General features: G+C 40.6%; 9 protein-coding genes across 15 annotated transcripts in view; 5 read left to right on the top strand and 4 right to left on the bottom strand.

Annotated features, from left to right (window-relative positions):
• Positions 1–12286, bottom strand: part of podn (podocan) — a 16163-nt gene extending 3877 nt beyond the window's left edge. The window contains exons 1-10 of one of the 3 annotated variants that reach the window (XM_040129019.1): positions 12143–12286; positions 11180–11261; positions 5368–5661; positions 5137–5230; positions 3154–3218; positions 1330–1439; positions 1082–1238; positions 796–911; positions 374–587; positions 1–176 (exon numbers count right to left, since the gene is read on the bottom strand). The exon at positions 1–176 is cut by the window's left edge and continues 268 nt beyond it. In XM_040129019.1, the coding sequence (XP_039984953.1) occupies positions 1–176; positions 374–587; positions 796–911; positions 1082–1238; positions 1330–1439; positions 3154–3218; positions 5137–5230; positions 5368–5643 (1208 nt within the window). In that variant the 5' untranslated portion in view covers positions 5644–5661; positions 11180–11261; positions 12143–12286. Of the gene's footprint in view, positions 177–373; positions 588–795; positions 912–1081; positions 1239–1329; positions 1440–3153; positions 3219–5136; positions 5231–5367; positions 5662–9445; positions 9470–11179; positions 11262–12142 lie in introns of those variants that run through there. The other 2 variants (XM_040129017.1, XM_040129016.1) reach the window with 2 other exon arrangements.
• Positions 12287–17806: 5520 nt separating this feature from the next.
• scp2b (sterol carrier protein 2b) lies at positions 17807–29520 on the bottom strand. The gene is made up of 5 exons (XM_040128075.1): positions 29343–29520; positions 28224–28314; positions 24376–24505; positions 24017–24096; positions 17807–18507 (listed from the first exon to the last, which is right to left on the bottom strand). The coding sequence occupies exons 1-5, from the start codon at positions 29363–29365 to the stop codon at positions 18412–18414; spliced, it is 420 nt and encodes a 139-aa protein (XP_039984009.1). The 5' UTR covers positions 29366–29520; the 3' UTR covers positions 17807–18411.
• Positions 29521–32494: 2974 nt separating this feature from the next.
• Positions 32495–37496, top strand: cpt2 (carnitine palmitoyltransferase 2). Its single transcript, XM_040128067.1, has 5 exons — positions 32495–33002; positions 34671–34751; positions 34860–34966; positions 35059–36363; positions 37004–37496. Exons 1-5 carry the CDS (start codon positions 32821–32823, stop codon positions 37330–37332), a joined length of 2004 nt encoding a protein of 667 aa, XP_039984001.1. The 5' UTR covers positions 32495–32820; the 3' UTR covers positions 37333–37496.
• Positions 37497–38024: 528 nt separating this feature from the next.
• On the bottom strand, positions 38025–40264 carry magoh (mago homolog, exon junction complex subunit). Its single transcript, XM_040128074.1, has 5 exons — positions 40046–40264; positions 39641–39699; positions 38835–38945; positions 38345–38427; positions 38025–38253 (listed from the first exon to the last, which is right to left on the bottom strand). The coding sequence occupies exons 1-5, from the start codon at positions 40134–40136 to the stop codon at positions 38154–38156; spliced, it is 444 nt and encodes a 147-aa protein (XP_039984008.1). The 5' UTR covers positions 40137–40264; the 3' UTR covers positions 38025–38153.
• A 436-nt stretch (positions 40265–40700) lies between these two features.
• On the top strand, positions 40701–43102 carry aatf (apoptosis antagonizing transcription factor). Its single transcript, XM_040128068.1, has one exon. The coding sequence runs from the start codon at positions 41133–41135 to the stop codon at positions 42771–42773; it is 1641 nt and encodes a 546-aa protein (XP_039984002.1). The 5' UTR covers positions 40701–41132; the 3' UTR covers positions 42774–43102.
• A 1415-nt stretch (positions 43103–44517) lies between these two features.
• uck2a (uridine-cytidine kinase 2a) lies at positions 44518–50757 on the bottom strand. 2 transcript variants are annotated; one of them, XM_040128070.1, is made up of 7 exons: positions 50600–50757; positions 48862–49021; positions 48495–48591; positions 47650–47792; positions 46564–46661; positions 46406–46454; positions 44518–45740 (listed from the first exon to the last, which is right to left on the bottom strand). In XM_040128070.1, the coding sequence occupies exons 1-7, from the start codon at positions 50702–50704 to the stop codon at positions 45604–45606; spliced, it is 789 nt and encodes a 262-aa protein (XP_039984004.1). In that variant the 5' UTR covers positions 50705–50757; the 3' UTR covers positions 44518–45603. The 2 variants fall into 2 exon arrangements, with proteins under 2 accessions (XP_039984004.1, XP_039984006.1); XM_040128072.1 differs by lacking the exon at positions 50600–50757 and adding an exon at positions 49952–50391.
• Positions 50758–51567: 810 nt separating this feature from the next.
• Positions 51568–55823, top strand: tmco1 (transmembrane and coiled-coil domains 1). Its single transcript, XM_040128073.1, has 7 exons — positions 51568–51826; positions 52691–52768; positions 52869–52928; positions 53085–53131; positions 53411–53478; positions 53734–53878; positions 55388–55823. The coding sequence occupies exons 1-7, from the start codon at positions 51757–51759 to the stop codon at positions 55484–55486; spliced, it is 567 nt and encodes a 188-aa protein (XP_039984007.1). The 5' UTR covers positions 51568–51756; the 3' UTR covers positions 55487–55823.
• Positions 55824–56471: 648 nt separating this feature from the next.
• aldh9a1a.1 (aldehyde dehydrogenase 9 family, member A1a, tandem duplicate 1) lies at positions 56472–61392 on the top strand. The gene is made up of 12 exons (XM_040128069.1): positions 56472–56632; positions 56721–56879; positions 57211–57356; positions 57664–57793; positions 57888–58022; positions 58188–58384; positions 59056–59196; positions 59308–59496; positions 59726–59813; positions 59990–60131; positions 60448–60560; positions 60746–61392. Exons 2-12 carry the CDS (start codon positions 56738–56740, stop codon positions 60838–60840), a joined length of 1518 nt encoding a protein of 505 aa, XP_039984003.1. The 5' UTR covers positions 56472–56632; positions 56721–56737; the 3' UTR covers positions 60841–61392.
• A 669-nt stretch (positions 61393–62061) lies between these two features.
• On the top strand, positions 62062–66033 carry med8 (mediator complex subunit 8). Of its 4 annotated transcripts, none has more exons than XM_040127845.1 (7): positions 62062–62176; positions 62521–62642; positions 63214–63358; positions 63445–63585; positions 63736–63823; positions 63939–64199; positions 65578–66033. In XM_040127845.1, exons 1-7 carry the CDS (start codon positions 62171–62173, stop codon positions 65646–65648), a joined length of 834 nt encoding a protein of 277 aa, XP_039983779.1. In that variant the 5' UTR covers positions 62062–62170; the 3' UTR covers positions 65649–66033. The 4 variants fall into 4 exon arrangements, with proteins under 4 accessions (XP_039983779.1, XP_039983781.1, XP_039983778.1 ...); XM_040127847.1 differs by lacking the exon at positions 62062–62176 and adding an exon at positions 62187–62213; XM_040127844.1 differs by lacking the exon at positions 62062–62176 and adding an exon at positions 62257–62446.
• The last annotated feature ends 2109 nt before the right edge of the window (positions 66034–68142 follow it).

The raw sequence follows: 68142 nt of genomic DNA, 5'->3' as shown, positions 1-68142 counted from the left end.
TTGTTGTAGCTAAGGTTGAGCTCTGTCAGGGTGTACAGCAAGGCCAGGTCATTGCGGCCAATTTCGGAAATGGAGTTGTGGAGCAGCATTAGGGTCTTTGCCCGTCGAGGCAAGCCCCTGGGAACCCGCTCCAGCAAATTGTTGTACATGTGTAGAGTATGCAGCTTCTTCAAACCCTAGTGAAAATGCAAATTAAAGATTCAAGAGGTGATCAATTATTGCACAGGTCAAAATGTCAAATGCCAAGCAGTTCACCATATCATCTAATTTCGGTGTGTTCTTACAATTGAAAATGCTATATAAAGTCTACATGTTTTTACGTGTGCATTTCTGTAAAATATCTAAAATAATATGAAGTGGAAAAGAAATGTACCTGGAAGGCACCTGGGTGGATGGAACGTGAGCGGAGCTTGTTATTGTGGAGGAGCAGGTACTCAAGGTTTCGGACAGGGGTAAGAGCGTCCCCAGGGATGCTGCGGATGGAGTTCTTTTCCAGGTGTAGCAAGATTAGATTGCGAGGCAGACCCTTGGGGACGATGCTCAGGTTGTTATTTGACAAGTCCAGGCACTCTAGGCTGTTCAGTTGGCTACCAGAAGAGAAGGAGAGGAAATCATCAGATCAGTTGTCTGATCCTGTACTGTGCTGCTTTCTCTCTGTTGCAGCAATACAAGATTTCACACATAAATCCATGTATAATCAAGGCTTGACAGTACAATAAAGGCTTTACACATGGCAATGACATTGCCATGTTAGAATATGTTAACCACTGGGGTTTGAGGTAGGATTTTGTCCACCTGAATGTCTCATTGTCCATGCCCTCATTGCTGAGGAGGTTGTTCTGGAGATACAGCTCTCTGAGGTTTCGCAAGTTGTTAAAGGCCCCTGCTGGGATTTTCTCCAACTTGTTACTCTGTAACAACAGAAGCAATCCTTATGTTATCATCATTACCATATTCATTAATAAAAAGACACGGATGTTCTGTATGTCATCAACGTGACGTCTAAATGTAAACTTAAGCAGGAAGGCACTCTAATAGTATATCATATCATCTACTCTCCAAGTATTATTTGGTGTTGTACCTTTAGGTGAAGACGGTAAAGGGTGGAGGGCAGGTTCTTGGGTACAACCCGCAGGAAGTTGCTGGACATGGTGAGGATCTCCAGATTGTCAGAAGCATTGAACATGTCATCAGGAAGCCCTGTGTCAGTCAGCTTGTTGTTATGGAGATACACAGACCTGGGAGCCATGATCAAGGGATACTGCCATGTGTAAATGGACATAATTCCAGGAACAAAGGATACATTTACAATAACACACACATTCCTACCTCAGTTTTGGTTTATGGCCAAACGTATATGGGTAGATCTTTACAAGCTGATTAGCAGCAAAATCAGCGCTAACCAAAGAGGGTGGTAGGACCTTTGGTGCTGAGGTAAGCTGGAAGCACAAGAAAAGAAGTATGATCCCGTTATAGTGCCGCAAAAACTCTTTTGGTGGACATACACTATGTAAGCAACTTTGACACTAGAGTCTGCGATTTGCATCTTCTCTCCTGCCCACACTAAAATTTTAACAAACTTTTAACTATAACCGCAATATTTCCCTATGTCTAAAAGAGGATTTTAGCCATGTTAACAGTGGGGCTCCACAGACGGTAATTTCTATCGGTTGGTCAATCATTCAGTCAGACCACCACTTTGGTCCAGAGTTTAGTATCTCGACAAGAATTACAGTATCATGGTCTGCAGAGGATTAACCTAATGACTTTGGTGATTCTGAGGTTTTATGTGAATTTGTATGGAAAGCTCTCAAACTTTCAATTATCTAGGTAAATATCGTATTTTCTGGATGGATTGGCAATAAATTTCTTACAGACATTCATAGTTCTCAGACAATTTAACCTATGACTTTGGTAATTTCCTAAATTTTCCTCTTGTGTTGCCAGCTGGATGACATTATTGGTTCAGAGTGGAATTAGGCTCAGACACTTATTGTCCCCTCAGGATGATTTGCAGTGACTTAAGTTATCCCTTAAATTTTCATCTAGTGCCACCAACAAGTCAAAAATGATAATGTCCAAACACCTGAAAACCTACTCTTAATGCCCTCAACCTCTGCTCTACTTTGTGTTAAGTGCCTATTAGCGAATGTTAGTATGCTAACAAGTTAAACTGTGATGGTGGTTATGGTAAACATTATACCTGGAAATTTAAAATTAGCATGTTAACATCATCATTGTGAGCATGTTTGCATTCTATTGTTAGCATTTAGCTCAAAGCCTCACAGCGCTGCTGATGGGGCTTTAAACTCTTACTCTTGTTTTTTAACCATGCACTATTACAAACTTCACAACCTTCAACAAAACCACAGTGATGGCAAATTAGAAAATGCTCAGTGAATAGTTTTTGTGATAGTCATATGGGTTGTTTTGAAAGGCAATGATAAACTAGCCATTATATTATGTGGTTTAGAATTGAGGATTTGTTGGATTTTTCCTACATTTCAAATAATTGCTTTGGTACAGATTGTCTGTCCTCTCCCAAGAAGCGGGTACTATTTAATTTACTACAGAGCAGAAATGTTCTATGGCAAGCTGTGTACCCCTTAATATAAGAGCAGTTTACCACAGCTAGAGCTACATTGTACAAAATAGCAAATATAGAAATCCGAGAAGCACTGGTGAGATTATATGTTCATTTAGAGCTCTCTTCTTTATACTATGGTTTATGGATTAAAGCAGCACGGGTGTCTTTGAGGATTAGTGAGCACTTAAAAATCCCCTATTCTTCCTGTATCCTGTTTGCCTATTCATCCCTGTGAAGGCACAAACAAATCTGTCCATCTTTTCTCTCTTGCTTTGTGTCCAAAAGGGTCAGTAACATTTTAGCTCCGACCAGCTGGCACAGCCATACTTGAAGTCATTACAAGTATAAGCTCACACAGAGTGTATGAGAGAAGACTGCCACCTCTCTTTGCCAGCTGGCACTATGTCAGTGTACGAGTAATAGAATAGAACAGAATAGATTACAATAGAATATAATATAATAATAGTGAGATGAACATGTACAAGATGAACTTGCCGTTGTATTATGTAAGGATAGTTGAGGTTAGCAGAGAGAACAAACATTTGAAAATCTGGCATATAACTCACCTTGTTATTTGCCAAGTATAAATAAGCCAGCTGTTCGAGCATCTCAAAACCTTCATCTTGAAGGCCTGTAAAGAGAAAAACATACTGCAACCCTAATCAATATTTTGACCATTACCAGACAAAAAACAAGTATGTATAGTTTTTAATCAAACACATTGTACACATGAAAATAATCTCACAATCTAAGTAGGCAGTTAAAGAAAAATTACACTAATTCTAGACACTGTAAACAGTTTTTTTGTCGTGGGACTACATAGCATACAAAAGAAGTCAAATAAAGCATTAACTAGAGGGATCTAGGGAGAGCTGGAGGAAATTTACTCAGGTAAGTTGACATATTGTAGGTTACTGGACACTACAAGCTTGAAAAGCCCTCCAACTCTTCTATAGAGTTGGAAATTGCACCCCACTTTGTTTGATTCAAATTGTTTTATTCAGTGTTAAAGATTTGTTTGTCCGTGCACTGAAAGTAAATTCCTCTCAGGGTGCAGTGGTTACAAGAAGTGGACCTAGCTACCGACTGTTGAGTCTGGGGGAATATTTTGGTAAATTAACTCTATACCCTAGCTGACCCTAGTTCAGAGTGCAAGACTCTGGGAATGACAGAGCATTTTTTCAAACATGTCCTTTTCTTCTACCTCTAAAGATTTTAGTGAATAATAAAACATTGACTAGAACATTTGACCATATGTTTGAACCAGATAGGAAAAGGAAGAGGTTTTAGCTTATCGAAAATTCATAATAAAATGACAAGATGTAAAAAAAACCATTTCTTATTCATACATACACTGTAGTCAGGTAAATAATCTCATCGTGTGGATTTATGTCCCATACAGTCCATCTCATTACAACAAAGTGTTTCATTCACAATGATTTGGGAAGCTGTAGTTAGAGCTTTAGCAACAGAAACACAAGCTAGCAGTCACCACAGCTGGCCAGAAATCCACAGAGCTATCTGTTCATCTTGGCAGCTCCATTAGCCAGAATGATAATGACCAACTGTGATTCAGCCACACCACTGGCGGGAACAATTCAGGCTTAATCAGAGGGAACAAACAGTTGTTACCAGCAGGTATGACGCGTGTTTTGTTTGTTATCTGTCTTATGTGGCTAGTGTAGATAGCATATCTAGAATAGGTTAACTAATGTAGGGATATAAATTGTGTCATCTGAACCTCACAGGATTAGCTCTTGTTCAGCTGTTGTGGACTTGCATTGTTATTTTTAAGCATTGGAATTTCAGAGTATTACTTTCTTCCTTTTCAGGTGAAACAATATAACATTTGCAGACACTTTGACTATTACAAGATAACAGTAAATGCTAAAATATAGAGTAAAAGTAATGCAAGTAAAGTAGTACTGCAAAGTCAATCAACTGGCTCGGTAAATGTCAGTTACATAGCGATATCTAACTATTGTTGCCAAACATTAGCTAACTTTAGCTGCCATAAACTGCTGGTCTTACCACATTAGGTAAGTCTGCAACAGCAAAACCTGGTTGTATTGGGGTGTCTTTTACTGCTAATGAATTTGACTTTTAATATCCAAGAGAACAAAGCGCTATGTCTGCTTTCAAAAGTTACATCATCTCTATAAAAACAGATTTCTCTAACTTATTACACATCTCTCTAGAGCAACATAAAACTTTTAAAACTATTCCATCCTATGAAAACTGATTCTGATGCCCATGTCAGTTGCCCTCCATTTCCCAAGTCGAAGTGATTGCCCAGCTGAATTTGGCAACAGAATACCTCTTCCTCTGTATTTGAAGAGAATTTGCCTCTATAAATCCGAGTTAAACTCAACATTGACACACACAGCAGCTCGGTGGCAGAATATCTACTTATCAAACTGAAAGTGCTCTAAATTTACCAGGTTGTTTTGTGTTGTCCCACACAAAACAACCCTGCAAACGTGTTTAATCTGCTCCCCTGCTGTACACAGGATTCCTGCTAAGTGTTTAGATTGTGTTACAGTGTTTACCATCTGTGGTAAGCCAGTTGTTCTGAAGGTTGAGTGTCTCAAGCTGATACAGATGGGAAATGTGCTCCACTGTTATCTCCTCAATTTTGTTGTTCTGTTATCAGGAGACAAAACAATGACAGTAAATACAATGGCAGGGGAGAGTTTTGCATGGGAAACTCTGTAATTTCTGATCTGAATTACAAAATGTAGATGTGTATTAGTGTCTATGTCTACGTGTGTGTGATAGACCTGTAGAGAAAGCTGGCGGGTTTCATCAGACAGCTCGGGGGGAAACTCCGTGAGGTCGACTCCAGCGCAGTCCACTGCCCCCTCCGCCGTACAGCTACACTCCTGCGGACACAGGACTGGCTCAGATTTCGTCATCACTGTTGCGATATCGATCTCCTTTATTGGCTCTATCTCCTCCTCTTCCACTGGTTCAAGAGGCGCCTGGCCATGCACCAAAACCCAGGCCAAGAGCAGCACACTCAGGGCACGCAGGATGGAATGCTTGAGAGGAGCCATGTCCACTGCTGAGTTCTCCTGTTGCACAAGCACATGGACATGGACAGTAAAGTTACTAAAAAATAAATAAATAAGGTCACGGAATATTTTGCTCCTGAGAACAAGGCCTTGTAAACGTTGCAATCTGCTACTTTTTGGACATTCAAGCCGTAGTATGTTTTTTTTATACTTTGGGACTGTTAATTGACTGTATGTAAGTATTGCAGTGAAAAAAGCTGTTAACAAAACACTGACACGTCATCATCTTTTAAGTTTATACAGTATAGTGAACAAAGTACATTGACTTAAAAGGTGCTGTGGCTGAAACTGATGCTGATGAGAGAAGTGATATTGAATCAAAATAAACTTTTGGGCCCTCAAACCAAAACAATGAGCTGAGAGACACTAATCACTCCATAGAACTAAGTTGGTGGTAAAAAAAAAAAAAATTCAGTATGTAGCTTTCTACAGGTAAGATCATTATACTAATTTCTACAAGTGCAAATCTTTTATTATTTCTGATCTTATGTATTGATGTATTGACATACACATGTGCAACTCCGGTACCTTCAAAGAGGACATGCAGTAAGTTTGTTTTTCATTTAGGCAGTCAAGCCACCTGTTTAGTCACCTCAAGCTGTAATCTCGCACACACACACACACACAAAGTACAGTAAGACCATGTCCCACTGTGATTTTTATGTAAGCTAATACACTTGACAGATTTAATTAAAGTGCAAAGACTATAAACGATAAAACACCCAACTTTATCAGAAAGCTGAAAATGTATTTCTTTAATTACCATTAAGCAGCATTCCTCTGAATCACCTGTGTGTGGCAGATCTTATGAGGCAACTTCACTATACATCCAGTTTAGCTGCTGTTTAGCTGAACCAGTGCTCTTTGGCTGGACTATAACAGTGGGGCCAGCCCTATAAACACAAATGTCCATGACTGACTGAGCGAGCAGGTGATAAAGTTACACTATTGATCAGTCGAATTCCACGTGAGTAAGTGCTGAAGTTACACCACTGGCCATTGCTCTGTCAAAATCAATAGGTGCAAACAGATTCTATGGCATCATAGGGGAGTGTTGCCGAATTAGTTAGGGTGTGAAAACCCGCTAACCCTTTTAGCTTTAACTTCTCTTCACAAAGTCACCTAGCGTCAAATGAAGTGACTTTTTGCACAAACCCATTGCAACTTTCCGTAGAAGCAAGTCGCCAGTATTGCCCTGCGAGCACAAAGTCGGGCTTTCCCGCCGCAGACACACTTCTCTATGCGTCTCTTCAATTGACTGCACGGCAGTTGACACAGATGTAAATACGCTTCTAACTTTCTCTATGAGTGATTATTTTTCAAGTAAATATAGCTGAAATCACTGTACAGCCATTGTCTTTAATTTATGTGTATGATGATTTTGTCAGACGATATCACAGTTAGAAAAATCAGGATTTTAGCAGAGCAGAGCAGCAGCTTGGAAGTGACTGCTGGTTAACACAGTCTTAATGGGCCACATTCCAGTCACAATTTCATACCTTTTCTGTTGTCTGAGAAAAGACACAAGAAAACATGTAAATAAGAACAGCTTTATTGGGAAGTCAGCTGTATTAAACTGCTGTAGATGTGAGGACAGAGTAGGAGAGACAGATAAACAGAAAGGGCGGTCGAGCCACAAACTAGGTTTTGACCTAGGGTTTTACAAAGCAATCAGGTCCAAGCTAGCCAACAGCTACATTTTAAACTTCTGCAAGTTCCAGCTTAGCTGAACCTGATCGTAGGCAGGACCAACAGCAACAGGAAAATACACACGAGGAAAACAAAGGAACACAACCATGAACAAAAACAGATAACCCAACATAGGTAACCAGTGGTAGGGGCCAGTGGACAAGAAGCGTAAGGATGAAGCTGGGGTCCTCAGGGGAACAGCAGAAGGGCAGAAAAGGAACAGAGCAGGGGACCTCAGGCAGACAGCCCGTGGCCCATGCAGAGCGGCATAGCTGCTTGGGAGGCTGGGCAAGACGCGGGGTAGAGAGGCAGAGACAGGGACAAATTACAGAGCAGCTCGGGAGGCCTGCCCAGAGAACAGGCAGAGAGTCGGAGGCAAGGACGAAGGCAGGATCTCACTGAAGACCAACAGCGAAGGCGTGATCCCTCTGAAGGCTGAGCAGGGGGGTGACGGCAGAGGCTGGTGCCCTTAGGAAACAAAGCTGGAGGACGACCGGACATACGAGGCCTCTCTGGAGGCTGGTGAGGTAGGCAAGACCACTCTGGAGGCCGGTCAAGAGACTGGAGTTCTGGAGAGACAGCCAGCACCAGAAGATTAAGCTGTAGGTCGAGGCGGTGTACAGGGCAGGAAGCGGGCACCTGCAGGTTGGAGCTGAGAGCAGAGGAGGCAGACCCCTGGGGCTGAGCAGGGGGCAGTCAGCTTAAGATCTGGCTGGAAATCGGCAAAGACATCGAACTGATTATCTTGTTGGTCAGGCAGTGTGTCAGAAGGAACTTGTGCCGGGAGTTTTATGGCTGTGTCGGTTGGGCTGCCGACCGGAGATCAGGAGCAACTGTCGGCCAGACCACCAACGGGGCATCAGGGGCAAATGTTGGCCAGGCTGCCGACCTGATTGCTGAAGCAAGCTTGATGTCAGCCAACTCAGGAATAGGCTTGGCATCATTCGACTGGGGGGGGAGACCAATTCAGGAACAGATGAGGTATAAGCTTGGACAACCGATTCAGGAACAGGCAGGATGTCAGCCGGGCCCCATGACTCAGAAACATGACGTCAGCAGGGACGGCCAACTCAGGGTCCAACTCAGATTCCGCCTTAGTGTTGATCTTGGCAGTGGACAACAGAGACTCTGGATTGCTGGGCATATGAGGCTATGTAGAGCTTGGCAGCTTGGAAGATTGACATCTGTGACCCACGCTTCCTTCCATTGATTCCGACCCCGAGATAACTTGGGGCAATGGCCAGATGAGTCCCAAAGAAAGGGGAATTCTCTAGATCTCTGGAGTCAGGATCTGACAAGACGCTGATGACTGATGACTCGGGAGGAGGAACAAGTAAGTGAATAGCTGGCAAGTTAATAGCAGGACCATGAAAGATGCTAGCCCACTTGGGTGCAGACTTAGGACCAGTTGACAGGGATGCAGACTGTAAACTAGTCAAATGGGATGCAGACTGGAGGTTAAAAGGTTTGGATGAGGGCTGGTGGCAAGCATGCTGGTGACTAGCATGCTGGGGTCTAGTAGACTGAAGTGCTGGCTGCAGGCTTGCATGCCCGAAGCTAGTTGACTGGGGTGCAGACTGGGGGCTAGCTGACTAAGGACCAGGCAGCAGGTTAGCAGGCCCGATACTAGCCAGTTCGGAAACAGGCTGGGGGCTAGTTAGCTGGGAGACTGGCTGGGAATCAGGGGTGTTTAAAAAGTCCTTATTCTTCTCAGGCAGTGTACTCTTTTGGAGACTTCCCTGCAAATCATCCTCAGGGCTGCCACTTTGTATTCCTTACGAAAGTCTTTTTTCCACTCGGTATAAATGCACACAAGGGTATAACACAAATCATACAGTTCATACTCAAACAGAACATCTGCTGGGTCCATGCTGGTCAGAATGTACTGTTATGCCAGAAGCCAGAAACACAGGATGAATGAAATGACAGGCACTTACGGGCAGTCAGGTGAAAAAGTTTGCAGGCAGGAATCCCGAACACAGGCAACAGGAAAATACACACAAGGAAAACCAAGGAACACAACCAGGAAAAAACAGATAATTCAACATAGGTAGAAAGTCCACAGAGAAACACGAGGGAGCGAACAAAGACGAACCGACATGGAGTGAAGCCTCTCTGAAAGCTTCAGTCTCTCTCACTAATACATTATTGAGAGACTCACTAATACATTAGTGAGAGGAAGACTATGGGACACAGGTGAAACTGATTGGGGCGGGGCAAGCAACCACAAAAGGTGAGAAAACACAAAGACAGGAAGAACAACAACTAACAAACACACAAGGAAATTAATTTCAAAATAAAAGAGGATATACAGAGTCCGGACAAACAGTCAATGAGAGGGGCAGAACATGACAAAGAGATTCAGAGATCTATTAGGGGTCAAACCAAGTTCAATAAAGCAACTACACCCCTAATAGAAAGCTCTCCAAATGCTATGATTAAAACACACTCTCTGATTTTGTTTCAGCACTCCAGAATCTCAAAACTTCTTCCCAGTTGACTGTTGACATTTTGAAATTCCACATAGTTCATAGTTGAGGTTTAAAACACCTACAGCAAACTGGAAAAGAAGAAAATTTTAGTGACCAGTAGAAAAGCATTTTCCAAAACAGAGTTGAACATACTGCTTTTGTATTTTACATTCCCTGTGATTACCACCTTTTGACTTTAAACACAGAACCTACATCAGCCTCAGACTAGAAAGTGTGTCAGAGTAGACAGCCTGTCATGATGAGAGAAAAGCGTTACGCAAAACGACGCATTTGGTTTGTTGTGCAGATTTTATATGTCAAAATCAAATTATAAGTCACAAGGAGTACTACTCAATTCGTGAAAACAGCTGTATAATGTTTACTGAGGCTCTGGAGGAAACAGTACATTTCTGAGGAAAGGCTCCTAGAATATGTACATGGCATTCAAAATAAAGGTGCATCCACATCCTGTCAACTTGTCCAATACTTTGTTTTTTCTACCAAATATCTGAAAAACCAATGACATTCTGATCATCCTCAGCTGTACATTTTGTGTTTAGTGCTAATTAACAAATGTTAGCATGGTAAAATGCTCAACTATGATGGTGAACATGGTAAAAATTACACCTGTGAAACATGAGCATGTTGTTATTGTCCCTTTGAGCATGTTAGCATGTTGACTTTAGTATTTAGCTTTGAGCTAGCTAGTGTGGCTATAGATTCTTAGTCTCGACATTCTACAGTCCTTCCTATGAACACAACCTATATGAATGACCCTAAGAATATTATTTGCAGGCTAAGTTTACCTATCTGTAGTATCAATTTATAGATCAATTTCCTTGGTTTATCAGTTTTGCTCACACACTTTTCCACATCAGTATTTTCTTCTATCATATTACCTTGCCAGGGACTCCAAAGGAGGAGCTCTGTCAAGTTGAGTAAATTGACTCAGGTGACCTCACAAGTAATCTCTGAGTTTACTGAGTTTGAAAGATGTGGGCAATTACCAGGAAGAGAGGATGTAATGATAGACACTTTTGAATGACATTATGGGAAGTGTAGGATCCAGGGTTTTAGATCCATACTAGAGACTAAAATTTTGCTTCAAATGTGACCCTTTTTTAATTTTTCTCTCAAGTACCCCTGTAAACCAGCAAAACAGACATGTATCTGCTTACCACAATTTCATTTAGCTACAGTATGGATATGTACTGCATTTTTTCAGTTCAAATCTTTTCAATCCGCTAACCTTCGTCTGTCCCTGCAGTGCCATTTCTAACTGGTCCATAGGAAAAAAAATGGTATCATTATGTCTAAAAACGTATTTAGCTGATAGAAGGTTTGCATCATTTACGCACCAGGCCAACAACAAAAGACAGCCAGCTCTCTGCTCCTTCTCTCTGCAGTGTCTGAAGCTGCAGTCTTCACCAACTGCAAGGGCTAATTTGAAAAAAGAACATAAAAATCACCCCTGACAGCCCGCTGTCTTTGCTTTGCAATCATTTCACAAACATGCATTCACAAAAATCACAACAATTTTAAGAGTCAAATCTTCAGGAATAGATTGAATAAAACAAACTGAATCTAGCCTTTTGCCATTGTTTGATAAGCACATGAACAACAGTGTTTGTGTGAGGCTATTGTTTGGTAAAGCCCCGAAAAAAAGCCCTCTTATCATCTCATAAATTTTGATAGAAATATTCCAAGTGGGCACTCATGGCAGCTCTCACAGGAAAGTCTAAAAGCCATCCATCAGAAGAGCCTTTCCTACTTGTCGTACCACAGCTACCAGAGGGTCTGTGGCAAACACACGCACAAGTGGACGAGCACACATAAAATCCACACAGCAGCATGCATGGACACACAGCGAATGAAAGCCTCTGCACTTGCCCGCACTTATTGTGACAATGTTGTCCCTGGCTAGAATAAAAACATCATAGCAAACAGGGGTCAGAGAGGACTTTAAAGCCTGCACTAAGTCAACAACACTCTCAAGTTGCCTTATAATTTCAAGGCTTAAAGTCAAAATACTCTTTATTTGCAGAAATACTGAGTATTTTAAAAGTCATCATCTTTTTTTTTATTTTGCAATGCAGCTGAGCAGAGTTTGTGAGGTGGCTTTACTGCACTTTTAAATAGTCTGGATCGTGTGAAATACACATGCCAGAACTGTCATGCATGGATGAATGACGCTGACGCTTAAAGCTCAGCCGAAGCTCCATATAACCTATAAGGAATTTGATATAACATTACAGCCACCCATAAAACATGCAGCAGTAAAGTCTGCAAAAGCAAGATTCTCGTCTACTATTGTACTTTACCCCTTCCGAACAATGTTTGCTGAAATGCACTGAAGTCTGACGTCCAATCCAAACACAGGCTGTCCCATAGCAGGCGAGGAGTCACACAGCCACACCAGATACCCTCCAGATGTGAGAGAAAAGTGGGAGTGGGAGAGAGAAAGAGAAAGAAAGGAAAGGGAACACTCGAGAGTGAAAAGGAAGGGAGTGAGTAAGAGACACAGCTCTGACCTGACGGGAAGCCAAAAACACAAATTCTTTCCCTTTTTCTCATATTTTTTCCCCGAGTCTCCAAGTAATGACTTTTTTCCCCTCAATGTAGTAGGTCTTTCCAGTTTCAATGTTATAAGTTTGCCTTGTGATAGCTTGGTTCGATGGAGTTGGGTAAAGTTTCCACTCAATTCAGCAAAACCTTTCCAACCCACATGATCATCATCTGAGATGATGATCATACTGTAGATTTGGGATAAGAAATACTTGGATTCATTTATGGCTAGATCACTTCGAACAGACTGGGTGGCAATATCTTGGATGTTCACAAACTAAAACAGCTAAAAACACAGTCATCTTCTCTAAGGTATACTGAATCTTAAACATCTGTCGTGCAGATTGTTGATGCTATATAGATTCCAAAAAAATCAATTTTTTCCTCCGTTGGTTAACTGACACCTTCTGAGATTCCTTTAATTTGGGGAAGACACAGATGAGTCGTCCTAAATCTTCCTGTAATTAATAAAAAAGTGGAAGAGTAGCCTGTCAAAAATAGGCGTTAGCATGTAATCTGATGTACTACAGGATTAGGCCTCTTTGTTCTGCAAGGCCACGTCCCATTAGGCACAATGTGTGAACATCTGCTATCATTACAATACATTAGCACAGTTTACTGATCTTCAGATTTCATGCGGAAGAGTTTTGGGACGATTCATCAACATGGGGTAGTCAAAATATACTTCGGCAAAAAAGTGTTATTGTGTGTTTTATTTCTTTTACACTCCACCTGTTTGCTACCTTCTACTTTGGATAAATTAAAGGTAAATTAAAAATAATTTCAACAATCTATGTGAGCCTTATTTCCCATCTTTACCTACTCAGCTAATTTAGTTTTTTGTGTGTAAGGCATTTGAATAAAACATCTTAAAAAAACAGAGGCAATCCACACTGCCCTACAAATCAAAACAGATTAACTGCATGGTCAATATTGAATTAAGAACAGTATATGAACTGTTGATGTCTATTTTAACCATAAAGGAAATGATGTCATAGAAATGTCAAAACATTTAGAATATAGTTTGAAGTTTCGGGAAATATGCTTCTTTACTGTTTTGCCGAGAGTTAGATGAGAAGATCGATACCACTTAATGTATACGTTCTTATGTTACAGTAAATATGAAGCTCCAGTCAGCAGCTGGTTAGTTTAGCTTACCATTAAGAATGGAAACAGGTGGAAACAACGTGGCAGCCAAAAGCCTAGCTGTGTACAAATCTACCAGAATTTGCCCACCAGCGCCACTAAAGCTCAAGTATTAACATGTTATATCTCATTTGTTTAATTTCTACCAAAACCAAAGAGCAAAAACATAAAGTTATGGCTTCCCGGCTGGTTATATGCAGCTATTTTTTGGCCAGGAGCAGGGACTTCCTGGAGTCTCTGCTGATTCCCTTACAATTCACAGTGACAAACAGGCTCGCTGTTACCCCGTTTCCCGCCTTTATGCTAAGCAGTGCGAACCGCCTGCTGGATATAGCTTAATATTAACTGTACAGAAACGAGAGTGAAATTAACCTTTTCGCTTCACTCTCGGATAAGATGCGAATACGAGCATTTTCCCAAAATGTTACACAACGTATTTCCTTAATTTCTGCGAAAACAGCATGTGATATTTGCACTAATACAAAATGCGCTTACTGCCCTCTCCTCCACAGTCAACTACATCGACAGCAGATGTTGAAGCAGGGGCTCTAAATATCATCTTGGTAAGTCAGATACCATACTGAATGAGGCAGTGGTTAAATCAAGACATGATAGAGTGAAAAAATGCTTTTGACTTTAGTGGAATTCATGCAGTTTGGTGTGTTTAAGTTATCTCTAAATCATATTTTTAAATTTATTTAATTAAAAATTTAATTGAAATGAACTTATTACATTGATTTCAGTAATAATAGTAGATGGACAGACACCTAGCAAAACAGAGATCCATTTAATTTCATGGATTGTAAACAACAAAAATAAGGTTTATTTTCTTAAACAAACTAGGTTAAATTGACAACTAAAACCTGAAAGAAAATATTTTGTTTGTAGATACTTGCATTCTGTGAAGATTATCTAAAGGCAGAATGCAGTCTGCTTTTTATTTAGGTCTTATGTATATGGGGGTAAAATAATTGGCCTGGAAAGGCTTAAAATGAAAGAATTAAACCTTTGTATCTGTTACACAGTTTGCTAGTCAGCGTGAGAACTTTAGACCCCTTTCTTCCCAACTTCACTGCTTCTGTATAACGCTTTCTGCATTTATGGGCCAGCACAGGTCTTAGTTGTGAAAAAGCAACTTATATGTACCTCCATGTATTTTCTGCAACAGCCAATTGCGAGTTATGTCAGGGGGGAAAATGGTAGCACTTCATGTGTCCATCATTTTCCCCTTCATTCCAAGAAATTTTTCAAATAATTTCCCTGGAAAACATCTTAACAGTTGATTCTTTGGCCATTTCAAGGAAAGGGAGATGTAATTTGATATATATTAAAGGAAAATGGATTGGTACAGTTGAAAAAAGTTTCTAAAAATCTTTTTTATATTGATGTAATAGAAACCGCTGGATGTTCCTCCAGGTATGTGAGACACGTATGTGAGAGTTGCCTTTAATCACACATCTACACGGTCCGCTCTGCAATCAGTGATTTCTATACTTTTTTTTTTAAAGTATGCAATTTTAAACGGAGAAAGTGTTTCCATCAAGTGCATCTGGAATTACTCAATAGTGAGCAATTGCAGTGAATCTTCTAGACGCGGCGGCTAGTGTTTTTTCCTACAATATAAATCTCCCTCCTCCCTCCGTCTTTGCACTGGAAATGCAGCCACCAACTACAGACAAGAATGAAGATGGTGATGAACGCTTGGACTGAGGTTGAAGATACGAGGTCCCTTGCGGTTACAGTGAGTCTGATGGGGTTTAGGTGGTCTCACTTACTGGTCGTGTCTGCTGAGCTGCTGTTTTCAGGCTGACAGAGAGAGAGATCCCAGTTTGTAGCCTTGATTCTCCTCCTGAAACTGCAAAAAAAAAAAAAAAAAAAAACACACACACTGATCCATGCTCTTGTTACTATTCATGTTATTTGGCAGGCTGTTTTCCCTTAGGAGAGTTTCTGGTCACTGCTACGTGTTTTTAATAACTTTCCACTGTTTCAGTGGAACATGTTCAGACAACTCTCGCAATGCAATGGCCGCTCCAACAGACTCGTTTTACAACCCTTTTGAACAGGTTCAGGTTTTCTTATGTTTCTCCAGGATATGGCAAAGAACAGCAGCGATTGTATTGGTCATTATACAGATCAGCAGGGAACCTTGGGACCTCTGATCTCTAATCTATAGGAGAAAATGAAAATGAATTTATAGCTACAGTTTCCCCTGCTGTGTTTGAGAACGGACACACAAACAGCCCCTGCATGATTCTTTTTTTGTTTACACTTTCTCTAAGTTACAGCTGAGATATTGCCTGCTCTTTTTACACACAGATCCTGTCTGCATTGTTATAAACTAATCCTCTTTTTATCTTTTACTTGAAGAAACCATTTTCCACTGAGCACAGCTCTTTAAAGGGCAGCTCTCTAGTCTTATGTAAAAGCAAAACACAAAACAAGGATTCAAGTCCCACTCAGTGTGTTTTGTAATGTAAAATGTGTCCAGTGAAGCTTCTCAGCTGCTGCTCTCTTAGTCATCACTAGAAAACCAACACTGCTAATTCCAGTGTGACATTTTTGTGTGTGACAATTGTAATCTGGGAAATCCAGTTTTTTCTAGCGGTGTTGAATAAGGGGAGAGATGTTTTTGGGTGATTATTGCTGCTCCAAACCACTCAGTTCATCATCTGCTTATTCCAAACAAACCCCTGGGTTTTTGCAAACATACCACACAGCACATCTTGCATCAGATAATTACTTTATGTTTATAACATTTTATTCAGGTCAGGGTCATTGTGACAATAGCGCAAGCAGAAACATCATGGAAGATATAAGGCCTTAATATAAATAAGGCCTTACATTATCACAGTATCACAGTATGGTAAACACTACTTTATATCTTAAAGGGGCACTCCACTTATTTAGAATTGCACTTGCACAAAGTTGGAAGACTTGCAAATACAAGATCTCTAAAAGAATGGTCAGACTTGATGCAGCTGTGACAGAGATATCCCCACTTTCAGTCCCCAGAATGGGTCAGGCTCGAAAAAAGCTGGATCCATTTCGTATAGTGCATCTTAATGGCATCTTTTGTTAGACCTTCCTTTTCTGGTAACTAACCACATTTTAAACAGCTCTAAACAGCTCTAATTTGTAACATAGGCTGTTATAAATTTTTCTTCTTCAAGCCCCAGCCCAGATAGCCCTGGTTACATCACTATGACTATCAGGGTTATTTTGTCAGACTTAAGACATTATACAACTGTTTTGCAGGCAGAGCAGTACACTCAATGACAAGTTAAATGAACTTCATGTGTAAAATTGGTGGAGTGCCCTTTTCAATACTCACTTTTGGGGGGAAAAAAAATCAGATTATCATTGAGAGAAAGACTTCTAAGATTTATTTATTTTTTTATCATGAACTTTTAAATTAATTCAATATGCTATTCACATGAAAATTACAGAATTTATGGCATTATACTACTTGTTAACCATTTAAATACAGGTTTGATACAAATTTTCCAACATTTCTAATCTAATTCAAATGTTCCATTGCAAAATAAAAATTCGAGAAGAAAGACTTACGAACTCTCACACTGAAAAAGCAGTCAAAGTGACCATTGAAATAACCCCAGTGTGACTACAGAGTAAGAAAACCACAAGGGCCAAGCTGCAGTGGAATCTGGGTCAGAGCTAGTTAACAGATTTGTCTTATAGCCATGCTCCTCCATTTAAATAGGAAAAAACTACAGCGTGGCAGTCTGGAACCAGGTCACTGCAGTGTTGAAAAAATGCAAGGTCCTCAAAAAGGGGAACATACGCAGGCCCAGCCAACCAAACAGTGACATCCAAGTGTTGTCGCATCTGAACAGAGGGCCATTATTGTGGAAGGTCACACTAGTATAACCTCAAACAGGCCCCCTATATTGTGTGAAATGAGTCATTGTGTGCGTTAACATCTTGTGGAGCCAGGAGGAGTGTGATAATATGCATTTAATGTCTAACCTTCACACTGAATAAACACTGAAGCTTATGTTAGGACATACGGTCAATTCTAACCTCCATAAACTCAACATTACCATTCGATCTTTAGACGCCTTCACATTAAGAACACGGGGTTAGCATGTTTTTAAATCCATTTTATGTGCCATTTTGCAAATCAACTGTTCTGGGTTTTTTGTCTATGTCTGCAGAATTATTAGAAACATAAAGTCAACGCAATTAGTCAAGGGTGTATGCTAAACACAGTTCCTTCCTAAGCAAAACAGACACGAATGAAGACAGCCCAATGGACATTGCAGCACAGACAAATTTATTTAGTAGATATCTTTTAGAGATTCATACAATAATGATAGCACGGCCCAAAATTACAACCCCCTCCATTAAAACGTTAGGTGGCCACAGTGAAAAACATTTCTGCGTTGTTGGCTAAAACTGCAAATCTGAGACAAGGAGGCACTTAGACTGTTGTGTCCATGACTGTGGAAAATGACATCAACCTGCTCTACTCAAAACATTTCCAGACATAATAGACTTAAAGATTTGATTAGCAAAGTATATTGGAAATGTACTGAAAAGTGGACATAAACGGAATTAGTATCACAAATTAGGAACACCTGTCTCTACTCTAGATTACTGACATGAGAGGGCCTGCAGACAGGGACTTCTAAAGAGAATTAATTATCCATCTTTCTTATTCTCCAGTTAGATTGGGGGGGCTGCTGACTAATCCCCTGGTTGCTCAGTGAGGTCACTAGTAGGAGCGGTTCAGTCCAGTGATGAGAAGGTTTACAACCCTGTAACGTTTATCTGAAACCAGACTTGCTGTTAAATTCTTCATGGTTTACTCTATTCAGTGTTCTGAGGTGTTGTTATGATAGCTTCAATGTTTCATCTACAGCTTGGCTTTGCCTGGCTGCAGCTGCAGGCTTTGAAGCTTCATGGCCAGTCCCATGTTTCCTGTAATCTTCAGCTTGCCCTGGAAAAACGCCTGCAAATCAGAAAGGGTGAAGAACGTCATCCAGACAGTTCTGAATCTGAAGTGCAGTTCCTTCTGTGTTGGAGAAAACGACATGCTGCTGGTTGAAAGAGTTACCATGAGAGATTAACTCAAGACAGAGAAAGTGGGGCAACGGCAACAACAGCTTATGAAATGTCAGGAGACTACATGGCATACAGGCACAGTGTGCATAGAGTCAGAAAAATGAATGTTTGTGGACTGGAATGAAAAAATGGAACTGAAAAGAAAAATCAGATCAGGAGGTAATGATTCGACCACTCAGAGAGAGCAGAAATTCTTAGAATATTAATTCTGTTCTCAAGCTTTTTCATGTGAGTTAATGACAAAAATGAAACAACTGAAATGATCAGTTTTCCCTTTGTATAAAAAACATCATGCAAAAAGACAATCTGTCAAATTTTCCAAAGGATGGTGGATTTTGGTGCAGTTAATTGCTGTAAATGGCCAAAGACTGATGGTGGAGACGTGTGTCATTACATCAGTCTTACAATACAAATGACCTGGATGGACCCCGTGGTTCACGGCTTTTCCCCATTATGATTCAGAGTTTGAAAACATTTCTGCACAAAGCATTAAAAAAAGAGAGGGTGATGAGAATTTAAAGATGATTTAAAAGATTTAAAGATGATTTTAGTCTGAATTCATGCCTAACTGAAAAGTTAGGAGACTATGTATTGGTCCTATGTACTGGCATCACTAATGTCAAAACTACATTAAAAACTTTTCAAGTCTATCACTCACTTTAAAATCCTTTAATTGATTATTACCATGTACCAGGTCCATAAAGATTTGGACAGTGACACAATTTTTGTAATTTTACCTCTTTACACCACCACAATGGATCTGAAACAAAGCCATCAAGATGTGTAGAAGTGTAGACTTTCAGCTTTAAGTCAAGGGTTTCAACAAAAATATCACATTAACTGTTCAGGAATTGCAGCCATTTTTATACATAGTTCTACGTTTCCAGAAGATTAAAAGTAATTGGACAAACCAGCATAATTATAAATATAAGGATTACTTTTAATACTTGGATGAAAATCCTTTGCAATCAATGACTGCCTGGAATCTAGATCCCATGGACATCACCAAATGCTGAGTTTCCTCCCTTGAGATCCTTTGCCAGGCCTTTACTGCAGCCTTCCTCAGTTGCTGCTTGTTTGTGGGTCTTTATACCCTTAGTTTTGTCTTCAGTAAGTGACAAGCATGCTAAGTTAGGTTAAGGTCACGTCACTGACTTGGCCATTGGAGAATATTCCATTTCTTTGCCTTGAGAAGCTCTTGGGTTGCTTTCGCAGTATGTTTTGGGTCTTTATCCATCTGTACTGCGAAGCGCCTTCCTGTCAGTTTTGCAGCATTTGGTGAATCTCTAAAGCCCTATCCACTTCAGAATTCGTCCTGCTACTTCTGTCAGCAGTCACATCATCAATGAACACCGGTGACCCAGTTCCATTGGCAGCCATACATGCCCATGCCATAACACTGCCTCCACCATGTTTGAAAGATGATGTGGTGGCTTTGGGTAATGAGCCACTCCTTTCCTTCTCCATACTCTTCTCTTCCCATCATTCTGGTACGAGTTCATCTCGGTTTCATCTGTCCAAAGAATCTTGTTCCAGAACTGGGCAGGCTTTTTTAGATGTTTTCTAGCAAAGTCTAATCTGGCCTTTCTGTTCTTGAGTGTTACCAGTGGTTTCACCTTGTGGTAAACCCTCTGTATTTACATTCATGAAGGCATCTCTTGATTGTAGACTGACAATGATACGCCTCTCTCCTCGAGAGGGTTCTTGACCTAACTAGATGTTGTGAGGAGTTTTTCCTCACCAAGGAAAGAATTCTGCAATCATCCACTTTAGTTGTCTTCCAGGCCTTTTGGTGTTGCTGACCTCACCTTCTTTTTAATAATGTACCAAATTGTTGTTTTGGGCCCTCCTAAAGTTTCTGCCATCTGTTTGACAGGTTTGTTTTGTTTTCTCAGCCTAATGATGGCCTCCTTCATTTGCATCAACACCTCTTTGGACTGCATCTTGAGAGGTCCCATGAGCAGCTACCAAAGCAAATTCAACACTTGGATTCAACTCCAGACCTTTTATCTGCTTCATTTGTGATGAAATAACAAGGAAACAAACTACACCTGGCCATGAAAACTGATTGTCAGTCGATTGTCCAATTACTTTTGATCTTCTGAAATTGCAGAACTATGTATAAAAATGGCTGCAAATCCTAAACAGTTAATGTGATATTTGTTGAACCCTTTGAATTAAAGCTGAAGATCTACACTTCAATAACATCTTTATGGCTTTGTTTCAGATCCATTGTGGTGGTGTACAGAGGCAAAATTGCAAAAATTGTGTCTCTGTCCAAATACTTATGGACCTAACTGTATATTATTGAGTCTCACCATGAAGTGAATGTCTTTCTCTCTGTCTTTAAAAACTGTCACAAATATATACTTTCATTTGTTAAAAAAAAATTGCTCTAATTTCCCCAAACTGTAGTTTTAAGGAACAGTAACATTGACAGATAAATACACATTTGGTGCACAAGTGACTATTTCGAGAAGCAGAATGATGTATGTGGGATTGAGTCAAAATAAACTATTGTGGCTCCGTGAATGCTAATGAAGGAACATGTTAACCAGTGAAACAGTGTGACTCAATGTGTTTTTAATTGTTGTTTTTCAACAATAGAGCTCTATGGCACACAGGAATAAGATATATCAGGCTTTGGATACTTACACTTGTTAGCAGGACCACTTCATTGTTAGTTTTGGTCTTTTCATGAGGTTTGCTGACAAAACAGGCTGAAACATCTGCCTCTTTCTTTCTTTTGCACAGAGATCACATTTTATGTTTAGTAGTCAGACATGAAACCTCACTCATTTAATGGTCAGGTCTCTCTCTTTTCTAAGCTACATGCAGGAAACATGTATTATGTTTTCATCCTACACAGCGGCGACTTCAAGGCCTCTGATCTGAGACACTAACCAAATATCCTGTCAGTGCCACATTCAACCAGCAAACAAATCTGTTCCAATTTTTAGTAGAACAGGACACAAAGACTGAGGTAGAGTGAAGCGAACTGCAGGAAAAGCCAGGAGTACCACATGCTACTACACAACTCAGTCAGTCCTTACACTAATATTATACTGATGCCATTAAAAAAAAAAACACAATCAATACGCTGTGAAGTACAACAGCAGGTATGTTAGTAAAGACTCAGGCCTTGTATCCAGTAAAATTAATATTTTTAAATTCACTAGGTATAAATAAATATTTAGTGACGAAAACAGTGACTTTTTATAGCAATACGCTAAACAAATATAATGGAGTAAATTACACTAAAGAATTTAAAATATTTAAGGGGGACTGTACAGTCAAAAAAAAACTACCAAATAATCTTTCAGTCCCTATGGAAATATTATACAGGAATCAAAATAATACACTTACTTAAGTGCACCCAATGTTTTTCAACACAACTTTATTGTCCTCTTTAATAATATGGAATAATGTCTTTACTTTGTTGAAAATTCTGCTTTTATCATTTAGTTTCTTCCTCTCTCTCTGAATAAATAAGCTGATTTATCAATATTCACATATGGTACCTCCCTGACCATATTTGGTTTAACAATAGCAGTTTACAGAGTAGAGAATGGGGCTTGAGCAATTGTGCAACAGGTTCAATGTCTTTTTAAGGGAAAATTGTGTAGAAGAGTGTATCAATGATTTTACAAACCAGGACTTTTTATGTTTTCTTTTGTTTTGTGCTCATGTAGTCCTTTAGTGATCAGTCAATACAAAATGTTATAAATGAGGCCCCACATGTACAGGAATAACCTTGCATGTCCACTGGCTCCAGCTGCACTACACTCTGTCTTGTATCTCTGTATTTCCTGAATAGTCCCTTTGATGGCACTACACCCAACCCACCACTACCTTCTCCTTTTTTTTTTCTTTTTTTTTTAAACATCTTTTCTACTTCTCTCTCTCTCTCTCTCATTACTAACAGGAAAAAATAGTTCTGCTGTATATTTGTTTAGGGATAGGTTAATTTTTCTTTTGATCTGTCCTAAAATAACACTCGATCCATGTGAAGAATTTTTGGTCAATCTAATTATTCTTTCTGTCCATACAGGCTGTGAAGAGAACCCTTCAAACAGTGATTTCTTCAATACACCTTTCCTACAAATGAGAAATATATTATTCACTCCTCCACTCAGTTACAGTTCAGTTCAGAGCAGCTGAAGAGCAGCCACCTCACACTAAATTCCTGTGACTGTCTACATGTCAAGTCTCATGTTTTACCTGTAGGACTCACATTTTAATGCTTTTGTTCATCATCTGTAATGTGAAAACATCACATTTCCACAATGCCAGAGAAATATAAAGTGTGCCTCCTGCTCATAGTTATAGTCATTCAGTTATAAGAGCCTAGCAACCACAGAGCGTCTCTCCTGATTCGTTGTTGATAGTGCTGTCAGCCAAAGTGCAGTGGAGGAGGTTTTATGTGCATCTGGTTCAGTAGTTTAGCCGACTTCACCAAAATTCAGCACTGGAGAGGAGAGCATTGGAGCTGGCAATGGAAAGGAGTCGCTCTGCTCTGTCCTCCCTTTCCATCACTCCTCACTGCTTCCATCACAGTTTTGTAGTTAAGTAACTCTGAGACAAGTCTCGGTCTGTGACAATTTACGTCCTGCATTGCTCTTTGTACTATGACCAAAAAAAAAGATGAGATGAGATCCAACTCGGCTCCTTCTCGAATGATGATGTTAATCATCTACGTTTATGGGGCAGGCCTAACACATACATTCTGAAGTTCAACTGAAGCTAATATAAGGCTTGAGCAGTCTGACTCAGACTGCTCAAGCCTAATATTAGTGGATTTTTTGTATTATCAAGTGGATGTTTTCCAAAGTTACAGTTTTTAGTTCACAATTCTCTCTTTATGTTACTGTCCTTCATAGCAGCTCAGCGAGAAAACACTGACCCTGGAAACACTATGTGGAAATTTCACACTAGAAAGACCATAAAAATACCTTCTTGGGTTGTCTCACTCAGACTGCTGAAACCTCATTAGTTTTGGCTGAATTTGTGGACCTATTCCTCAGTTATAAACAGAACACATAAATATTAATTTTGAGTCAGATAAATAAAGGCATTTATGTGTGTTCATTAGTGAATTTCACGTTCCAGAGGCCCGACCTGCTCCAGAAAAATTAGACCTGGTGCATAACGATGTGGGAGAAAAGACCGGTGGCCATCGGCACACTAGCAAGAATGGCAGATAGACGCAGCCTACTCCATTTCATTTAAATACTCCACAGCAACCAGACAAAGAGCTACAAGTGTCTGGATTAATTTAACTTCAGATTTGAAAAGACAAATTCAAATGACATGTGTGTGCTTACTCTGAGTTGGAATCATTATCAGTACTACATGCAAACAAGTCCAATCAAACCACACCAAGGTTGAATACTCACAGTCTGTGGGTTCATCTTCCCCGTCATCAAGGCTAACAAATCTGTATCCGACATGGAAATGGTGCAATCTGCTTTCTTAGCTGCAGACCAGAAATATAAGAGCCAAATTTAACTCAAATGTAGGACCAAAATCTTTTTTTACTGACTTGTGGGTATTTAAGGGTGTTACGATATTAAGAAATGTTAGAGTCTCATAAATTTAAACAAGATGATGCAGACAAACAGTCTTTGCAGGCCTTGAACTTCAAAATGCATTTACACCCCTGGTTAAATATTAACAAGATTGCATGCCACTGCAGGTTTCTACTGAGACAAAGGAAAATCTTGATACGATTTTCTTGGCTCTTGGGTTTTCATACCTGTGTCATTGTGAACACAGCCTTTGCCGTTCTTCACATCCACGAACCAAGTTGCATCCTGTCCATTCGGGCCATCCTTCACTTTAAAGGCAAACACTCCCCCGATCTTTTTCACAAACTGCTCCCCCTCCTGTTTAAAATACACATGGATTTCACATAGAGACACTTCCCAATTTACTGTATCATATATGAATTAAGTTTTCACTACCTATATTTATAGTATAAGGTCATGGCAAAGTCAGTACATGTCTTACCTAGGTTGTTGTTTTTTCTTTGTTGTTTTAAGGATAAGTTAAGCTACTCAAAAAAATGCAATCCTTTCATATTTGAGTAAAACTATACATGAGCTTTCAACAAAATGTTAATATCTGTATATGAATGCATAAAGGAGAGTGTCAGTGGTTCAACCGTGTTGAAGGCTTATTTTCAGCCTCAGTAAGGATAGAAAATATACAGATAGTGAAAAAGCTTATTTTCTTGAATATTTCATTCTTTTTTTTTCCCCCTCATTTGTGAAGAATACGTTTTGAAATGTATTTATTTTGACCCAGTTTCCATGTTTTGGGGAATGAAAACGGGACGTACAATGTAGCCATAGAGTCAATAAGCTGTGGGTTACATTTGAATACTGCTGAAATGATAACTGTAAGGCACGAGCTGAAGATATAACGAGTGACTTTTTATATGATTACTCAACAGATTTATGAATCTTTTTCCCTGATTACCATCCGGAAGAGTAAGTTCTGATTTCTGATGCAAAATTCGCCAATTAGGTAGTAAGGGTTAATGTGTTTCAGATACTTCAATTTGTCATTGTCACACATTTCTCAATTCTAATTTCCACCATAACTAGAAATGCAAAGTTAAATGTTTTAACTGTTCACGAGTGTACAAAATGAGCAAAAAAAAATGTACTTTAAAAGCACAGAATGCTAAGATATCAAATGTGCCCTGTGGAGTTTTTGGCCACTCGTAGTGCTATGGAGCAATGTTTATATGAGTGGGTCCCTGCTTTGTTTGTATTGTGTAGGAGCACAAAGATGTAGGTGACGCAATAAACATTCCTGGTAATTGATTTCACGCTGTTTCACTGTTTTACAGGTGGCATTAATGTGCCAAGAAATATAACAATGCGCCTGCAAAATGTAGGGAAGAAGAAGACTACTAGAAAGTAAATACGTATGTAAAGACTGTATTTTTTGGACTTCCAGCAATGGGCAAGCAGCCGCTTCTGAACTCTTGCTCAATTGCCCCGAAATTTATATGAAAACTTCTAATTTTATTAGTCAAACAATACAGTAAACAGCAATGTGAATGTTTGAAAAAGTGTTTGGACCTCCTTAAAGTACAAATTGGAACCTGAAAGTACTTTTAATCTAACATGCCTCTCTCAAGTCATCAAACCTATAGAAAAGCTTACCTCAAAAAAAAGGCAGGAAAGAGTGTGTACTTAAGAGGACACTCTTTCGCACTAATAATCACTTCCTAGATGTTCTCTTTTGAAACTGTAAAAACTTTAAGGTTTTTATTCTGAATTAAAGTTGAAAGAAGTTTTGTTTTACTTTAAAGGGAATCTCATTGTGAAAGTCAAGATAGAGAAAAACTGATTAAATTTCAATTTGCGCTAACTTTACATTATATCATCCAGACACTCACCTCCTTTCACACAAAGATTTATACTTTAAGAGTCAGTTCACTTTCCATACATTTTATAATATGAGGAAAAGAGTGCTTGTTTTATAGTGAGATTTTATTGTATTCAATAGGGTTAGGTAGGGGCTTTGCAACAGTGCTTAGTTCCAAAAAAACTAACGTCCTTAAAGTTTTTACCTCAAATCCATACTCTCTTGTTGTATATGTCCTCCTTTAGTCATACGTTTTCTTATGCTCCACTTAAAGTAGGGATCTAAGAGATTATGTTAAGTGAAAATCAACCTTCCTATTTTGTAAAGAATATATTAAAAAGCACAATGTTTTCTACTTCAAGAAAATCGTTTTGATGACATGAATGAAAAAATCTGGTCAAACCAGTAGGGAGACTGGTCATGGTACAGATATGTCAGCGGGTGTTGCTATACTTTTCAACAATTTCCCTGGAAAAATTTTAGCCAGCAACAGGGATACTTGTGGTCACTGAATAATTTGTGTCTTTGAAATAAATCATAACTTTCTGATCCTAGGAAATATACAGTATAGGGGTATAACAATCTTAACCAAAACAAAACCATGACTGCTGATATTACAAAAGGCTGTAAAGGATCTATGACAAAGGTATCCAACTAAAAAATTCATATTTGGAATGATATTTGTGTGATTTTAACATGGTGAACGATTAATGGTTTCATAGAACTCCTTCGAAATAACAGGACACCATTTCAGTCCTGTATTGCTTGATTTTTGTTTGAATTGAAAGACACATGACACACTGAAAATCCTGGTACCCGAATTTTCACATGGTTTAAACCTGATGGTTCAGTCAAATCCAGAATAGATTTTTTGCTAGTGTCAGAAAATAGGCCTAGACTGGAGTCAATTTCTACAATTTCTGTCGCAACAGATCACTGCATGGTTAAACTTATTCTTAAAAGCCACAAACACATATCTAATAAAAAAAATTTAAAAAATGATGCCAAAAATAGTGAACCCTTTTGTCAGGAAATTATAGCAGCCGTCAATGATATAATTAAAGACTCTAATTTTAAAACTTTTAGAGATAAACGGGAGTGTTCAAAATATAATGTACGTCAGATTTCCATATCAAAAAGCAAATTATTAAGCAGGGCTAAGTAAAAAACCTTTTTAAATCTTTTTTTTCTATAAAGTAAAATCCATCTACATTAATAAAGCCAAAGGAGCATTGACTATATAAGATCAAGGGTGAAGTGGATAGAGGAGGGTGAAAGGTATTCAGCATATTTTTGTAGACTGGGAAAAAAGAGACAAGAGCGGAATACTATAAAGGCACGGCTAATCGACAAAATAGGATTTATGGTTCCTGATAAGATTTCTAAGAAAATCTTCCAATTCTACAGTAAACTGTACTCTTCCTCTTATTCATGCATAGGTTCTGATGCTGTCTTTGTGCACATTAAAGAATAGATCCCTAAGGTGGATGAGAGCTTCAGCAGTGTATGTGACATCAGTATGGATGAAGTGGAGAAAGCCATGAAATCTTTAGACAAGTCTCTGGGTTCGGATGGTCCAACAACTAATTTCTATAGAAATTTTTGGGATTATTTTAAAGGCCCTACTTTCCATATGTTAAAATAAAACATTTGAAATCCACACTCTTCCAACTAGTATGAAGCAAATTTTAAATCTGTTTGTCTGATCGGTTGCCTGAGATATTACACTAAACCATGTTTCTAAGTATCCATTCAGCACCCATATTGCCATTTTCTCATTGATGACAAATCCCATTCATTACATAGACAGCACTGCTAGCATGCTTGAGATAAATATGGTATAATTGAGGTCACACAAAGGTAACTGCTTAAAAACACTGACTTTTGGAGGAAACCATTTGTCTGATTGAGTCAACATAAGCTTGAAATTATTTTTGTGGTATGAAATGACAGTTTGGGAACTGATCCAAATGTGCCACCATGAGATTAAAGGCCAGTGTAGCAGTATGGCACAGACCTAGAAACACTGTGTATGACTGAATAGATTGCTTTATACTTAGGGAAATGATATGTTTACTACAAACTAATTGAACAAAATCTACTGAGCACTCTTTTTAAAGAAACACTGAAATAAATGTCTCGGAGAGTACATACCAGTAAAACGTGAGAATAATATAAAGTCATTGGTCTGCAAATTAAAAATATTGTAAGGCATGTAATCACCTCCTGAAGCTTCTTGTTGATTTCCTGGAACACAGCATGTGCCTTGAACCCTTCTAGTCCATCACTAGCACTGGTGTTAATGGCTTGTATCCTTCACATGGTGAAAGGCATTGACATGGAAATAAGAAAGTAAGGTTACAAACAAAAGAAAGTGATAAAAAACACATCAGAGAAAAGGTCGCCAAAGATAAAACAATCCCTGATCAAACATTCAATTTGAGATTTGTATGTCGGTACATATTTGCTCTTTTGTATGGATGTCACCACAGGAGCTCAGTGTGTGCAGTGTGTGTTCAACCTTGTCAGTTTCATAGTGTACCATGCGATTGCCACCATTAAATCATCAACTCTAAAAGGGGCCCAAAACACAAGGTCCCCTCAGTTATCAATTCCACTAAAGGATTAAGGCGCATCAAAACTGTGGCTTCCACATTCGCCCTCCTCACTGCCTGGTCCACTGTCGGTGTGTCTAAACATCACAGCAGCCGCTACCGGCTAAATCCAGGATGTCACCATCGTCGTGCACTTGCCACCGATGGACAACAAAGCGGCAAAACACGACTGTGATGGTGGTAGTAGTGTTTCTATCAATGTGCAAAGGTGGCGCATACACATATATGAATGACAACATATTAAAACACAGTTGTAATAATATGACGTTAAAATATGTCTTAATGGGGGCGCTTATAATTGTTGGCATACTGCTGCACATAGATAAACAGTTAATAAACAGTTATCGGCTTACAAGTGCACTAAATGTTTACATAACGTGAGTACTTGAAAATACTGAAGAAGGGGACTTTCAGTGTTACCGTATCACGGTTTTACTGAAACAGTTGAAACTAACTAGAAAACTTAGCTATGTGCTAATTATGTTGGAACCAACAGCGGGGTGGCACGCTAGCCAAAGCCTTGTAGTACTGCATCAAAGAGCTAACGCTATAGCGCTAAGTGACTTCGGCGTACGTTAACGTAGCGGTTTGTTTGACATTTATTTCGAAGCTAACTTGGTGTAATCTTAGTGTTAACCGGGACAACGAGGGTGACCTCAATGAATTATTCAAAAAAAATATAAGTCACAATGTCACAATTATACCGTATACATTTGAATATTCTTACCTCGGTATCTGTCTTTCAGGCATTTTGCTATAACGTTAAATGGACAAACAGTGTCTGAGGGTTTAACAGACAAACAAATCCACTGGTGTAGGTTAGCTTGTACTTTGCCTGCTGTTTGCTAACTACACTTCCTTGTTTCTTCCCACTTTCCGGGATCTTCAGGCCTGACATGTCGATGTCAGATAACCCCTGTTACCATAATTTCAAAAATAGTCCATCTACATTATATTACGTACCAAGTAACCTCTAAACTCTCAATTTGAACAGTTTACTTAAAGGACCATAGGTCTATCGTGGTTTTGCATGTTTTAGCCCGGTCACTTAATACATAACATACACGACTAACTACTCTGCAAACCATGTGATTGTGTTTTAGAGTTTTGAATGTATTCATTTGTCTTTCCAGACAGCCACTGGTTTCCATTCATGTTAAATCAGCGAGCAAACTCTTCAAACCTGTTTCACTTGTGTAATCCATCGCAATGAACACCAACACCACAGTGCTTGAACTGCAGACCTTTCAAATCAACATTGCACTGAAACTGGATTACCAACTAATAATAATGTAAAGCTGACAACGTTTACTGTTACGGATTACACAATTCAAGTAAGTTTTAAGGGACTCACTGATTTTCACACTGAAAGAATGAAAGGAAACCTATAGAAGTGTGGAGAATACATTTTTAAAAACATGAAACAATATAGCATACAATAAGCACTGGAAAAATATATGTTTGTGTTTTGTATTGAAGGAGCTAAAACTGGCAAACCCACTGGTACCTAAAGATATATGAGAACATCCAAGACCATGTGCATTTTGGATGCTGATTTAATTTCTGTGATCATTTCAGAGCCAAAAAGGTGAACCAAGCATTTCTGTGAAAACAAAGCCCATGCACTCTACTGTATAAGCTCTGTTTACCCATGGCTATATATAGTAGCATACCGGCCGACTTTCAAAAGGTTGAAGTGAAAATTAGGAAGTTTAATGTGTTATCTGTCTTTAGAAGCGTTGTAACATCATCATTACAGTCAAATAACATAACATAAAACTTGCACCTGTAAATTATTACCACAACATCACTACAAAGTTCTATAGAATCATTATAAATGATAAAGAAAAAGGTCACATTTCACCGAGTAGTGGAGGAGAGTCCTCATCTAGTGGCTTCCCTCAGCCATGAATGTGATCATTGAGATTGTCATTGTTGTTCAAGATGATTTTATCTTCTATTCCTGTTTCTGCACATTTCTATGCCAAACACACACAGAGACTTATTGTCAAAGATGACAAGGTATCCTCCAGGCTTCTAACCAGAAATGAGATGGCGTTATAGAACAAGATAAGTATACATATCAACATGTCCATAACAGTTTTGCTGACTGCTAATCACTAGCCGCTCCACTTAATGGGAATAACTGCTGTCTTACAATCAGACAGCCACACAGGAGACACTTAATACATGCAGAATGCTGTTGTCTATATACTGTAGGCTATGCAAAGAGGGCAGGTCGGCAAATTACACTGCATTTAATGTAGACAGCATGAGTGGAGGCAAACATCAGAAAGTCTCATCAGTCTAATGGAAGCAGTGAACAATCGTGCTCAATGCTTTTGTAAAGCAGGGAGGCTGGGGGGGGGTGGGCGCTTTAGATAGTGAAAGAGGCTGGCGGTTGCATGGGGGAGGGCTCGAGCCTATGGCTAAAGGCTGAATGCTTGCCAAGTCATGGGAGGCCAGGCGATGCTGTCCTGCTACGCGATTCAGTGTGGTCTTTTTTTCTGTAGTGGATGTGTGGGGCTTTAGCTCAGACCACACAGCTTATTTGACCAAAGGCCAGGAAGGCTGCTATTAAGGACAACGCTGCACTCTAGTGGCCAGAAGACCACATAACATGTTGGAAAATGGGTGGCTCACAGAGAGTTCTCTTTTTTTGAGCTTGTAAATGTGCTTTCTTGAGTGTCACACTATATAGCTGAGACTTTACATGTGCTTTGTTAGCACTAAATGGCCTATTGGATAACGCCTGAAGTCAAAGAATTATAAAATTATTACATAAAAATAAACTCAACTAAGAGACTATTATATTCACTATATAGAGAGCTGCCTGCCTCTGTAAAACATTTCACTTCTGAGGTGTTATAATCTTTTCTATCAAAATGATAATGAGTTTTTGTGGTTGGTATTTTGAATCCCAGCGAATTATGACTTTAATCATATTCAGTTAAGCATCTTTTAACATTGAGTTGACACAGGGGAATGTCTCACATATGATAAAAGACAAAGGTTAGGCCCATATAACGATAGTAATGCTTATGCAGAAGTTAGACACTTTAGTTTGGATCATGAATACTTAAAATTGTGTATTTTGAATAGCATGAATGAAACAGGATTTTTGATGCTATACCAATGTAAATATTTAAGGATTCCAAAAAATTAGATATCAGTATATCAGCTGATATTATTATTTTTTTTATTATAAACACATAACATAAACCACATTTTCGATAAGGATGCCTTAAATTATGAGATATATGCCAAGATATATGCTGAGTGGGACACTTTACCACTGAAAAATACATCTGTAAGTGCTCTCTGCTGGACAACCAATATAATACACACTCATTTGTAAATGACCTAAAGCATGCATTATCTTTAGCATTTCCACACTGCAATGTCCTGTTACTTATCGGCTGACATATACACCAATATTAATACATCTGTCATAACCTAATACTGGCTGATATATTATCATCATTATTAGTGGTTTTATTTCAGGTTATTTTATTGTACTGTATTAATTTATTCATTACTTAGTTTTATTTATTTTATTTTTTTTATTAAATTTTATTGTTTGAGTTACTCTGCCAACACATGTTTAACTCACAATAAAGATGATGTAGGAATCATCCGTCTACTATTGATATTACAGTCAGACATAGGCTCGCTGTCCTTCTGGTGCAGATACGAAAAGAAAGGTGTCACTGAATATTGCTTGTGCTCCGCAGAGAGGCCGTGTGACTCGCAGTACTACGGGCTGCCGGACCGGACTCGCCTCTCCAGAGAGCCCCCGACACTTGTCCCTGTCTCAAGAGAAGCCAAAGTCACATGACAGCTATTGCCGGTTAAACTTCCTGTTGTCAATTCAATTCTAAACTAACTATTTCTTCTTTTGCTGTTTCATTTGACTGTGTTTTTTAGCAGGCCTGGAGTGGGGTTTTTTTTTTTTTTTTAACTGAAAGGCTGATCATTTTGTTGGTTTAACGCATGCCCGCCGTTGTCAATCTGCTAAGGAAACAAAACGGGTCAGCCAAGGAAATGTGTCAGCTAATGCTAATTGCTAATGGTCGCTAGCTGCCCGCTACCTGAGGCGAGAGCTCTGACAGAGACGCCTCTTCGGTTTTAACGTACATCCATCAGCAGCAGTCATCCCGTGTGTTCGACGTCGATAACAACCCCGCCGCGTATTCGGTAGCACCATGGCCAGTCTGCTTTCAATGCAATGGGTTGCCTCTCTTAGAAAACCTAGAAGTCTGAGTCGCTTGAGGACGGCCGCACGGGGAGTCGACAAGCGAAGCTACAGCGGTGAAAAGGCGTCTTCAGTCGAATATTTACAGCGAAGTGTGGTGCCATCGATGCATTACCAGAAAAGCTTGCCGAGGTAAGGGGCTAAATGTGAATTTTTCTCAAGCACTTTTTTTCCCCCTCCACATTACCCTAACATGCGGTTTTAATTCAACATAACTCTGGTCCAATATGAAATCTAAACCACCTCGGAAGTGTCCGGCGATTGTAGCAAGACGTTCCGAATTAAAGTAGGTGACCCATCAAGCGTCCAGATGAATGTAGGTGAAAGTGCACCGTTGGGTTAAGCTCGGTGACCACTAGGGGGCGGTGACAGGACACCTGCTGACATCGACAGCAGACGACAAAACTGAAGTGCACCCCTGTGCAATATAACTAAATTGTTAAATAATTCAAAACTGTATCATTTTACAGTAATTTGAATTAGTTTTAAGTTGAAGTTTTGGGGGTTTGATCTTATGTATAATTAAAAATAAGCAGGTTCCACAGACTACATTGAAATCACAGGCCCCAAAGTACAACCTCAATGTTGCATTGAAGTGAGTACACCTGTGATTTCCAATTAAAGCTAATCACATGAACAGGGTTTTTAAAATGACGTGAACACAACAGCTTTCTCCGTTCTTGCCTTGGTTGTTTCTAATGCACCGTGGCTCGTGGCAAGAAACTTGCCTGACGAAATTACGAAACCAGAGTGTGAGACTCCACAAAAGTGGGGAAAGGGTACAAGAGCTGGGCAGGCTACTGGACATGAACTGAGCCACAGCTGCAGTAGCGGTTAGGAGGTACAGGAAGAAAATGATGCCACACGCAATTCACTATTTATGCCACCCTGCATTGAAAACCAAATGGGTAAGTGCTTCTGACCTCGCCCAAGGATTATCTGTGGAAATTGATGTTTCAGTGACTGATCAGACGGTGGGAAGCACATTGCATGAAGTCAAGCTCACAGACAGCACCCGACAAGAATCCACCCATTGCTCCCAAAACGGCACAAAACTGCAAGCTTAAACTTTGCCAAAGAACATGAAAGGAGGCCTGATGAATATTAGCAGCATATTCTTTGTTAAAACAAGACCAAAGTAAATTCAAATCGGATAGGATGGGGTCCAGCATGCTTTGCATGGACCTGGCCAGGACTACTGCAGTCCAACATGGAGGTGGGAGTTTGCTGATATGGGGCTGCATGCGTGCTAAAGGTGTAGGAGAGATGACCTTTATAGATGGCACAATGAATGCAGGTTTGTATACCCAAGTACTGAATGAAACAATGACTCCCAGTCTCAAGAAGCTTGACAGAAGTAGGAATTTTCCAACATGGCAATGATCCGAAACATACTCTAATCACAAAACTGTTAGTAAAAAAGGAAAACCCTGACCTGGCCAAGTATGTCCCCTGACTTGAATCCATACCCAGGAGGATCGAATTTGTCATCTAAAATAAAGGCAGATATACAAAATATTAAAAAAAATAATAAAAATTGAATCTCAGGGAAGGGTGTACTCACTTTTGGTGCAGTTGATTATTTACATGGACCTTTCATTATAGTTAAATTAGTTTAAATATCAACTTAATTGACTTTATTCTTCTTCAGCTTTGGCTGAAAACACAAAAGTGTATGAAATGGACGGAATTTTTAATGACATTTGGGTGATTTCGTACTCAGCTTTTATCGTATGCTGTAACATTTACTGAACTGTTGAAAAGCTGAATCGTCCCTTGATTATTCTGTGAATTGTTTAGGCTACCTGTACCAAAACTGGAGGACACTATCAGGAGGTATTTAGCTGCCCAGAGGCCTCTGTTGGATGATGACCAGTTCAGGTAGGTTTTTAGCAAGGAAATCAAGCTTTTCATTTCATTAATGGACAGTACTAACAGGTTAGATCTGTTAAAAAAAAAAAAAAAAAAATCTTCTCTGTATGCCCTCAGGACAACAGAGAAACTTGCACAGGATTTCCAAAGTGGTGTGGGGAAACAGCTGCATGAGGAACTGGTAGCCCAGGATAAAACCAATAAGCACACAAGCTACATCTCAGGTGACTGCCATTCTGACGATTATCAAGCTGAAATTGAACATCTCAAATGTATACAATTACTAATATATCTGGGTGAATATCTTTTATTTCAGCACCATGGTTTGATATGTACCTATCTGCACGTGACTCTGTGGTGCTGAACTTCAACCCCTTCATATCCTTGAATCCTGACCCTAAGACGCAGTACAACGACCAGCTTATACGGGCAACTAATATGGTGTGTTCAGCAGTGCGCTTCATGAAAACGCTTCGAGCTGGATTACTGGAGCCAGAGGTTTTCCATCTAAACCCGGCAAAGAGTGACACAGACAGCTTCAAGAAGTTCATCCGTTGGGTGCCTTCCTCTCTGTCTTGGTATGGAGCCTACATGGTGAATGCATACCCCCTGGACATGTCTCAGTACTTTCGCCTCTTCAACTCAACTCGGATTCCCCGGTGTGGGCGAGATGAGCTCTTCACCGATGAGAAAGGACCACATGTCCTAGTTATGAGAAAAGGTAACATGTATGTATTCGACATTGTAGACAGGGACGGTAATTTAGTGAAGCCTGCAGAGATCCAGTCCCACTTGAAGTACATTTTGTCTGACCCGGCACCAGCACCCGCCTTTCCTCTTGGTGTGCTTACCAGTGAGAACAGGGATGTGTGGGCCGGGCTGAGGGACAAACTGCTAGCTGCTGGAAACACAGAAAATTTACACATTGTTGACAGCGCTGTTTTCTGTCTCTGCCTGGATGATGATAGCATGCGGGACCATATTCACACCTCCCACAACATGCTGCACGGCGACGGCTGCAACCGGTGGTATGACAAGTCCTTCAGCATCATTCTCACCAAAGATGGACAGGCAGCCATTAATTTTGAGCATTCCTGGGGTGACGGTGTCGCTGTCCTCCGCTTTCTGAATGAGATCTTCAAAGACACAACAGAGCAGCCACTGGTGCACCCAGGCTCTGTGGCTGCCGCTGTGGATTCCGCGTCTGCTGTGCGCAGGCTGCAGTTCCAATTGGACAGTGAGCTGGAGAATGGCATCCAAAAAGCGAAGGAGAGCTTTGATTCAACAGTTTCAAAACTCACCATTGATGCCATGGAGTTCAAGAAGGGTGGGAAGGAACAGTTGAAGAAGAGCAAGTTGAGTCCAGATGCTATCGCCCAACTTGCTTTTCAGATGGGCTTCCTGAGGCAGTACGGAAAGACAGTAGCCACATATGAGTCGTGTAGCACCGCAGCGTTCATGCATGGCCGCACAGAGACAATTCGACCAGCTACCATACACACCAAACAATGTTCGCACGCCTTTGTTTGCCAGCCAGGACAGCACAGTGTGGAGCAACTACGGGCCATGCTCAAGGAATGCTCAAAATATCATGGACAGCTCACCAAGGAAGCAGCTATGGGTATGGAGAACACATTTCTACATACATTTTGATCACAACACTTCAAGATGACATGAAATAGACTGATCAGCCAGTTTAAAACCAGTTTCATGCTGAAGTGTGTGTGTGTGTGTGTGTGTGTGTGTGTGTGTGTGTGTGTGTGTGTGTGTGTGTGTGTGTGTGTCAAAATCAATATACTATATGGTTTCTATACAGTAAACAGCAAAGGATGAAATACATGCACCATGCAAAGATAAAGAAAATGCTACTCTAGAATGACACTACCAAGCAAAGTATTAAGGGAAAATTAAGTTATTTCTGCGTTCCGAGGTATTCTTGGAGCTGTTTCACCACCATTCAGTGTTAGTTGAATTTTCTTCAGCTCTAGTCAGCCTATTTCCTTTGTGTATTTCATTGTTGGAGTAGTATTTATCCACAGCACACTCAAAAATCAGTTTTTTTTTTTATTATTATGCACACCAACTGCTTTTAGTTTACTTTATTTTCTCACTTTTCCAGTGTAAACACAGCATACCCATAACCTGCTTAGAATTACTGTATACTGTGAATGTGGGACACAGCAATGGTGTCAACTCGCACGTACTCTTTGAGCTGCTACACTAAGCACTTTTTTTTTTTTTTTTTTTATTGCCCTCACCAGGACAAGGTTTTGACCGACATCTCTTTGCCCTGCGATACCTGGCCAACTCAAAGGGCCAAGCCCTGCACAGCCTGTACACTGACCCCAGTTACGCCGCCATCAACCACAACATCCTCTCCACCAGCACCCTGACCAGTCCAGCCGTGAACCTCGGGGGCTTTGCCCCGGTGGTGCCTGATGGGTTTGGTGTGGGCTACGGTGTCCATGACGACTGGATCGGCTGCAATGTGTCCAGCTACCCGTCTCGCAACGTCCAGGAATTCCTGCAGTGTGTCCACAAGTCTTTAGAGGACATTTTCACAGTAGTGGAGGGAAAGCCACTCAGTTAAGAAACAAGTGTTTATTATCTTCACTGTTCTGAACAGTACAGTGAAGGTGAGTGCAGTCATCATTCTCAGCTTCTGCCTAGTTTATTAAATTTTCTGCGCAAGATGTTGAAAGTGAGATGAGCAATATATTTTATAAACCACAGGAGAATAAAAGAAGAATCACAGTGCTTAGGTGTGATGTTATTCAGAAAATGAAGGGTTATGGACACAAAGGTTGGGATGTTAAAGGTTTGTTTTTTTTTAAGCGGTTTGGACATTACTGTAAGCATAAACAAGTCATCTTGTCATGATATCAAAACTGATGTGAAATGAAGCAGCAAGTCTTATCTAAAAAATATAAAGTTTCTCATATCAGATCTGAACTACTTTTCAAATGTAGAACTTTACAAATATGAATTTCAACCTGAGCATAATGTCACTAATACATTTTATGTATATTGTCATCAGTTTGTCATTTCAAGCCTTATTGATGTGGTTGAATGTATTTTGAAAAAAACTTGTTATATTTGCTCAATGATTTCATTAATGTTTTTGTAGCAAGAATATCTTCCTATTTAAAATCACTTTTATACTAAAAATAGTATTCATATAGACTTGAGTATACATGAGTACAGAAAATAGTTATTTAAAAGTTATTTAGTGTCACTACCAGCAAAGGACACTTGTACTGAACTTTAAACAAGTAGCTTAGGCAAATCAGTATGTTTTTCTCACCCTTTATTTAAAATAAAAAACAGTTCCACCAAAAGCAAATGTACAAATGTGGTAGTTCAACAACAGAAACATTAGCTAAAGCAATTAAAACAAGCAAAATCCACATTTTAGATGGGCTTGATCTTGAAGTGTAGACCGATGAGACTGAAGACAAGACATTTCAGATCTTGCACCAGGTAGTAGAACACACGAAGACCTTCAGGGTCCCTGAAACACAGTGCAATTTTTAAAGCTATGCCCTTTTGTCAGTGACAAATATACAGTGTCTAATTTCCCAGCTCTTGGATTTAGCACTCACTTTGACTGGTTGACATCAATCAAGGAGCCAATTTTGGAAGTTGTGAATGAAATGTGTTCATCACCAATGACGATCTCCAGTTCCTGTGAATATTGTGACAAATACCGGCAAGTTACTCTGAAGGCTTCAAAAACGTTTTTGGTTCAGTTCATCAGTGCAGTTGATTTACCACAGTGCCAGTGCTGATATTGAAATCTGTGATCAGCAATGGATGATATCAAATATTGAAAAGTGCAGTTCTCTGTACGTGGTTCAAAATGTGTGACCTTATTTAAATAATATCGGGCCATAACAGGTGGTCAGTGTGGGGACATTTATTGAACGAGAAATACATCGTGTGACCACACCAAAAACTTTTTCTAATAAAGTAACTGCTTTCTATGTGCAGTGGGCCGTGTACAAAGGAAACATTAGGAACGATATCAGATTAAGGAGCTGGAGAGAAACGTGCAAAATAATCTGGTCACTGACAGTGAATAGAGCCACAAACCTGTCTGCCAACTCTGTCAGGAGGCGGCCACAGTGCATCATCTTCCTTGGTGATCTCACTGTCATCGATGATCCTCTTCAGCTCCTCCATCACACTTTTGTGTACATATGCCTGGTTTGGTACACAGAAGACAGATGAACCAGGTTACGCTTTGGAACATTTAGACCCGTGCCATATAGGGGCAGCTGTGGGCTAAGGAGGTAGAGCGGTTTGTCCACTAACCAGAAGGTTGGTGGTACGATCCCGGGCTCCTCCAGTCCACATGTCAAAGTGTCCCAAATGGCCTCCGATGTATCATCGGTGTGTGTGTGTGTATAGAAAAGCAAGTATGAATGTGTGTGCAAATGGCTGAATGTGGCAATAGTGTAAAGTGCTTTGTGTGGTCAATAAGACTAGATAAGCGCTATGTAAGTAGTCCATTTTATTAGTCCATATAGTATTCATAATACAGATATAATGTGAGAGCGGGGAAAATGTCAGATATTGTTTATTTTTCTACAAAACATGGCTTCATGTTCCTCACTGTGTTGAAACAACGAATCTCTCTTCATGCATGACCATTATCAACCCACCCCTAGTTTACATACCGTACTGCATCAACAGGTAAGCCCCAAATCTGGTCACCTTACTGATATCAACGAATTCAGTCAAGGATTGGGTTTATGTTAACAGTACCATTATATAGCGACAGTGAACTTAGAATTTTACCCTAATGACCAAATAGACCCCCACAGCATGGATTGCCAATGATTGCCAAGTTTTGGAGTAGTGTTCACTCACTTAGCGTGTTTATAATCATACATTACCTCTTTCCTGATCATGACGTCATTCTTGTAGTTACTGTTGTTTGCATACCTCAGTTTGCCTGCAAGAAGATATACAGGTTGAAGCCGAAATTTGAAACGATGCATCACCTTTTCACAAAACGCATGAGCTTCTTACCATCCCTAAAGGCTACATGGCGCTCATGTGCGCTTGAAATATTACTTGAAACATTACTGCATTGATAATAAATCGATTTTGACGCATTAATCTAAGCCGTCTCAACGTGAACTATTATCGTTTCTCATACAACGGAACCACAAGGAGAATTTGGCGCTAGCAAGTCGTTTTGAGTCCGCTGCGGCCTACCCACTACCCGCTGGCTAGCGACATTAGCTTAGAAGCAGGACAGCTAACACATCTCTATTTCCGCCAAAAGCTGAACTTACCGTCAGGTCTGAATTCAAATTCCAAGAACTCATGTCCAAACTTGCCCTTGTGCCCAACATAATATCTCAAATAGAAGTCGCTTGTTGACATCTTTACTCCCCAGAAAGTACTCCTTCTGGTCAAGTCTGCGAAACAACACTCAGCAAGCAAGAGAAGCCCTGCGCCTCGCCACAAAGGTACGCATGCGTAACGGGTCAAGCGACTGACTGACTGAAAGGGCCCCGATATTTGTCTTTCAGGAACTTCTTACTGTGCTGGGAAGGCACTATTCCCAAAAAATAATCTTATACCCGACATTTCCCCTTTATGTTACTTCTGTAAAAGGACATTGAATCTATTTATCCTTTATTTTATTTTTGAGTTTAGTCTGTTAACTTTTGGACTCAAATTGCCTTATTAAGTTCAGTTAAATGTCTTGTTCCCTACTATAGATAGCATGGCCTTATTTAGCACCAGGTGAGATTTATGCTTTGTAAAACGTGTTTTCAAACAGTAATACTGTTTTTTACAAGAGATAAGACCTTAAGGATGAGGATTAACTGTTTGGTTTAGCAAACGTACTTCTGGCCACCCCCCAGCAGCGCACAGCCCCTTCCGGCGCTTTTCTAGGGGAGGTAACGGATTTTAACAGCGTTCAGGTCGATAATCCAAAAAAAATGACTGTCTCTCATGGGCAAACATCACAGTCACATCTACTACTCTGTTTTCCGTTGAACCTCAGACGAGACGTGGTTTAATTTGATTGTAATGTTATTAATTTTGTAAATAGATTCGTTCTAGATTAGTTCTACATTTTTTTTACTTATTGACATCTGGATTTTGTTTGATTTAACTGTCTTGAAATTTTATTGTTTTGTTAATTAAGTTAATTGTTCATGCTGGGGTTTAACTGCCGATTTCTGCGGAAAAAAAACCCCATTATTTGTCAGGAACCTATATGAAGCCTAAGAAAAGGTTCTGCCTGAAAGACAACTCCCAGGGACCTAACGTCTGGTCATCCGACGCATTTTAATAACGTCATCACCTACAGCACCGAAGAGCGGTCCAGACTACAACACACGTGTGGTTGTTGTAAACTTTTTCCCCATGGCAGGCTCCTTTTCTCAGGAGCTCGAGGCTTTGTTGAATCCTTTGCCTAGATTCGCGGATCCAGAAGATGATAATGACGAGGCGACCAAAGCCAAAGTCATCGAAAGATTCAACGAAGACGACGACGACGACGACGACGAAGATGGACTGGGCCTCAGTGCCCTGCGGAAGCACAACACAACCCTGCTCTCAGACACAGACAGGCGCTACGTGGGGAAAGCAGTCTCTCGTAAACAGCTGCTGATGGATATTGATGGATCTGGTGAGGAGGAGGAGGAGGAGGAGGACGGCACCATAGAAGAGCTTGAAGAAGAGGACTCAATGGGGGATGATGATGATGATGATGATGATGATGATGAGGAGTTGGTGGGCATCGATGGACTAGATGCCAGACTGGCATCTAAGACAAAGGGTTCTGACATGACGTTCCCTCAGGGAGTGGACTTCCACAAGTTGACAGAGGGCATGGATGACCTGGGAGTGAGTGAAGAAGATGATGATAGTGTCGAGGAGACTGAAGGCAGAGATGGAGATGAAGGCTCTGACGACGATGAGATGGGAGACGACGATGAAGATGACGGGGATGAGGGAACCGTCCGCACATTTTCAAAAGAGAAAGTAGACGAGGAGGTTGAGAAAGGGAAAGCTGTGAAGAACCAGCTGGCCCTGTGGGACCAGCTGCTCGAGGGACGAATCAAGTTCCAGAAAGCTCTGTTGACAGCCAACCAGCTTCCACAGCCGCAGTCTTTCCCAGAGTTCAAGAGGAGGGGTGGAGGCGAGCTCGCAGGGGCGCTGAAGAACACCCACAAAGCTTTAAAGGCTCTGCAAAGGTCCCTGCTGGAGCTGCACGATCAGCTGCTGTACCAGAACGCAGACACGAGATCCATTGCTCTGGGGAAGACGGGAGCTCCGAGTGAAGACGAGGAGATAAACAGTGATGAGAATGAGGAAGAAGCGGGGTCGGTGCGGGAGGTTGGAGCGCCTAAAAGAAAACTGGAGATGGCGGAGTACCCAGAGTTCATGGCCAAGCGCTTTGCCGCTTTCCAGCCTTACTGCAACGCCACGCTGCAGAAGTGGCACGACAAAACCAGACTGACCATGGGTAAGAGCAGCAAAGGTTTCGGGGCCTTTGATAGGAACATACTGACTCAGGTGGAGCAGGTGCTGATGGACAAAGAGAGGCTGGTGCGGCGCACCCAGACCCGACGCTCAGAATACAGAATCCTGGGGAAAAAAGAGGCCCCTGCTCTAGCCTCCGAGACTGCCCCCACAGAAGGCGAGGAGGCAGAGCAGCAGCTGAAAGCAAACACACATCTCAGAGATGTGGATGAGGACATATTTGATGATGATGATTTCTACCACCAACTACTGAGAGAGCTCATCGAGCGCAAGACGAGTGCAGCCGATCCCAATGACCAAGTTTCTATGGGCCGGCAGTGGCTGGCCATCCAGAAATTACGCAGCAAGATCAAGAAGAAGGTAGATACCAAAGCCAGCAAAGGGCGTAGAGTCAGATTCCAGATCCACAGTAAGCTGGTTAATTTTATGGCTCCTATGGACCACAGCTCGATGAGCGACGAGGCACGCAGCGAACTTTACCGGGGCCTCTTTGGGCGGAACTCCTCAGTCGGGGAGTGACGTTAAAGAGGTTCTCGCGTGGCGCAGATGCTCAGTGCCGGGACGCAAGCAAAGCGGTGCCTTCTCCTCATACCCAGGAACGAAGCCAAGCGGCAGTTTGGATTAGAACAGAGACTGCGCCTGTTTTTCCTTCAGACGGGGCTTTACAGGAATAAAATGGACTCAGGGGGCACAACAGTTCTTAATAAATACCTTTTATACCGAGGAACATTTTCAATGTGTGTTGTTGCATAATTACCAGTTTGTGATAAAAATGTAATATGTGTGTAATGCATAGTGACTGTTAAGTGGACTACAAGGAAAACAATAAATGATTTTTTCTTCTGTCACCAAGTCTCATATGATTCAAATCTATAGTTTACTTCAGCTTATGTGACCTTTTTTTTTTTTTTAAATAGTGTACTGTCATAACATAGTTTATGCTGTGTCCCAATTCCATACAACACACTAACTGTATACATACGACCGATCCTTACACTATATTGTTTTTACAGGTAATACACAAAAATCAGCAGTTTTATTCGAACTGGGAATGAACTTGTGCCGTTTCCCAGAGAGACAGCAAAATATGTTTTCAGACAACTTGTTTTTCGTTTTGTGAGACGTTCTTGGCGCTACAGTGTTTCACCAACATTCACGATTAATTTTTTTCCAGCTGTGATCAGTCTCTTTCCCCTTCAAGCATCGCATTCTGGGAGAATAGCATCCATCAACAGCACATTCAGAACACAAGGATTTTTTTTTTTAGTTTGCATACTGACTTTTAATATTTTATTTTCTGACTTTTCCAGTACACAATACAAACTGGGAACCTGCAGAGAATTTGGATTCAGTATGGATTTGGGAAACAGCTGTAGACCTCTGACATTACATACAGTTCAGGGCCATACTGAGGTCATGAACCCAAATCCCCCCCCAACGGACGGACCCCTTAACCCCCATCACAAAATGTTGACCAGACACTAGAAAGGAAAGATCTCAAATTGCTTTCTGGACATTGGGATTCTCATGTTAAATTATTCGGTTGACAGTTAAATTTCATTTTCTGTATCTTTTTATTCCCGACATAAAGATTTAAATGTTTTCTCCACACTAACAGAAATAAAATTCCAGCAGAGAAAAACACTAAATCCTCCAAAACACAAACACTATGAAAATATAAATCTGGGCAAGGATATTACTGAAACAGGGGTTTCAAAAAATAAGTATGAATGTGAAGATAAATTAAAAAAATTATACATTCTATGTGTTTTTTTTTGTTGGCCCAAATGGAGTCAAAGTTAAATATGTTAATTGAGTAAAATACTGGAATGGTCCTTTTTCACAGCAGAGCTTTTCACTCGTCATAGCAGGAAAAGCACAGGTGTTACTACGTTCTACTCAGCGGTCCCAGTCAGCTGTCAGTTTTGTTATCCTGCCCACATTTAAGAATGTCTACAGTGAAAAAAAAAGCCAATAAAAGATTCACCATGTGTAAGCCCTCAAATTCCCAGACGAATGACATGACCTCAGCGTCCCTCGTTGGCACCTATGGCCCTGACTGCCACTCCACAATACTCCACAGTGTTTGCAGCTTAAAAGCAAATGAAATGTCTCCGGCTAACTAGAACAGAGCCCTCGGCAGCGTGTGGCACTTTTTTTCCTCTCAACACATCGATTAAGAGTAAAACAGAAACACACATTAGATTTAACTGAAACGGTGCAACACAAGATTCCGAACCAGAAAATCAATCAAACACAAGGATTTGTTATTTTCAGATGTGTCAACTCAAGAAAACAAAGAGTACCTGAGAACTTTATCATAAGAAATATATATATACACAGGAAGAAACCTGCATTAAACATTTACAGAACACATTTACATTGGGTGTCTTGTACTTGACAGTTTGCAGCTGAATGCATCTTCTTTTGAGTGAAACCTGCATACATGTGCATCTGAGGATTCAAGTTTGAGGGAATCAAAGAAAAATAATACTTCCGTGGTAATTCCGTAACATCATAATTGACTGTTTTTATATAACATCGACATCTTTTTAAATGCGTCACAGTCATGTCAATACCACATTAAGGTAAAAATCAACGATTACACACAAAAAAAACAAATTTATCTTTGGAGATGATGTCATACATCACATGATTTGAGGTGGAAATTGGTTGTTTAATTTGCTTAATAACTAATTTAGAGTTTCACATGACAAAGCAAGTGCAGCTTGGAGCCATAAGACACAAACATCAGAAATCTCAACCCATCAGTACATCAGTTCAAAATTTCTATGAGTCAAAATATGCTTTAAATAGAGCTTGGAAAATTAAAAAAAAAAAAAAAAAAAAAGGCAATTTGCATTGATAAAGGGTCAGGCAGGTCGCACGGTGAACCTTTAACTGTAGATGGATAGGGTTGGGCCCTGCCAAGAAACAGCATGTTGCTACACTGCATTTATTGTATGGCTAAAGGCTTTCAAGTGTTCGGAAATCTTTTTGTAGACACCATTACTGCTTCTTTAGTTTCTCCGTTTCAGTGCTGTGGTAAAGGCAAGCAGCAGTTTTAAATTAAATTACAAGCGAGCCCCTTTGTATTTCTCCCCCCTTCAATCTCATACAGTACCCAAGCAAAAAAGAAAAAAAAGAAAACTGAATGCAACTGCTTTAAACCAGCCCCATTGGGAAAGAATTCCCTTCTTCTTACTGATTTCCTCAATCCAAGCAGAATCATATCAAAAGCAGGCCTTTTGATTTCCGGGCAGTTACTTCTGCCTCGTTAGCCTCACTGTGGAGCACATTCGGCACGTGCAGGTGAACCTTCCTTCCTCTCTCCGGGACAGCGCCGTGTTCAGTGCGGCCGACTGCTGGACTCCACATTCGGCTCATTCTTCGTTGTTCCGTAACTGTTAAACCACCCGTTCAGCCGTTTGGTCAAACCACCATTTAGAATATCCTGGATGTGTTGGACTATGAGATTTATTGCAACTGTATTGAGAGACAAACAGATTGTGTGGCCAGGGTTAGTCCGCGTTTTTGTCTCCCACGTATTACCATTAAATTTGAGGCGCAAATTTAAGCATCATTGCAGATTTAAAAAAAAACAAAAAAAAAAAACAAATAGCCGGTGATCTTGTAAAAACCTAGAAGGTTAACAGAACATACCATACCATTGAATCTTTAGGGATTCAGACATTTTCCAAATCCCTAAAGACTTCTAACCATCTGGATGAAAAAAATATCCCAACCACTGCATGATAAGGATTTTTACCCAGGTTTTTATTTTTCAGAAAATTATTTTTCAGATGCTTATCTCTGTGGCTCAAATGTAATGGTACTGCACAAGAGGCAAAAACTGGGGATAGGTCAAGGTATCCTGCTTCAACATATTTAGAGTATCAACAGTATGGGCTTATTTTGCAGTTTGTTTTGGATGTGCTTTTCTCCTATTAATAGATAAAGCTGTTTTGTTCTCCTAACAGCAAAAAAGTTTTGCTACCTTAGTTTTGAGAGAACAATTCCCAGCCAGCAGGTCGACATAAACACAGCTGTGTCCTTCATGATAACGCTGTTCTCGCATTTGTTTTAATAATTTAATCTCTAATGTGGTGTACTTGAAGAAATTCCCAGGCTAAAAAAGCACAAATACTCACCAATGTTATCAGCTCCTCTTGGTATTATAACATCCGCATATTTCTTTGTCTAAATATTGTCAATAAAAAGCAAAAGGGTTTGACCATGAGTCCATGTTCAGGGACACAACCATGCAAACCTGAGTTGAGTTTGTATTACTTGTACAATATGCACTCACTGGCAGACAGAACTCCTCAAACGCAGGCTTGACAAAGGTGATGTACTGTGCTAGAACGCTTTCCAAGTCCCGGCCACGTTCGCTTATGTCACGCAGCACTGAAAAGAAGATCCGAGAAAAGTTATCTTTAAAAGGAATAGTACACCAAGGACTGTAGTGAGGTGCTGATCACTGGATGCAGACTTGAGAGCAGGATAAAAGTGTTGCGCACACTGGCTCCATATGCATTTTTTTTTTTTCTTGGAGATCCTGAAGATCTTCGAGAAGGCCTGAGGGCCGAAACATCGTCTGTCTTAATGAAAGAAAAATGCATATGGAGCCAGAGTGTGTAACACTTTTCCTGCTCTCAAAAAAGGAATGGTTTGACTTTTTGGGAGCGTTAGATGAGGAAGACTGACACCGCTCAAGTCTGTATGGTAAATACGAAGCTACAGCCAGCAGCTGGTTAGCTTAGCAGACTGGGAACATCTCGCCTGGCTCTGTCCAAAAGGTTCATAAATAAAATAAAATAAATAAATAAAAAAATCTTCCCACCAGTACCTCCGAAGCTCAACAAATAACACGTTAGACCTTGTTTGTTTAATCTGTATAAAAACTGAGGCGTAAAAATGACATACTGCGGTTCTGAGGGGGTTTATGTCCTGGCAACCTCACGGTGACGGGGCAACTCCAGGAAATTACTCTGCCCGTCCTAGAAATAGTCTGACACATAGCCCCTGTAAATGCACAACACCTATTTTTTTTGGATAAAACAAACAAAAAGATAGCACATATCAATTAGTGAGCTTTACAGCTGCTGGTAGACAGGCTTTGCTACCTCTGGACAGAGCTAGACTGGTTGTTTCCTCCATTTCTAGTCATCTTGCCAAGCAAAGCTAAGTGGCTGCAGGTGGTAGCTTCATATTTAGTGTACAGTCATAAGGCTGGTATTGATCTTCTTATCTAATTCTCAGCAAGAAAGTGAAGAAGTTTATTTCCCCAAAACGTCAAACTACTCCTTTTATTTAGCATCTCCTTCAGTGAGCACGAGGTTTGCCTCGTGTTTAAAATTGAAGGAAATTGTCTAGTCATGCTTGTGTGTCTCACCCCTGCGAGATAGCCGTGTGTCTGCATCAGTGTCCACAAACAGCTTCATTTGGAAAAGGTCTCGAATCTTCTGAGAATAGAACATCAGGATACCCTCAAACAGCACCACATCAGCAGGGTACATTATCACTGTCTCTTCCTTCCTGCCATACAAAAGACATTAAGTATAAAAACACTTAAAGGGTGCCTATGTAAGCTTTGCTGAACAGCAGCCATTGTAATCACAAGTGACAATAATGGCATATGTTAAACATGGTGCAACAGAGTCACAAGAATTAGCATCATAAAGTCAAACTGACTCAGTAATGTCAGTTATACAGCAATATCTGCCTAACGTTTGCTAACATTAGCCACCTTAAGCTACTGGTCATACCAGACAAAAAAAGCCCACAGTGAATTGAAATTAGCAATGGTGTGTTTTATTGCTAATGAATTGAACTTCTCCTTGGTAAAAACGAAAAATGTGTCATTTCCCCTTTCGAAAGTCACACAGACTTGTTTCAAAGCTACAGTGAAAAATGTTAAATGTTTAATTCTAATTCTCTTCATTGTCCCAGTGCATTATGTACAAAAAACAGAAAAGCCTATTTACGACAATTTACATGTACTTTGCATCACTGATGTCCATATTCCAAAGCCTATTGTGGTGTTTCAGATTTTCAAAGTCCAGGCAGCCATTGGTTTCTATTCATTTTACTATGGTATGGTAATCTATTTTCGTAAATTGTAGAGTAATTAATCCACCACAGTGGCCATCGGAGACTTGTTTTATAGTTCATGGGCTGAAACATGCAAATACACTTCTTTAATGTTGTCTCTGTGGGGACTTGACAAGACTCATTCACCTGGAATGGGAAACAAAATCATAAACAGGGATGTGAACTGTTTTTCCCTCCTTGATGTCCCACAGAGTTGTGATTATGAGGTCGTTGTCAAATGCATCTGTACAGAAGGACAGAGTACAAAGCAGTTAAAATCGTCTCTCTAGCAGGATGAAATATCACCAGACACTGGCTGAGCAAACCTAACACCAAAAGCCTAAAATCACATTACAGGTTAAGTGCTGGAACCGTCTCTGACTAAACAATGCTAAGGTTTCCCAGAGGGAAACACACAACGGTTCCAGGCCAACAGACATCCATCCTCGATTAGACTGCTTTCAGATGACGCACGGAAGCACTGCGGTATGGTAAGTGCCTAATCCCAACGTACCTGGGTGGTCGAAGTTGAACTGGCCCTTTAGTGCTTTGGCCTTCTGCTCCGGGGTGAGGACCCTGTAGAAGCTGTCCTGGCTGAGGATGACCACTTGCCTCTGGTGGTGGTCAATCTCATTCTGGCCCAGCAGCTCCATGATCTTACTGCACACCGACGACTAGCCACACCAGAAAAACAAAACAAGCCGTATGATCAAATACGGCTCGCTAACCTGATTTACCACATCCTTCTGTTTTTGGAGAATAACTAGTTGTCCGTACAAGTTGACCGGCGCATTTCAAAATACAAACAAAACTTTCATTTTCATTCGGTATACTTTAATCATGTCTTTGTGGTGTCCAGACATAGTTTGATTTGTTATTAGAAATCCGTGTTGACAGAAAAGCTGCACATTTGGATTCTTTCCATCATATCTGAACCTGGCAGACGCATACACAAAGACTGACAGATTACTCCCCATTCAGATAACACGTGTGGGAGAACAGGTGCGTCGGTGAGCAGTTACTCCAGTGGGAGGAAAAAGGGGCATAATGGCAGGAAGTCAGACCCACAAACAACTGTCTGCTGAACCGCAATATACGTTTTGTTCGTTTAATCGCCTATGAGGAAAAACAACATACTGTCTGCTACAAGGCTAACGTCAAGAAATAGGCCACTTTAGTGATAAAAACGTGGAAATACATCTGGCTACCCTCCTGCTTAACTTGATTCGCGTCCCTGCCTCTCTGACCGCTCACTAAACCAAATCTGTCACACATGATGGAAGAATTCATAAAGACTTTGATTTTGTATTGGGGGTGTGTTTGCTGATCATCCACTCTGCAAAGTAGCTGTGTGACTAAATATAAAAACTAACGCATCCGTGTTTTTTAATCTTCAGAAGAGACAACGCTTATTGGCAACCACTGAAAACCTTTGCTGCACCACTACTGGATTCAGAAGAGAGAGTGATAGTGCAGATATTTAGTCAAACAAACGGCGACAGTGCATGCATCAGTGTCGCAAAGAAGAAAAATCCGGTGTGATACCAGCAGATCCACCAGAAACAAGAATACAGATAATACAGATATTCATTTTAAAAACTCACCTGGCTACCACATCTGGATGTTTAATATGCTTATGAAATCTATGTCCTGCGGGCAGCATGGCACCCTGACACGACAGCCAGATTCCCCTTGGTTAGGCCCAACTGGGGAGTTTATTGAGCTCCCAGGGTCTGTAAGTGCCTTTTATTTTCTGGTCTCTTAACGAGCTTCTAGCCAGCAGACCCTGCGCAGCTGATGCAATTAACGCAAATCTCACTTATCTTTTGACTCTGATCCCTTCCAGCCTCCATATCCCCGACATTTGAAAAACTGGGAAAACACACCGTGGACATATGGGAGTCCTCGAGTCTGATTCCCCACGTAGGCCCATCACACTACTTTATTGACCATCTAAGACAACGCATATTTTTGACAGTGCACTTGTTACCCTGTCCTGACATGCAGCAGGGCGGCCCTGCTCTAGGCTCACCGCGGATCCGGCAGCACAATCGGTCCAACCAGTCCGGCCGAAACATGGTAAAGAGACTGCGATTATTTTTCCAGGGGGGAAATGCGCGTTATCCCTAAATTCCCTACAGCAAATGGCATCAAACCCCTCTCCGTCGGTGCTCCCAGAGAGCAAACATTGCAGCAAGCCCCTCATAAACACCAGGGGATCCAAAATCCCGAACTGTGACGTGAGTGCCAACCTTGCCGCTGGCTGTCCCTCCGGCCACGCCGATGAGGAAAGGCTGCCGATTAGTGCTCTCATTTTCGGCTTTGTCACCTGGCTTTGTCTCGCTGTCGCCTGCCATGCTTCATCTGCAGCGCGATGCGGCTCTCTGACACACGGCACGGGGGGGGGGGGGGGTCCGCGCTCCGCCCATTTGATGATGGTGTGACGATGAGGCTTACGTGACAGGGCATGAACGCGATGATGATGATGGTGATGAGGAGGATGAGGATGAGGATGATAGCAGGTCATTCAGTGTTGCGGAGATGTCGCTAGGGGTGAAGTCGAGGGGGCTGGGAAGGTTACGCCGGAACGCATCGGGACCGTGGGCCGCTGGGTCACCGTCGCGTTGAGCGTGGGGCACTTTTGTGAGTCGCGTTTTAAAAAGCGCTCCGAAAGTTGGTTTCCTTTTGCCAAACCAAACCCAGGGACCAGCCGGACTCGGCTCTGCACTCTCCGGCTTCCGTACTTGTCTGCATCACAACATTTGAAATAATAATGTTAAAACAATGCAGATGTCTAATTTTAGAACATTTATTTCACTAATCCATCAGCACGTATTGCATCAGCAGAACATTGATTTTAAAGATAATACATTAAACACATATTGAGTGAAATACAGTTTTGTTTTAATTGTTTTTTTTTTCTGTAAATGTATTTCTTATTTATATTTCAGTCCACTGAAATGCAGTGATCCGACTGTGGTGCAATGGACGTGTGTTTTGTGATTGTCGTTGATACAGTGGCAGATGTTGGTCATTCGACTCCGTCCGGTATTTTCTTTACGTGTTATCCGATATCGCGGCTCTCAACTCGCCCTCAGAAATGCCCGTGGATAAATCAACACCTACACGTCAGTTTTGATTTGTTTTTTTCTCAGAAGAACTGTTGTAAAGTTTTGCCATCAAGTATTGAGTGTTGCCGTTTTTTTTTTTTTTTTTTGCGGTCGAGCCGATGAACCGGAAATACTTTTTTCAGACGTCTGCCCTCCTGAGCAATGCTGACATCGCTCTGTGATACTGAAGCTCCGAGTAGCGTGATGTGTTCAGGGGGTTATTTCTGATTTTAAAAAAACAAAAACAAAACAAAAACAACCTTTTCTTTCTTCGATCGGACAAACAGGACATTATCACCATGAGCACTATGTTTGCAGACACCATTCTTATCGTGTTCATCTCTGTTTGCACGGCGCTGCTAGCCGAAGGTGAGTGAAATCCTCCTGACGGATCCTCCGGCATTTTACTACCGTCCAAAAAAAAACAACCTCATCGATGCAGTCAATTTTAACATCACTCTGGATTCCATAGCGGGGAAATAATGTCAACAGGTCAAGTGATATTGATGAAGTGATAAGTCTGGTGCTTCTGAGGCAGGTACCTTTTCCAAACTAGACAGCGAGTTTAGCCAAGCAAGCTAATGCTTGACGTTAGTGTCAAGGCAGACAGAACGAGGCATAGAGCTTCCGCTACAACTTTCACAATAATAGTCCGGCGAGAAGCTCGTCGAGACGCTTTTTGGGAACTCATCCTCTCCATTTCAGCCATACTCATTAAGGGGAATAGAAATCAAAAGGAAAAGTCAAGTTAATATGACTATGATAATGGGCATTTCTACACCTATTTTAGTTGATTAAAGTTTCGAAAATAGGGCTCGTTGAACATGTTGAAGTTGTTTTGTAGTTTTAGAGTCAGAGTGGCATTTAAGGGCTGTGGAAAACTGCAAGTCTTTCAAGTCAGCCGTGAAATAGCAAACATTTAAATGCAGGGAAATCCAAGGCTCTCAATTCTTCTTCCATTTATAATCACTAATAGTCTTGAACATTTGAATGTCCAAGAATGTATGGATGGATACAATTGGATAATATGGATAAAATTCTTTATGACAGCTTATAACCAAGCTTATATCCAGTAAATAAACAATCTAATAAATCTAGGGACTGAAAAGTATCCTCACAGTTGACAAATCACAGTCTCTATCACCCGACCCTATGTTGCACCACAGCGGCGGTGGTCCGTTCAGAGTTGTTTTATTTTTACAAACAAACCTCTCCTTGTGATTTTCTCTGCAGGAATTACTTGGGTTTTAGTGTATCGGACTGAAAAGTACAAGAGGCTAAAGGCTGAAGTAGAAAAACAAAGCAAAAAACGTGAGTGACACATCTGTGAGCCTCGTACTATTGTTATTTTTGCATTGATTGTTTTTATTTGGAGCGTTTATTGCATTCTCTCTTGCCCGTTTGATATTAGTTGAGAAGAAAAAGGAAACCATCACAGAATCTGCAGGACGTCAACAGAAGAAGAAGATTGGTAAGAACCCAGTGAACAAATTGCGATAAGTTGTGTTTAAGAAAACATTGATAAATGGAAGAGGAAGACCTCAACATATTGCTTTTATGAGCAGACCTTTTTGGCACAATGAGCCTTTTCCTTGATAAGTGATCTATGCCTCTGAATGTATTACAGAAAGACAAGAAGAGAAATTGAAGAACAACAACAGAGACCTTTCTATGGTGAGGCAACTTCTTTACAATGAATATGTAATGGTTAAATGATCCTATCTCATCTTTATATGAGATTGTGTCTGGGATTGTGGCTGGCATATCATCATATCTGCCACCTGCAGTTTAGAATAAGTATTGTATGAGAGCATTAACAGATTTACCTACGCTTTTACTTTATCAATACAAGAAAGTACTGTGACATTTCAATGGGTCACTTTGGCCAAAGTCCAGTCAGATGTCATCTAGTTTTAAATTGACATGCTTAATCTTACATGCGTTTGTTTGCAGGTGCGCATGAAGTCCATGTTTGCCATTGGCTTCTGCTTTACAGCTTTGATGGGCATGTTCAACTCCATGTGAGTCTTTCACACAGTTGCATCAGGTCAATGGTGTATATTTAATTCGTTTCAAAATCAAACAAAATGAAAGGAAAAAGGGAAAAGTTGATGACTGTAAGTCTGTGTTGGTTACTGAAAGTTACGAAATTTTTGTTTGCTTTGGAAAAAGGAAATGTTATGTTAGAGTAAGTATCTCCTGTATTTGTTTCAGTCCACTACTATAAACGTGCCGTCAATATTACACCACAATCTATTTTTTTTGTTTTTGTTCAGCTTTGATGGAAGAGTAGTGGCCAAATTGCCATTCGTGCCGCTGTCGTACATCCAGGGACTGTCACATCGCAACTTGCTGGGCGAGGATTACACCGACTGCTCCTTTATCTTCCTTTACATCCTCTGCACCATGTCCATCAGACAGGTAACTTCTACAATTCAAACTTTAGACCCAGGGTGGGATCAGTACCTTTTTATCTTTATGTCACTGGACAGTTGTGGATCTAATGGGATGTATTTTATCGGAGGGAGCCAGAATTTCTGGAGAGGAAACACAACAAGTTTCTGAGCAGCAAGCTATGGACCAGCATACGAAGCTCCGAGGCGCGATAATTTGCAAACATTTCAAACGTTACATGGTAAAAGTTAACATGTTAACATACTAAGCATGCTATGCAAGTTGAAATGTTAGCATTAGGCTCACATTAGTCAAATACTTGACATAAAATCAGGATAAAGCTCTTGAGATATATGATCTAGTTTTCATGGGGGCATCTAGGGACAGCTGATTTGATATAGACAGTGACATAGCATTTTCTCTTGTGCCACCCTCAGGCCAAGCTTTACATTGTTTGTCCCACAAAGAAAGGAATCATCTCTTCAATTTCCTCATATCCTGCAAATTTGTTTTCTGGTCCAACGTTGTGGTTTCCGGTGTTCTCGCAGTAACATTTAATCCTCAAGGGCCAATAATGCAGCCCCAGACTTCAGCCTTGTTGAAGTTTTGAAAACAAAACAATTAAGCAATTATTAAAAAAAAAAAAAAAAAATCGTATATTTATAAGAGTTATTTGCAGCATGAGTGGAAAACAGAAATTGCAAAGTGACTTTTGTAAACTCAACAACTGAGACACTTGTATTGTTTAAACCTGATACAGCCATTCTGTGCTTTGGGACAGGACAATCATAATTCTAGCATATTCAAAAGGATAAAGCTGGTGTTGTCGAATATTTTTCTTATTGTCAACACATCCCATGGAAAAGACTGGAACTAAAAAAGTGTGTCACCCTACTATAGCACTCATCCCCAAGCCCACTGATTCCTGCTGAAGATGTGAATTAAAAAAAAAAAAAATTGGTTTAAAAAAAAAAAAAAAAAAAATTTTTTTTTTCAAAGCAGTGAAAACATCTGGGCAGCTGCGGATTACTCCACATTTAGTGCTCTAGTGAGTATTTATGGCAGCAGGAAGATATATGAGACTGAGTCAAAATAAACTACAGTGTGTGTGTGTTCATGGTATTGTGGGAACATGTCACCCGGTGCAACGGTGTCGGTCGTCGATTGCTGCTGTTGAGTGACAGCAATGGAGCTCTACGGCACTTATCTGGCTTTGGATACACAGACCATACTCGTCAGTAGCATCAGTTCACTGTTGGTTTTGGTCTTTTCATGGTGTTTGTTGACGTTAAGAAAAGCAAATATCACAAGACTTATATTCTGAGTATTCCATCAAACTGAATACAGTGTTTTGTAGTTACACATAAGAATAATAATGCCCCTTGCCTAAGGTGAGGTTTGAGTGTGTGTTTCCGCCTGCTTTGCCTCGTGCCTCAACAGCTACTCCTGACTCACGAGCCTTTGTCACGTGACAGAAAGTATCTGTGGTTTGCTGCTTTCTCAGAGAGTCCCTTTTTTTTGCTGTCTTTTGTCCAGAACATTCAGAAGATGCTCGGTCTTGCGCCCTCCAGAGCTGCAACAAAACAGGCTGGAGGATTCCTGGGACCTCCTCCCCAAGCGGCAAAGTTTTCCTAATCCTCTGACAGGGTTCAGCGCCGTTCCTGCACTGCGACTGTTTGGAGTCATGGCTCCCTCGTCTGAGCGCAGGCCGAACTGCTTGTGCTGGAGCAAACGTATTATCCGTTGCAGCTACTGTATCTCTACCTTCTGTTTGACTTCTCATTCATTTTTGGTTTATTTAACTTTAAGATTGTCTCACTTAGAAATTAGAGGAACAAAAGTATACAAATTTTTACCTCGTATTCAGCACATGCTGTGCATCATTTTGGGATTTTAATTATTAATTGGCACAGTACCATCTGATCCATTCAGTATTATTGTATGTAATTGCTAATAAAATTTTATGAGTACATGTCAGTTGTGTTTTTCATGTTTTAAGGAATTGATGTATTTATTTCAGCTATTTTCCTTTCTGTTTTTCCCCCACTTTGGAAAGCCCTACTCTCTCTGTTCCACCGTCAGCTGCCAACGTTAACTCGGCTGTGAACAGACTTGCTGATGCCATGGAGATATCCCCCATTTCAACCCTCCAACAAGCAGGTGCCCTGACTGACCAGTTTTGGCAGCCAGTGCAGCGTGCATAGGCAAAAGCCCTCGCTGGAGGTGTCTCCACTGCCAGTCAAAGCCTGGGTCTGTGCAAGAGGTTTTAACCCTGTTGAGCTGGCATTTTCTTTTCACTTAAAACAGCCTCTAAATCTTGTGTCAACAGCCTTTCAGCTCGCCGAACAAATTGCTCCAAAGCGGTCCTGCAAGGTGCACAACAACATTTTCTCCTTTCCTGAAGGGGAGTGGACTCACACTAGACTTATTTTAGTATCCAGCTCCCTTGAGCCGTTGTTCATGCATTTACTCAGCTGCACCTTTTCCATAGAAGGATCAGAACTTTTTTTTTAAAATCTCTAATATTCTTTTATTTTGGCTTCTTCTGCTTTTCTTTTTGTTTTTTTTAACTTACACACGAAGGAATTGTCAATAAATCCGAGGGCTTCCAGCCCATGAGGAGCGTAGGAGGCGTGTCCCTTGGAGTATAAACCGAGCCAAGTGTCCCTCACACGCGAACTCGAGCGGTGACCATACGCGGCGCCAGTCTGCCTCTCCCTCCCCCGTGTGCCACCGTACCTAGAGTTCCCTGCCGTAGTCGCTGCCACTCCGAGCTCGCAGGCTCGGTTCTTCGCTGCTCCTAATTTCACTCTGCGTGGTCGATTTCAGCGACTTTGCGATAACCCCCCCCCCCTTTTTTCATTTGCAGGCCCTCCGCGTCTGAAAATGGACAAGTCGATTCTCGACGCCATGCCCGGAGCCTCGACGGGAACCGTGGTCGTCTCAGAGCCTCTGAATTTCTGGGGCGGCGGGCGAGTCAAGCCGAGGCGCGAGGCGAACGCGGAACCCGTGTTCGAACCTGCGACTGGTAAATGTAGTTCTCGATGCTTCTTATCCAGTGTCAGTCGTGGCATTTTGGGGGAATATGTGAAACCCCGGTTGAGGACGTGTCTGTGAGGAAGTAATGCTGTTATGTAAATGACCCCCCCTTTTTTTTCACCTGTGGTGAGCTGGAGTGTCGTCGATGTTTTTAAATTGAATAATGGATGTAATGAAAAAGGGTGAATCTGAAAAGTCTCCCTGGTGCATTTCTTAAATGAAATAGTAATAATTTCACCATAACTCCTCAGTTCTTGTTTTTTTTTTTTTGTCTCGGAGCCCTACCCCGTCAGTAGCCTGTGAATGTTTTCCCGCTGCAGGCCACGTCTTGTGTCAGATGGTTCCCTGTGGGGCTGAGGAGGTGGACGAGGCCATCAGGAGCGCCCACGCCGCCTACCTCATATGGAGCAAGATGGCAGGCATGGAGCGAGCTCGGGTGATGCTGGAGGCCGCCCGTATTATCAGGGTGAGAGAGTCCACCTCGGCAATGTGTGTGTTTTTTTAGTGTTGTGCAACATGACTGACAAATTGATTCAACTAGACACCAGTTATTCATTAAAAGCATAACCCCCCCCTCCACTGATGGCCTACATTTTCACTCTGTAAGTCCTTTGTGTGTCTGCTCCGCCTCTCCGATGTCCTCTGGACAATGATTTTGACCTCGGTTTGCCACTGACATTACATAATCTTAAAGCTATACACATGTATTCACACAAAGGTTTGCTTTCACACTTTCCCGTTATTCTTGGGGGGGGGGGGCTAATAAAAAATAGGAAAGAAGGGAGAAGATTGCAAAGCTGGAAGTGATCAACAATGGCAAGTCCATCACTGAAGCACTGGTGGATATTGACATTGCCTGGCAGTGCATTGAATACTACGCTGGTCTTGCTGGAACGCTTGCAGGTGGGTACACCAACACTTTTTTTGTTTTGTTTTTTGTCAAATGCCCCAAAATGTCATACACATTCATGTTGGGTTGTGGTTTCATGCTCTGCAGGCCAGCACATCCAGCTCCCCGGGGGAGCGTTTGCTTACACCAGGAGGGAGCCCCTCGGTGTATGTGTGGGAATCGGTGCATGGAATTACCCCTTCCAGATCGCATCGTGGAAGTCTGCTCCTGCTCTGGCATGTGGTGAGTTTCTTAGAGTGTGTATTACACCTTATTATTCAGTTTATTTTCCAGAGATCATTACTTCTGCCCGTTTTTATCCAGCAGTCATGCGTTTCTTGTGTCCCTTAACCATAAACAGCTACGTAGACTCTAACCTGCGGTGTTCAATTTGGGTTGTGTTGTTAGGTAATGCCATGGTATTTAAGCCCTCTCCGATGACGCCCGTGACGGCCGTCATTTTGGCGGAGATCTACAAAGAGGCGGGGGTACCCGACGGGCTCCTCTGTGTGGTACAGGGCGGAGCAGAGACTGGCACCTTGCTCTGCCACCACCCGATGGTCGCCAAAGTCTCCTTCACTGGTAGCGTGCCAACGGGCAAAAAGGTGCAGAAAAAGAGCTAGGATTTAAACATAATATTGAAAACAGCATCAGGCAGCCACAACTGCTTTCACACTATCCAGCATCCAAACTGAACTTTATTTTAATGACCCTTTTTATTTAAAGGACCTTACTGGTGTGTTAGCGTATTTTTAACCCTTTTTTTTTTAGCTCCAATTATTTTCGGGTCGCATTAACAAACTGTTTTCAAAACAGCTTAATGTAGTCTTAGATTTTAGAATTGTGTTTTAACCACCCCCCAGATAGTCATACTGGTCTTCATTCATTTCATATGAAAATTGCCTTGGAGAGACTTGAAACTTGCGTGAGATAGGCAACCCATCAAGCCACCATCATACCTGCGTTTCATTATTGTCAGATTTTCATTACCTGTGTGTGCTAATGCAGATGTAGGTGTACCTTGATTTGGAAAGTGTTCACTGTGTTACCATGTAACCGTAATATAGCTTTGTTAAAGTAGATGTGGTGCTCATTGTGATTTCAAGACAGTTTTTTTAATATATTTTTATATTGTGAAATGAATGGAAAGCAGTGGATGTCTTGAAAGTAAGGACAACACTTTCAAAGTATATACAAAATAAAGGGGTTAGGAAAGTATTTATGCTTTTTGTCTTGACACCTAAAACATGAAAAACGCTTTATTACTTGCTTTCAGGTCATGGAAATGTCTTCAAAGGGGGTGAAGCAAGTGACTCTTGAGCTTGGAGGGAAATCTCCCCTCATTATTTTCAAAGACTGTGAGCTGGAGAACGCAGTGAAGGGAGCACTCATGGCAAATTTCCTCACACAGGGACAGGTGAGACTGTACCATTATCCGTGCATGTACAGCATGTCTTCAATCCTGACATAGTTCAGTACTACTTTTTAAATCAGCTCTTACAGGTTCAAATTTCTGTCTAAAATACAGGTTTGCTGCAATGGGACAAGAGTATTTGTACAGAGAGAGATTATGCCCCAGTTCCTGGAAGAAGTGGTGAAGAGGACCAAGGCCATCCCTGTGGGTGACCCGCTGCTGGACGGAACCCGAATGGGGGCATTGATCAGCAAGCCACACCTGGAGAAAGTGCTGGGATTTGTCCGTCAGGCCAAGAAAGAAGTGTGTTTAATAATCTTTGATCATTAGATTAGAGGAACCTTTAATGATCCCTGCGGGAAAAGGGAACAGTTTTAGTGAGGTGTTTATCTGGGAATTAGTCATCTGTGATAGTGGCCTCTCCAACATTTTCACATAACTGCAAAGCAGTTATATTAAGTTAAATGGTTTCTTTTCATTTATCCTTATCTTGGTTCTCATAATTATTTGACTAATACGGCTGCTCTTACAGGGTGCCAGAGTGCTTTGTGGAGGAGAGCCTTTTGTTCCCAGTGACCCCAAACTAAAAGCGGGCTACTTCATGTCACCCTGTGTACTTGGTACGTCTCCTTGTATATTCTCCAATGTCCTTTTTTAAATATTCTTGCAACACTACTTTGTGCACACTGCCAGTGATGTTATAGTATCACATAGTCTGTGTCCTTTTTTTCCCATTTGCGTATTTTGTGTCCCAGTATGCACCCTACATTACATCCATTACTCTTTCATGGCACAGATAACTGCAGAGATGACATGACCTGTGTGAAGGAGGAGATTTTTGGCCCGGTCATGTCTGTCTTGCCTTTCGACACGGAGGAAGAAGTAATCAAGAGGGCCAACAACACCACCTTTGGACTGGCCTCTGGAGTTTTCACCAGGTCAGCTGAGGAAAGACAGAGCACTTGAATTTGTGATTACTCAGCATTTTTTTTTTTTTTTTTTTTACAACCTCTGATACCCAGTTGTTATCTCTTTGAAGTTAATGAGGTTACTGCATTACGTTGGCTGCGGTTCAGGGTCGCTGCATGCCATGTTAACAGCAAGTAATGTCGACAGTTCCAAGAATTCATGGCACAATAATACTCTCCGTGGTTGGAGGATGCAGATGCAGTAGATTTCTAAATGTGTCATCAGGTTGCATACAGACTATTGACTTTTTTGTGCTTTAAATTTGTCCTTTTTCCATGCTTGTAGGGACATTTCGCGAGCCCATCGTGTGGCTGAGAACCTGGAGGCAGGTACCTGCTTTATCAACAACTACAACATCAGCCCCGTGGAAGTGCCATTTGGTGGCTACAAGATGTCAGGTGGGATGTTGTAAGGTTTAAAATGGTCAGAATGAACACCTTTTTGTCATTGTACATGTAAAGGAAATACATGCATAGTCTTACATTTTAATGCAGCGAGAGACCAGATTAATCTTCACTGAATGAAAGTAGGGTGAATCACCGAAAGCGACAGCGCTCACATGATCTCCACTGTTCTTTATCAGGCTTTGGCAGAGAGAATGGCCAGGTGACAATCGAGTACTACTCCCAGCTGAAGACTGTGGTTGTGGAAATGGGAGACGTCGAGAGCCTCTTCTAAACTCCCCTCACCGAGTTTAGACTGCGCTATCAGGACTGTTAATCAAACTCTTCACTCCTTGCTTCAGTTATCTGATAAGCACCAGATATGACCAAATACTTGTAGTAACTCCTTCTATTCACATCCTATGATTCTTATGATGCATTACACCCGTGTACTTGGAGAGGGGTGTCAGAATTAAACCAACATGTCAGAGCTGAAGACATGGACCAGTTTCACTTCATTAGTGTTCACAATTCTCAACTTTTTTTTTTTTTAACCCAACAAGTGAACCTGATATAGTATTGACCAAATCAATGAATACACAGGCCCTGTTGTCAAACGACAAGACTATTAAAAAAATCACCCATGCTGGGCTGTGCGTGGAAGTAGAACCACAAGCCTTAATTAGAAATGCTGTGTGCGGTTAATTGTGAATCAGCATTAGAATAAAATAACTGCACAGTTGGTGTCTGATTTTTATATTGTATGCTGAACTAAAACACTATGTGATAACAACTGCCTTTGTATCAAAATAAAATACAAAAGACAAAAAGTATGTGTTCTTGGTTGCTTCTTGCTTCTGAATAAAAGTCAGTGATGGGCAAGGCACATTAGATCAATCACTACCACTTCCTTTGTAACAGCGTACAATATGCAGTAGCAAATAATCTCCATATTCAGTTTTACTTGTACAAATACCAATGCTGTATGTGACATTTCAGTGCATTATCACCACATGTTATACTGTAACTGATATTTAGTGCATGAGCAGATGTAAGCATATCTTGGTCAACTTATCAGTATTGGTCAGGTATTGATTAACAATTATTACATGTCCGATTTTTTTTTTTTTTTAAGCAGCCTGTATTGTTAGTACCTTTGTACTGTTTCATTGCTCAACTAACGTAATTTACTTGCAAGATAAACGTACATTACTTTCTCAGAAATGCAGAATAAATGTTTATGCTAAAAATTTATTCTGGCACAACATTTGTAAATATCGGTTTTCACGAAATGAAAGTACCAGTATTGATCACCATACCTAATCATTTATGCCTAATATTGAGCATGAGATTTACATTAGTTCCAATCATTGCCCATTACTTTGGCCGTGTATGTCTGCAAGCTCTCGCTGCTGTCGGCAAAAGATTAATGCACATATGCGTAAGATTATCTACTCAGGCTACTGTTTTTGTGCATAAAAAATATCAGCGTAGTGAAATATACTGTGTTAACAGGGGACTGTTCTTCTCGAGCTAACACGTGCCTTTATCTTGACATCAGCGAGCCGGAAGTGTTTCTGCTTTGACGGATCTTGAGCATTTCATCGTTAGCTTCTATTTCAACAATGCAGGTAATGCTATTTTAACCTCAGTACATTGCAAATGACAGTATGTTATTTTATGATGTTATCAACTGGTGTATTATTTGGTATATTCCTCACTGGTTACTATTTACGGTGCTTCTAGATTACTTATTTATATATAAAGCTGGCTGTAGCTAGCTCGCAATTTTGAGTTACGTTGGTTAGCGCTTTGCTAGGTTAAGATAACAATGGAGGCAACGTTATTTTAAAGTTAAACTAAGGTCACTGTAGATGACTTGCGAGCCCCACAGAGCACCGGTGCGTTTCGTGTGCAGTGTGTAGTTGATGTATTTGGGTCCGAGGCTGAGCTTGTTGTTTTTTCTCTCTCACAGCAAAGAGAAGAGAAGCAGCTAGAAGCGTCGGTGGAGTCTCTCATTTCTCGGGTGGCTCACGTCAAAAACGCTCTTCACAGTTTCATTTATAAGTTGGAAAATGAATACGAGCGATTAACATGGTAAGTAATGCATTTAACTAACGGGCGGTAGATTATTGTTTGTGCTTAGAGGGAAGTTACAGGGAAAATCTCTCTAAATACAAGTTTATATCAGTTACTATTGACTTTGGTAACACTGTTCCAGTGGTTAAGTAAATAACTCTGTGTCTCTAGTCAAATTCTCAAGTCAAGACTGGATTGTTCTGTGTTATATAAACATCTTAATATTCTGCAGATCTGTAATATTGTGAAATAATAATGATTAAATTCTTCTGTATAAGGAAGTGTGGTGGAATATTATAAACAGCCCAACCTGTTTAGGGATGCTTTGTATTCTGCTAATAAGAGAGGTTGACAAGGTTGTCACATTTGTCTACTTTCTTCTGTCAATACGTTACCATTTGCATTACTTGGTCATATGGATGACATTTTTTACTTTAAGGTGAACTAGTGAATACATTTGCAAACGCGACCCTTCCTGTTCTGTCATCTTTTGTCATCCAAATGTACTAATTTCAGTGTTAAGATGTTCTTTGTGGAGTGTTTTCTTTTTTTCCTGCCAGATACTGTGATGTTTGTCTGTGTCCTTCAGGCCATCTGTGTTGGACAACTTTGCTCTGCTATCCGGTCAGCTGAACACCATCAATAAACTGCTCAAGAACGAGAAGACACCATCCTTCCGCAACCAGGTTATAATACCTCTGCTTCTGTCTCCAGACAGAGATGAAGATTTAGCGGTGAGCAGCTTTAACACTGAAAGACCAGTGACGTTTCTGCTTATTTGAGGCCTGCTGGTTTATCACTGCTGCTCGTTCTCTATCAGAAACTCACGGAGCAGCGTGTCCCAGTGTTCAGCCATGAGATTGTACCGGACTACTTGCGGACTAAGCCTGATCCGGAGGTGGAGGAGCAGGAGAAACAGCTGAGTGCAGATGCGGCACGTATTGGCCCTGAGGTGGCCCAGGTCAGTTGGTTATTGCACTACTTAGCCCTAATATGGACCGAGCTGTTTGATGCTGTTTTACACATGATAAAAATATTAAGAAATTTTATTGTTACTGATGTATGAATTTTTTGTGTTATTGAATTTTTTCTGTCAACATTTTCTCAACAGAAACAAATCCAGGCGTTGAATAAGCTGTGTTCCAATCTACTGGAGAAGCTGAACAATCCTCGTGACGACAGAGATGCAGAAAGCGCATGTATGTTGCACTTTACTGTATATGTCCTTTTTTTTAGAAATTGTTCTGTAAATGAATATATGTTGACTTTTATGTTTTGTTTTTTTTTGTTTGTTTTTTTTGTTTTTTTTCCCAGCAATGAGACAGAACAAACCATCTTTCAACCCCGCCGACACTAACGCACTGGTTGGAGCGGTTGCATTTGGAAAGGGGCTTTCCAAATGCAGGCCTCCGGGTCCAGTTGCCCCTGGACACCCAGGACAAGGGCCCATGATGAGCGGGGGTCCGACCTTACAGCAGGTCACCATCGGTGCTAGCTCAGGTCAGCAAGCAGGTATGGGAGGACCTGTGGCTCAACAGCAGCAAGGACAGCCAGGTAGGAGACCTGGAGAGCTGGGTTAGTATCTCATTTGACGACTCCATGTGTTATTTTGCACTGCATTACACAGCAGCATGTGTGCACATACTATAGAAGCCAAAGCAAAGGAATTAACGTCCATTATTGTATTAAAAAGTATGGCAAAACATGTGGAGGGACAAGGACACATAGAATGAAGACAATAACGTAACAATCTTCATTTGAAGGAATTAATTTTTTCATTTTTGGGCATCTCAATACTAAAACATAGTTGCCGTGGATTAGACGAGTGTTAACGGCAGCAGTAACAGAGTTAATGGATTTGATGATTTCATCATTGGAGGGCCATAATTAGAATATGAATGTTTAAGATGTAGAATATATTTAAAAATAGATGGATAAATATGCATGTTAAACGATAAATGCTGTTGTGATTATACATTATTTAATATCTTATCACACACAACAAAGTTGAAACAACCATTATTGTTAACTGAGTAAAAGCTGAATAGATTGGTCAAACAAATAACATGTGGTTCAGTTAGTATCAGAATAAATTTTTGTATGACTTTCTGTATAAAGTGATGATGCTGCTGGAAATTGTCTTACTTGACCTCAGCCTTTTTTTTTTTTTTTTTTTTTTTTTTTTTTTCTCCAGTCTTGTCCAGTTCTAGGCAAGGCAGAAATTTATCTTCAACTAGCCTAATATTTCAAGGGAACTATTTACTAATTTGCATGCACAGCGTATCAGAAATTAACCTTGATATGTGCTGAGCTCTGCAGATTCGTGAGTAGATATGTAACCAAGCATTTATGTCAACCACAGCCTCCTGTAGTTTCATTAGCTATACAGTTAGGTACATAATTTTGCCTCTGTACACCAACAAAATAGATCGGAAATGAAGCCATCGGGATATGATTGAAATGTAGACTTTCATCTCTAATTCAAGGGGTTTAACAAAAAAATCTCTTTAACCGTTTAGTAATTGCAACGATTTTTATACATAGTCCCTCATTTTCAGGTCAAAAGTAATTGGCACTCACCCTCAGTTTCATGGCCAGGTGTGGTGTGTTCCCTTGTTATTTCATCACAAATGAAGCAGATAAAAGGTCTGGAGTTGAATCCAAGTGTTGAATTTGCTTTGGTAGCTGCTCATGGGACCTCTCAAGATGCGGTCCAAAGAGGTGTTGATGCAAATGAAGGAGCCCATCATTAAGCTGAGAAAACAAAACAAAAAAAGACTTGTTTTTAATAATAACACCACTTTGAGCTTTCCATCCCTTTTGTTCACATTTCAGTCACTTATTGTACCTTGAGCTTTTTGCTCAGAATTTTTAGTAGCTGATTTCTTTCTTTTTACCTAAACAATTTGGGAGGATGTGTACTTAGTGACGTCTCCCTATTTTTCTTTCTCAGGAAAAATGCCAAGCAGCATCAAGACAAACATCAAATCTGCATCTGGTTCAATGCATCCCTACAACCGATGAGCTCCTTCCTTCTCATTTCTCTAACCTGCATTTGTTACAGTTTAGGCTCTCCTACAGCAATGAATATTTACAGTACGTACATGTCACCTTTGTTTTCTGTGTTAGTTTCATGGAATGGACCAACTTCTAAGAAGTTGTTACCCTGCTCTCTCTAAAGCTGTTTCTGTGACATACAGTATGCTCTGAGAAAATCTACAACGGTCAGCCACGACATTAAAACCATTTAACGATCCTAATGTTGTGGCTGATCGGTTTATTTTATACTTATTTGATATTGAATTACAATGTTTGAGCCACTAGGTGGCAGTATGTCATCATATATTGGACCACAACGGCTTGTATTTGGAACTGTGCACTTTTCCAATAAAAGATATTTCAAAAAAGACTTCTTGGTTGTATAATGAATACATTAAATCCGTATTTATTAAGGTACTCTTAAGTATGAATACAATTAAGATTCTGTTTGTTTGCATACTTAAATAAAGTAATACTTCTGCAAATTTTCAAGATGATTTTGGCCTTTTGAAATCCAGCAGTTTGCCAGTGTAAGAATTATCTTCTTACAATAAGGTAGTTTTAACAGGGATCTGTATTGTCAAAACTGCAACCTTGTTGTTATTGGATATCACTAGTATCTTACATAACTTAGATAGATGGAACAGTACCCATCAAATGACCATCCCAGCATTTCAGACGTGCGCCATAATCTGATGTCTGTTCAGTATTTCTCCCAGTTTCTTCTTCTTCTTCTGCTACTATTTGCCCATTTTGCTGCAGTACCAAAGGTGAGAATAATGAGGTTGGACGTTGCTCTGTGTGGCCTGATAATGTCAAAGTGTTTAAGAGGGGAAATGAGGAAGTATCGGTGCTGACGTGTGAGAGGGGCCTCTCTCCACGCTGACTCTCTCTGTCCACTCCAATCCCTGTCCTGCTGCACAGCACAGTGACCGTGCTGCTGTCACAGCGTGCAGGCCCATGGCTGACCTACATACACCCTCTGTCCCCAAACAGGCAGACGTCTCGCTGTGTCAGCCACCATGGCCAGACGCTCTGCTGAGACAGCTCAAAGCTGCACAAGGTCACACTTGTGTCCACAGATGAGGTCTAAATAATAAACAAAGACCTAACGGGCATCATCCTGCAAACCTCAGAAAACAGAGGGTGTGCTGAGGTTTCAGCCAAAATATCACCAAAAGTGAAAGGATTAGGCAGTTTTTATCTATTTGCTACAAATGACACTGTATTAGGGGCACATTAGTGGTGCACTAGAGCACACTAGAACCAAGTAAGGCAATTCATCAGTGACCATGTCTTTATTTTCTGTCTTGCTTTTTCTTGGTGTGGTAATGAATTTGAAAAGCCCGAACAGCAATTCCACAGAACAACTCAGAACACAAGTGAGTTTGACATAAATTAAAGCAGCTATGATTATCACTTTGATAAGTTTCAGGCGGATTTCAAGTCTCTCAAAGTTAATTTTCACGGTGTATTAAAATGAATAGGAACTAAGTGGCTGCCTAGGTAGGAAAATACACAACAAAATATATATACATAGAAAAAAACTGTTGTATACTTTGGGAAACAGTCAGCAGATACGTGAAGCATGCGATTTACAGTAAATAGCCGGAAATAGGCAAAACCACTTGTATGTTTTTTTTTTTCCCCAGTGAAGTGATGACCCTTTGAGGATTTTATGGATTTTATCGCACTTCTTTACTAGGGACTCCTGACATTTAATTCGCATGACACAAATGACAATGTTACATATGGGATTGAATATATTAATTAATAATAATTTTAAAAATATCTATCATAATTTTGTTACATCATAATTGTTTCTTGAGTTGTAACCAACTGTTTATACTGTAACTATAGTCTAAGGCACTTTACTGTATTCTTCGCGAAAAGGTGGAGCATCTAAAGTGTAAATTCAGGAATGAGGTTCATATTTGACTTAAACAGCAATTTTAGGAGGCCTAATCTTTTGTTTTGTTTGTCATGTTGAACATTTTATCTCTTCTTCTTTTTCTTCTAATTTAATCTCAGGTTTATCAACTTGTTGAGGCTACGTAACACATTTTTATCACTGAAACTAGAGTGTTTAGATCTTCATTCATTTTCTCTTCTTGAGCAGTAATGAACTCTTACATGAAAACACGAACTCTACTACTATGGACCTCATTATTAAAAACCAATTTCCCAGCTCCAATAATATATATTCATGACATGTTCAATAGAGAATATATTGCTGTTCTGAACATCCAGTCTGTTAAAAAATGTAAGAGCAGAGTAGAGTAGATGCAGGCAGTGATTTAAATCACACTCCCTTTGGAGGCACATATAGTAATGTCACACTGCCCTGACACTACTGTGACAGCAGCATCTGAACCTCCTGACAGTTATGGGTTGGGATATCTGGTGTAGTGCTAAACTGGTTTTCCTCTTATTTATCTAACTGGAAGTTTTTTGTTTCAGTTGATGACAAGGCATCCAC

The sequence above is a fragment of the Xiphias gladius genome, chromosome 6, assembly GCF_016859285.1.
Source record: "Xiphias gladius isolate SHS-SW01 ecotype Sanya breed wild chromosome 6, ASM1685928v1, whole genome shotgun sequence".
Lineage (NCBI taxonomy): Eukaryota > Metazoa > Chordata > Actinopteri > Istiophoriformes > Xiphiidae > Xiphias > Xiphias gladius.
This window is presented reverse-complemented; position numbering and strand designations above follow the sequence as displayed.

Coding starts and splice junctions, on each gene's coding strand:
- aatf (XM_040128068.1), top strand. CDS start 41,133: ATGGCAGGCTCCTTTTCTCAGGAGCTCGAGGCTTTGTTGAATCCTTTG.
- tmco1 (XM_040128073.1), top strand. CDS start 51,757: ATGAGCACTATGTTTGCAGACACCATTCTTATCGTGTTCATCTCTGTT. Junction 52,769..52,868: donor AGAAAAACAAAGCAAAAAAC/GTGAGTGACACA, acceptor GTTTGATATTAG/TTGAGAAGAAAAAGGAAACC. Junction 52,929..53,084: donor TCAACAGAAGAAGAAGATTG/GTAAGAACCCAG, acceptor AATGTATTACAG/AAAGACAAGAAGAGAAATTG.
- uck2a (XM_040128070.1), bottom strand. CDS start 50,704: ATGGCAGGCGACAGCGAGACAAAGCCAGGTGACAAAGCCGAAAATGAG. Junction 49,022..50,599: donor GAGGGACAGCCAGCGGCAAG/GTTGGCACTCAC, acceptor TGGTGTGGCTAG/TCGTCGGTGTGCAGTAAGAT. Junction 48,592..48,861: donor GTTCAACTTCGACCACCCAG/GTACGTTGGGAT, acceptor CCTTCTGTACAG/ATGCATTTGACAACGACCTC.
- magoh (XM_040128074.1), bottom strand. CDS start 40,136: ATGTCAACAAGCGACTTCTATTTGAGATATTATGTTGGGCACAAGGGC. Junction 38,946..39,640: donor ACGTCATGATCAGGAAAGAG/GTAATGTATGAT, acceptor GTACCAAACCAG/GCATATGTACACAAAAGTGT. Junction 38,428..38,834: donor CTGACAGAGTTGGCAGACAG/GTTTGTGGCTCT, acceptor CAATATTCACAG/GAACTGGAGATCGTCATTGG.
- med8 (XM_040127844.1), top strand. CDS start 62,420: ATGACTTGCGAGCCCCACAGAGCACCG. Junction 63,586..63,735: donor TTGGCCCTGAGGTGGCCCAG/GTCAGTTGGTTA, acceptor TTTTCTCAACAG/AAACAAATCCAGGCGTTGAA. Junction 64,200..65,577: donor TAGGAGACCTGGAGAGCTGG/GTTAGTATCTCA, acceptor TTTCTTTCTCAG/GAAAAATGCCAAGCAGCATC.
- scp2b (XM_040128075.1), bottom strand. CDS start 29,365: ATGCCTGAAAGACAGATACCGAG. Junction 24,506..28,223: donor TCAACAAGAAGCTTCAGGAG/GTGATTACATGC, acceptor TATTTTAAACAG/GAGGGGGAGCAGTTTGTGAA. Junction 24,097..24,375: donor CTGTGTTCACAATGACACAG/GTATGAAAACCC, acceptor TCTGGTCTGCAG/CTAAGAAAGCAGATTGCACC.
- aldh9a1a.1 (XM_040128069.1), top strand. CDS start 56,738: ATGGACAAGTCGATTCTCGACGCCATGCCCGGAGCCTCGACGGGAACC. Junction 57,794..57,887: donor TCTTGCTGGAACGCTTGCAG/GTGGGTACACCA, acceptor CATGCTCTGCAG/GCCAGCACATCCAGCTCCCC. Junction 59,497..59,725: donor TCCGTCAGGCCAAGAAAGAA/GTGTGTTTAATA, acceptor CTGCTCTTACAG/GGTGCCAGAGTGCTTTGTGG.
- cpt2 (XM_040128067.1), top strand. CDS start 32,821: ATGGCCAGTCTGCTTTCAATGCAATGGGTTGCCTCTCTTAGAAAACCT. Junction 33,003..34,670: donor TACCAGAAAAGCTTGCCGAG/GTAAGGGGCTAA, acceptor TGAATTGTTTAG/GCTACCTGTACCAAAACTGG. Junction 34,752..34,859: donor TTGGATGATGACCAGTTCAG/GTAGGTTTTTAG, acceptor GTATGCCCTCAG/GACAACAGAGAAACTTGCAC.